The sequence below is a fragment of the Crinia signifera genome, chromosome 1 (genome assembly GCF_055691185.1).
Source record: "Crinia signifera chromosome 1, ASM5569118v1, whole genome shotgun sequence".
NCBI classification, from domain to species: Eukaryota; Metazoa; Chordata; class Amphibia; order Anura; family Myobatrachidae; genus Crinia; species Crinia signifera.
The window spans coordinates 329,893,664-329,965,752 of NC_139217.1; the positions used below are offsets into that span (position 1 = coordinate 329,893,664).

Below are 72,089 nucleotides of genomic sequence, written 5' to 3' on the forward strand. Positions count from 1 at the left end.
AATTCCATGTTTACTAACATTTGTAATGCTAGTACAATGCATGTAAATTGCATGGCAGGATTTCACTATAGAGAGGCAGCGTCTACCTCAGTGGTTATTGACATCGGTCCTCAAGTACACCCATTAGTGCACGTTTTCCAGGTCACCTGGCCGGTGCACTCATTATTCACTGGCACATTTTACACAGATGGAGCTAATTATTTTGGGGGGTTGGGGGTAGTTGAGGACAGAGGTTGAGAACCACTGATCAACCTGGTGGCTGCACATTCACGGCCATGTCATAAGGTCTGAATTAACCCCTTGATCCCTAGAGGGTGAGGTTAGATAGAGGTGTAAGCAGACTGCCATAAGTGGGAAAGGGAGAAAGCTGTTTCAGGTTGGGAAGGCCAATGGAGAGAAGAGTGTAAATTACATTTATAGCACCTTTGAATAAATTGGAAGGACGGAGTCCTGATTACTGAGTGATTGGTAATCCATTTAGCAGCTTTTAAGCGTATTCTGGGTTGGATATCCTGGGTCAAGCAGTTTACACTGCATTGTTATACCACTTTTATACTGCACAAAAACCTGGGTCCAGCCCGGGTTGTTGCCAGGTCAACCCGGGTCACTGTGTGGTGTGAAAGGGCCTCTTCAAAAATACCAGGACCGGCAAGCAGGTTTTACCCGTGGCCGGTCAGTGTGAACGGGTAACCCGGGTTAAGCAACCCGGGTCCCATTAACACTATAGCAGGAAGGCAGCACCATCTCCAAGCGCTGTCTCTTACCCCACCCACACAAAGTTTCCCTTCCGCCCAGCACCCCATAACATCAGTGACCTGGCTTATTGCCAAATCGCTGCAGTGAGCTTCACCTCTCAAATGCTGGGTCACTCCCAGGATGGACCTGTGTCCAAATCCCTGATATTACCTAGGTCCAACCCTGGTAGCTAGCAGGGTCAGATTCCCAGGTCACTTGAAAAGGGTTCATTTTCAAAGACCTTTTTACATGAACGCCAGCTATTTCATTGCTTTGAATGGGTTCCAGGTGTTATCGACACAGGTTACCCGTTTACACTGCTTGCTACCTGGGTTGAAATGCCGGGTCACTCGACTAATTTGATTTTAACCGAATGCGTTTCTACTGTACAATATCCCGGGTTGCTGCATCTCCATGTGCAATTACCTGGAAAATTTAGGGCAGTGTAAAAGCAGTATATGCAGATATGTGGGGGTAACCTGCGCACTGTGCTCTTGTCTGAGGCATCACCCGCAGTAACCCGGTACAGCCAGCTAATGCCATCACAAAGAGCGAGGACACGGAGAAGGCCGCCCGGCAGGAGAACACCGGCAGGAGCGGAGACGAACAACACGAGCACAACAGAGAGGGAGTAGGTGAGTAGGATAATCTGTCGGCAGGAGAGCGCATAGGCAGGCGGCTAACCAGCGCCAACCGCTTCCCGCCTCCCTGTCAGAAGAACCACGCTAGACCAAACAGGAGCAACAGACAGCACAGCAACCCGGACGGCGAACGGCACTGACCTGTCACCCTGAAGAGGAACAGCACAAGGTTCCTCCAGACCAGCCGCCACCAACCCCCGACCCACCAGTACACAAGCACCACCCGCGGACCAACACCTGACACCAGCCCAGAACACAAGGGAGCCGGTCGTCACAAGCCACCAACCACCGGGCAGCACCATCACTCCCTGACCCCCACGGAGAAGCTTTGTGTGCCGAACCACCAGGGCGAACAGCAACATCCCCATCAGGCAGCCCACCGCCGATCCAAGACGCCCCCCATCTCTCTCCCTGCCCCCCTCCCGCGCACCGCCCAGACACCCCTGACACCACATATACCGAGAGAAGTACATCTATATATATGTGTCCGCACCTATAAATTGCATGTATCTCTAAATCCCTATTTATTTGTTGCAATACACGTGGATACACAAATTGTATAACCAATCTGTAACAACATTTGGAATGTATGCAATGTTTATGTTTGTTCATGAGTAAAGTTACAATATCTTTCACAATATACCACAGTTGCCAGTCATCATTTTTTCCCACAAATTACACCACCAAAGAGAAATATAGGGGCAGAGCGCAGCACCACTATTCTCTTTTAAATGCAGTATATGTCAGTAAGATGTGAGTACTGCCACCACTAACTTCTGATAATAGAACCCAGAATTTTAAATTGCAGGATATATTATTAATGTCAGGATATATAACTGCCTCCCAATGCAAACAAATAATATATACTAATAGCCGTGAGAGTCTGAAACAGAATCTTCTGCCCTGTTGGCACTGTAACACGGTGCCTAGAAGCATTATGTCCAAGTAACTAAGCTTCAAATGTCACAGAGCTACCTCCTGCTACAGGTATATGCTGTGGTGTAGTGTTGCATCAATGTTGTGGTTTCAAGACCCACCTCTGCCACCCGGCTCAGAATGCTGACCAGGGGATGTGGTAAAATTACATGTCTACCTGAGAGTGTGGTCAGCCCTAGCTACCCCCCTACTGGCATGGCCCACAGATCAAGTGACAGGGGAGTATCTTGAACCCAGCTTTCCAGATGCATTTTTTCCTGACATAAAAAAATGACGTTGTGACAATGTGGGGTTGGTTGCAGCTTCCTAACACGGTTATGTGCTCTGATGACTGGCAAGAGGGGGAAGGAAGTAGCAGTTCTATACCTCTCTATTTTTACCATGCTTCGCCACACTTTTCTATAATAAATGAGATACACTATATGCCCTAACCCCCACCCCAGCACTATACAGACTGAACCCTAACATTGCTGGAAGCTTGGACTGTTCACATGCATCACATATTAGCCAGTGATACAAAAGACCCTTCTTACTATCCAAACAGAAGAGAAAAGAAACATTATCAATCACACCCATTCCCCATCTCTGAAACTCAATAAGTAAGGGCACATAAGCACCTTACTAAGTAATATGTCAACATTCACATTGTTGGCAGTCAATCTCATAAATATGTCAACATTTCCAGGAGGTTTTGGGGTAGTGCTAACCATTTTGGTTGCTATTAGGGTTATTGTTGGGGATAAAAATTAAATGGTAACCAGCATGATAATCTATGTTGAAATAACATTCGTGTCCCCATGTCGGCATGTTCAATGGTTACATTACCACAATCTTACTTAAATCGGGACACTCATGAACTACACATGTTCTGCCACTGATTAAAACCAGGTGAAACGTAGGATTCAATTCAGCCAGCCACAGAACCTGTCCAATTTATGAGTGTCCTGTTTTTTTAATATGGTGAGCCTACATTATGATCTTGTCGACTTTTCCATATACCAAACCCCCTTACTATCACACGTATGGAATATTCCTGATCCAATCAGATTCTCTTATTCACGTTGCCATCTAAATAAATTAAAGCACATCCCTGTAAAACAGGAGCAATTAAGCAACCGAACATGTAAAATAATAGTAAACAGAATGTTCTACAATGAAAAACTATCTATTTACTAGGACATATACATCTGTGCTAAATGTTCCATGTACTGTATCTCTCTACTCACCCATCAGTATCGCACAGCTGAGTATCATGTTTTCAGGTGATACTGTTGAATAGCAGAGTTCTAGAATATAGTTAACATAGGGTTACAGATGAGTTGAAAGCTGATAAGCTGAAAACTATTCATTAGTTAATATGGTCCAGTTGAAGTCAAAACCTACACTATTGTATCAATGTAACTCATACTTGCCTACCTGACCCTCTCCATACGGGAGAAAATGCTCTGTTCCTGGACATCCCTGGTAATGTATGATTGCCATCACCTGTGGTGAAACACCTTTACCTACAGTAGCTCACCACAAGTGATGGCAATCATACATTACCAGGGAAGTCCAGGAACAGAGCATTTTCTCCCGCATGGAGAGGGTCAGGTAGGCAAGTATGATGTAACTTACTAACATTATTTGTACTCTTTTAGCAATGGATACAGATCCAACACCTGATAAAATATTTTGTGTGTGTATTTTTGTGTGTGTGTGTGTGTGTTTGTGACCTAGTAAGTGCCATACTGTACATATAGCATATACCAGTGTTTCCCAAACTGTGTGCCGTGGCACCCTGGGGTGCCTTGGGAGACTTGCCCTGGGTTGATAGTCCAGGACCAAATAAATTTATTTATGTATGTCCAATATAATAGTCAAATTATGGACAAACAGAAGAACATTTTGTCCATTACCACATAACTGACCCTAAGGATGAGATATAAATACAATTTATTTGACTTAATATTTGTTTCTGACTTTCTCAATGAAAAAACTTTAAGCTGTGTACACACGGGCAATATGATTGCTGGCAATATATTGCATACCTGCGAGTGCCGCCAAACCCCTGATCCTGTATATTCATACGAACCCAGGAAGGCACCCGGGACCGATCCCTACTGCTAAGGAGTGGAGTGCAGAACAACCCACAATTGTTATATATATAAATGAAGTGATTTTTTAAATGTGCACTGTTTTTTTGGCTGTATAAATTTCCACAGATATTAAATAGCTATGAGGTCTCCAAGCTCTTAAGAGAGGTGGACCATACTCACATTATCCTGTTTTTATGCTCTAGAGCAGCAGTGGTTCCCAAACTCTTTTGTATCGTGGCACCCCTGAGTATCAGCATATTTTTCACGGCACCCCTAGGCCAAAAGTTTCTCATGGCTACAATCAGAAAATATTATTAAATGAAATAAATTGTGTTTAAAGGTCATCCATACTGTCAGTTATGTGATGGGGCACAGGATTCACTTCTGTTTGTCTACAATTTGCCGATTACATTGGTCATAATAATTTTAATTGGTCCTGGACCACGAATCAAGGGCACCCCTGCAAGTCCTTCAAGGCACCTCAGGGTGCCACGGCACACAGTTTGGGAACCACTGCGGGGAAACCTATATTAGGAGACAGTCCCAACTGTTTTTTTCTCCTACCACTAAAAAGCTGGATGCTACAATAAGTATTGGGACCCTCTAGACCAGTGGTTCCCAAACTGTGTGACGCATCTCCCTGGGGTGCCTCAGGACACTTGCAGGGGTGCCACAGGTTGGTGGTTCTGTCCTGGACCAATTCAAATTATTTATGGTCAATTATTTATGGACAAAACCAGTGCTGGTGGCTGCCAATCACAGAATATGCATACAATCAGAAGCAAATAATCCCCTTTACCACATAACTGGCTCACATATAAGCACAATCTAATTATTTAAATATGTTTTTCTACATTTTTTGGGGGCCTAGGGGTGCCGTAAAAAATTCTGATCCTCTAGGGAGCTGCGATTCAAAAAGATTGGGAACCCTGCTCTAGACCAGTGGTTCTCAACCTCAGTCCTCAAGGACTCCCAACAGTGCACATTTTCCTGGCAGGTGAACAGGTGCACTCATTAGTAACTGACACATTTTAAAAGATCACAGGTGCAGCTAATTATTTCACCTTTGTGTGTGGAGAACTGGAAAACTTGTTGGAGGTCCTTGAGGACCGAGGTTAATCTCTTTTATACAGTCTACTTGTTCTCAGTGCGGCGCTTCATTAATTTTTTTCCTCTGAAATACTTGTTAGCTGGCAGAGCCCCCCCCCCCCCCCCTTCACACACACACACCCACATGTTAATATTACACTATTGTCTCTTAGTTCTATGTGTAGGGGTCTTTTAAATTAGACTCTACCCACAAATTTTGTGCAAATAGGTGCAGTTTTGTGTCAGACTCGCTGATATTTGTTTGCACCCACATAGGGCTGTGTACAATAAACTGCACGTCTAGGAAAAGATCTGCACAAGCTTCTTGCCCCCATCTTGGTCAATTTAATCGACAACATAGATTATGAACTCTGTTAATAAATCATTTAAATACAATGTGGTATAACTATTGCACAGATAAGGAAATGAAAAATGGAACTTATACTGTACTGTAGATTATATCACCAGAATTTACCACATACAGTAAGTCACAAGAACCTGTTCCCCCAGGACACTCCGGGGAGTGAAATTTGCAGCAATTTACATTGCTGCAAATTTCATACAACAAACAAACAATGTTATAAACAGAAATATACTTGTTAAATAAGGATCTCATTCATATGGGGATCTTTCAGACCTGAATGAAGGTAGCCAGATGGGGTCTGACCAAACCTTTACTCACCGAGATGTTTTGAGTGATTGAATTGCTGTATTATCTCCTGCACAGAACTGTTATTTGACTGTTCCTATTCTCTCCTTAAAGCCAAAAACCCGTTGGTTCATCAGAGATTTTGAAACCAATTTACTTCTACTTTTAATTTCTATTTATAAAAGTTTTACTTCTCTACCTAGCTCATACTGTGCAGACCTCAACTAAGATGCCAAATCCTACTCATTTTGTTCTTCTCACACTGTGTGCCGTGGCACTCGGGGGTATCTTGGGACACTTGTAGGGGTGCTGCAGGTTGGTGGTCCAGGACCAATTCTAATTATTTATGGTCAATGTAATAGACAAAACACTTTTTGGTGACTGCCAAGAAACTATTGGCCAATACGTATGCGTGACACCGCACGCGACAAAAGCCTGCTACTTTTTTCCTTAGCTAGCCGCTTGCAAGGTTATTGACAAGAAGTAGGTGTCTGGGGACGGAAACTGGCCATTAAGTGGGAGTGGTAAGGAAAACACAGACGTGATGGGAAAACCACTGGGAGTGTCAGGGACAAAGCAGGTGTGCCAAAGCCTGTTAGGGGAGTGTGTGTGACATCAGTTCCAGCCTCAATCTGGCTGATTTCATTGCAGCCACCAAATAAGTCTCTGGCTACTGTGAACCTGCGATAAGTGGGGACAAGTGAAAATATCATACGATGGTGAGAGTCTTACGAATGGATTTAGACATTTGGTCACAGCTGTGAAGTCTTTGCTAGCCTACACATCCATTTGCATAGTGTACACAGTAACTTGCAAGGTGGGATTTTACTGTAGCGGGACACCATCTACCTGATCGCTGGCCACTGCACATTCACAGCCGTATGATCAGGTCTGAATTGGTCCCTTATTATGGTTACACTGATCATAACCATAGGGTTACTCAGATGGGCGATTATCAAACCACCTGGAACAGCGCGTCCTGATTTCTGAAATCTGAATGCTACTGTACGTCAGGGATCAGAAAATCGATCTGAGCGCCATTTGGTATTTCCCACCAAGCTCAGAACGAGGCAAAACATAATCATCCCGGCATCATATTCTCGCAAGATCCGACCTCGATATAAGTCCCCCGCTACCTGCCACCATCTTCACTCTGTCATTGCAGAGGGTTGAGGGAGGTCGTGTCTCTGTGTCTCTCTGGGAAGCTGGCGTGGGGTGGTGACCTGGTTGCAGTGGTGGCGTCCTGTGGTGTCCTGTGCAGTACAGTCCTGTGGTACTGTGCTGTCTGCTGCCGGTGCTGGTGTCCTGTGCAGTGATGCTGTGTTGTCTAGTGCTGCCCCGTTAAGTCCAATGCCTTTGAGTCCAGTACTTCTGTTAAGTCCAGTGGTACTGCTGTTAAGTCCAGTGGTACAGCCAACAGCCGTATAAGTCCACTGACAGTCCACTGGTACTGCCATTAAGTTCACTGGTACAGCCGACTGCAATATAAGTCCAGTGACAGTCCAGTGGTACTGCCGTTAAGTCCAGTGGTACAACCAACACTGTATAAGTCCAGTGACAGTCCAGTGGTACTGCCGTTAAGTCCAGTGGTACAACCAACACCGTATAAGTCCAGTGACAGTCCAGTGGTACTGCCGTTAAGTCCAGTGGTACAACCAACACCGTGTAAGTCCAGTGACAGTCCAGTGGTACTGCTATTAAGTCCAGTGGTACAGCAGACAGCCGTAGTGACTGTCCAGTGGTGCTGCCATTAAGTCCAGTTTTACAACCAACACCATATAAATCCAGTGACAGTCAAGTGGTTCTGCCATTAAGTCCAGTGGTTCTACCGTTAAATTCAGTGGTACTGCCGACAGCCATATAAGTCCATTGACAGTCCAGTGGTACTGCCATTAAGTCCAGTGGTACTGCCTTTAAGTCCAGTGGTACTGCCGCTAAGTCCAGAACTGCCGTTAAGTCCAGTGGTACAGTCAACAGCCATATAAGTCCAATGACAGTCCAGTGGTACTGACGTTAAGTCCAGTGGGACAGCCAACAGCTGTATATGCCCAATGACAGTCCAGTGGTACTACTGTTAAGTCCAGTGGTACTGACGTTAAGTCCAGTACTGCAATTAAGTCCAGTGGAACTGCTTTTAAGTCCAGGGGTTCTGCCATTAAGTCCAGTGGCACTGCTGTTAAGTCCAGTGGTTCAGGTGACAGCCGTAAAAATCCAATGACAGTCCAGTGTACACTCTAAACAATATAAAAGGGTTATTATAATCCGTATATTTTTTTCGGGCTTTGCCGTGTATATGTGATACACTCTCCTGTACCGCATATAATAAATAACCCCAAAATAAAAAAGTTATTTTAATCCATATAATTTTTCAGGATTTGCCATGTGTTTGTGTGTGGTACACTCTCCTGTGCCGCATATATTAAAAAAACTCAAAATAAAAGGGTTATTTTAATCCGTATAATTTTTTTAGGCTTTGCCATATGAGTGGTACACTCTCCTGTGCCACGTAAAATAAATAACCCCAAATTAAATGGGTTATTTTAATCCATATAATTTTTTTAGGATTTGCCATGTGTGTGTGTGGTACACTCTCCTGTGCCGCATATAATAAATAACCCCAAAATTGGTGGTTCAGCTTCACATCATGATCTAAGCCCTCCTCCCCCTGCTAGAAAATTAAATTTTAATAGACATGGTATCACAAATCACCAAGAAGAGTCCAAGGGAGCTTGGTGGTTCCGATGCCTGACCTTCCCATCACTGTACGGGAAGAGGTGGCCCCTTCCACCGTTTGCTCGCTCTCTGCATATGCTGGAAGGATCACCCACAGTCCAGGTCTTGATTTTGAGATTGAAGGTGTCAATGTTGTTCACCAGGATGAGGATATTGATGAAGCTGGCATTGAGGAGGCACTATTGCCATTCTGCCACTGTCTGCTGAAGACTGGAGTGCCATCAAAAACACCTGAACCTGCCCTTCCATTACCTCAAACAAGAGGTTGTGACACGCTGGAACTCCACCCTCTATATGCTGCAGGATGAAGGAGCAGCAAAAGGCCATTCAAGCCTACACAGCCACCTACAACATAGGCAAAGATGCATCTTACTCAAGCGCAGTGGAGACTGATTTCTGTGTTGTGCAAGGTTCTCCAGACATTTGAACTTTCCACACAATGAAGTCAGTTTTGACACTGCCAGATTGAGTCAGGTCATTCCCCTGATCAGTAGGGAGAATGGCTTTAAATTGCACACCCTTCAGTAATAAAGTTGCTATCTGCTGAGCAGCCAATAGAATCATTCTGATGAGAGGCACGGAAGATGAAACATCTCTGCGCCTCTCAGTCCGCTGCGGAGTCGCCGGCAGCTTGAAGAACCTGGAAGAAGACCTGGACTACGGCGGATAAAGACTGAAGAACTTCCATGGAGGACCTGGGTGAGTAGGATTTCCTTCCACAGGTCCACAAGGTGAAGAGAGGTTTAGGTCAGCACTCTAAAGATTTTTGACCTGTCAATGTAGGTCTAGATCACCAATCTGTTTATGGGTTGGTGCGGGTGCTGTCCTCACAACTGTTTGAACTTGTATAAACAAAGAGAGGAAAAAGGATTGTGTATTTGGATGCACACCTTTTGGTATAGGAAAAAAAAATTCTATATTTTTGGGAGTATCTTTTTATTTTAAAAATTGTCCATCTAGTTTTTCTTTTATTGTGTGAAACTAGAGGACATAAGGACTCTTAGACAATGTGAAATAAAGAAGTTCAAAAATTGACATACAATTTACAACATGAATGACCATATAGTGAGACAAGGAAATTGGGTAGTGAAAGAAAATAGAATTTAAAAATGGGTACAGAGCTGGGGCTGTTTGTGCAGTCTTTGTAGTTTTGTCCGTATAGGATAGATGCTGGTGTATTTATTCTTTTTTATGGCTGTATTGCCTTTATTGAATAATAGAGGATAAATGCTGGTATGTTTGTTATTTGTGGCTGTATTGCCTTCATTGAGTATTCCTGCTCTGTTTTTGGCACAGAGCCCAGCTTTTTATCTCTCCTCAGGTGTTTATAAATATTACAACAGTATTCAACCTAACATTGTTTCACTTTTTAAATGTAATTTACTTGTTGCTCCCTTTTATGTGGGAGATATGAGTTCTTTCTCTGTTTGATTTAAATTCAGTGAGATCATGCATGTAAATTACAGATGTTTTCTGTGATCACTGTAGTCGTATAGTCCCAGTGTGAAGTCTCTGCCTGGACTGACAGTAAACCACACAATGTTATATTATTTCCTCTGGGATATACATTTATTTTTCTTTTAAGCGGTTTCTGCCTGGACTGGCAGTATTCCTCCTCTGGGTTTTGTATCGCTGAGATCAATATATTATCAGCGGGAGGTAATTGTCTGGTGCTATATTTCTATTAGCCTTTAGTGGAGATCTAATTGGCTTATTGCGCCAAATCTATCTCTCTATTTTATACAGTTACTGCATATTCAAAACATGATTCAATTAATTTACAATCAAACTTATTCCCCTGCTCTGCCCTTCCCTACACGTGTTTCAACTGTCTAAGTCTTTTTCAAGGGTAGCATCGGCAGCCCCGCTGATGCTTTATTTATCATATTATGGCTTCCAATCATATGGCCTCTGCTAGTCACATGCGCTATTAGCGCCTATCATAGGCTTCTCCTGGCTTACGTTATTTCTTATTGATTTCCGCCCTTAGTCCGGCGTACTGGCATGCGTGTGCAGCGGACAAAGGGTGGGTCCACAGGTCCACCATGGATTTCTTCGGACCGGACACTGACCCCGGACCCGGACACCGGAGCCAGGGACCCGGGACCCAGGGATCTACCGACGGGATCAAGATAGGTAAGTATCAGTATGTGTGTGTTATGTATGTATTAAAGTTTTATTTTTCTGGTGTGTCAGTGTGTGTTTATTTAACTATTTTTTTAACTGTGGAACTACAAGACCCAGCGGGCCCTTTAATGCCCCGCAGGCTGGGACTTATAGTTCCACATTTAAAAACAATAGTTTATTCTATTTTTTTAAACACAATCAGCTCGATGCCCACCGCCCAGGGGCATCGAGGACAGCACCAGGCTTCAGCCTGGTCAGGTAAGTCCTGGAGGGGGGGGACCCCTTTATTGGGGGGGGTTCCCACTCCCCCAGGGCCCCTGGCAAGGCTTACCGGTCAGAGGGTTTATGCTTTGGTGAGGGGGACTTGTATAAAAAGTCTCCCCCGGCTGTGGCATTACCCTGCTGGCTGGTTTGGCCTGGGGCTAGTTCTTAAAATACGGGGGACCCCTACTCATTTTGTCCCCCGTATTTTGGGAACCAGTCCCGGACCTGGAGCCTGGGGCTGGTTGTTAAAAATCCTGGAACCTCTATTTGTCGGGTTCCCTGATTTTTAATTACCGGACCCGGCTCTGTCAGCCTGGTGCTGGTTACGGCTGGGGGGGGGGGGGGGGGGGGACGACCCCGCACTGTTTTTGAAAAAAAATAATTATTTTTCTTTCTTTTTTTTACACCTTGCAGCCTGCACGGATCAGTCAGACTGCCTACACTAATTCGTATTAACGCCCGTATATACGGCCAGCTAATACGAATTAATACACCATCGGAGGGTTACAAAGCGGTCGTATTTGACTGTTTTGTAAATCCCCCTCTGGAACACGACAAAGCATACGAGGTATGCTGTCGTATTATTCGTATTAAGAACTTTTTGCATTCGTATTCTTAGTAAATTTCCCCCTATATATAAATAAATAGGACTTACTTAAAATTATGTCTGGGTCTCAGTACAGTCCATGCTAGTTCCCTGCTTAAAAACATAGAGGGTGGTGGGGGAGGGGTGCCAATCTAGAAGAGGCATTCAAACCTCAGGTGTGTATTTCTACACATATATAGTAGGGAAAATGGTTCTAAATTGCACACCCTCAGTAATGAAAGGTGCCATCTGCTGAGAATAAAATAGTTTACAGAGAGAGAGAGAGGGTGCAAATACACTATGCAATCATTACATGACTATATAATATATCATAAGAGGTTGTTGGTATATCATTGGCCAGTGATATTGGCCTGCCCACCAATCGTCCAGGTCATCAAATAGACATGTCAGACAGTCCGTACTTGTACTGGCAGGAAAAAGAGGCAATTTGGAAGCCCCTGTACAAACTGACTCTATTTAACCTGAGTTGTCTCCCCTCCAGTGTGTACTCCGAAGGAGTTTTTAGTGCAGCCGGGAACCTGGTCAGCGAGTGGCATAGGAGGTTGCTGCGCAAAATGTGGAGAAGATGATGTTTATCAAAATGAATTATCAAGTCTTCAAAAAAAGACAGCAATTGCCTCCAGAGACAAAAGAGGGACCTGTAATGGTGGATTCCAGCAGGGACGAATTGATAATCTGTGAGGATGAGGATGTATGTACTGAATGGGGTCAGGATTCGGAGGATTCGGATTACAATTTGTCTCTGTAGAGCTGGTTTGTACAGGGAGAGATGATTTGCTTCTTTTTGTGTGGGGGCCCACACAAACCAATCATTTCAGCCACAGTCGTGTGCCAGACCCTGTCGCTGAAATGATCGGTTTGTTAAAGACAGTGTGCATGTCCTATTAACATAAGCGTGAGCGGGAGTTCCCAAGGACAATTCCATCTTGTACCTCTTTTTTGTTTGGCATTATGTGTTCTTTGGGGGCTAGTTTTTCAAACTGCCATCCTGTCTGCCACTGCGGTGCCAATCCTAGATGGGCCACGTGTTTGTGCTGCCTGTCACGACCACCATGTCTGCCACCCATGCCTCCCACACTGAGGCGCCATGATGCTGTGAACTCTGCCTGGGCCTTGCTGGACACGCTGCCTGGAGTGTACTGCACACACTTCCTGGTTCTGAAACCTGTCGCCTTCCCTGGCGGCGGCCATCTTGTTGGTTTCTCCAACCAGGCTGCACTACCAATTACCTTTAGCCAATTACAGTGAAGCTCTCCTTTTAAATACTGACCAGCTGAGCCAAACAGGCAGTGAGTACAATGATGTCCTTTCCCTCGGCATCTGACTCCCACTCCTGCTGAAAGCGCTGCTTTCTCCAGACTGAATCCACTCCTGCTCGCCAGCTGTGAAGACCATCCATCTGCAGAACCCTGCTGCCGCCTCTACGGTCCGGACAAGGTTAACCCCCCAAAGGGGATCACCCTTTCCTCACCTGACGGTTATTTCCACTGCAACTCTCCCTGGTCACAGCTACTCAGGCCTGCTGCAATACTTCCCGGATTCATCCTATCAACCATCCAATCATCCAACCATCCAATCGTCCAATCATCCAATCGTCCAATCATCCAATCATCCTATCGTTCAACCATTCAATCATCCAATCTTTCGTTCAATTATTCAATCTTCAATTCAAACATCTCTTCAAGTAAATCCTTCAAATCAACTATTCAAGTTTACATTTATTCTTCAAATCTACAAGTCATCTTCAGTTTTCAACCTCGTTATCCATCCACAACTTTACAATAAGTTTTATATATCATTGACTCTGGTTACTTCATATCTTCAGTATTACCTTTGTGCTACAGTTCATCTTCTGTATCGCAGTATCTTTATTAAAACTGGTTTTCTTTTATCCAATTGCATCCCTTCCTCCTGTCGTCTATGCAAAAACCTTACATCAAGGCACCTAGCCTCCGTTACACTCCAGCTGGTGCTACTGCTAGCGTGACACTGCCCACTTGTGTCCAGTGCCAGATTAAGGTCTAAATGGGCCTGGAGTTGAAAATTATCAAGGGCCTATTATGCACAAAATAGATAATGTACAAAAAAAGCATAAATACCGTGTGTGCAGCAATGCTCCTTCTCTCCCTCCGCCCGTAAACAGCCTGTGTCAGCATTCCCGCCGCTTCCGGGTCCCCGTGAAGCGTGGCCGTCGCGCTGTGACATCATCTGGTTGCGTCCCGTAACGAGGTGATGCGAAGAACGCAACCGGATGACGTCACAGCGCGACGGCCACGCTTCACTGACACAGGCTGTTTGCGGGCAGAGGGAGAGGAGGAGCATTGCTGCACACACGGTATTTATGCTTGTTTTTGTACAATATCTTCTGGTTTGTCTTGATAACGGAGTCAATTCCGAAACGTTGACTTTCATCCAGAGTCCAGAGTTTTCTTTCAAAAATCCGAGAAAGTGCTGCTGTATAATCGTATATATATATATATATATATATATATATATATATATATATATATATAAAAAAGGGTGTAGAGGTGCGCTCAGAAAGTTGTTCACCAATCCACAATTGTAAAGGTAAATACAGAATATATTTATTCCACACGATTAAAACAATTTAAAAACATTTGTTTAGACACATTTACAGAGATTTTTTTCTGTGGATCATTGTTGTTTAGTGCAGAATTTCGACCATAGGTGTAAATTGATCATAAAAGAAACCCTACGCGTTTCGTCCCCTAGGGACTTCTTCAGGGGTAGTACACAAAAATCAATGAACTTTTTACACCTTGATTAAGTATAGATACACTGAGAACACACTCTTGGGTGTGTACTGTAGATGGTCACCGTAGATGCTTTAACAGAACTGTGAAGCTCCACTAAGTGGATCTGTACCACGATTTCAAAGCCAAGGGGGTGTAATGTGTAGAGCCTTTTCACAACTCTGCAGTAGATTCAGAATCCAAGTGAATATACCGCAGTCAGAGTGGAGAGAGATTAGTGCTGCCCACCTACTAGCGCAGGAATAGGTCACAATCCTTCATCTTTTCATATATATATATATAAAACAAATTATGACACTCACAGGATGCAGGGAGATTGCCGGGTGCCCTCCAAAGGTGTATAAGAAACTTGTGTCTTGTGGGGTGAGGCGGCATTCCAGTCATAAAAAAAATACTGAAAGCCAAAACTTGGTAGACAACATTTCAGCACCTTTTATGTGGTCACCTAAGTTTACCACACCATATACCCCTTATACAAATCAATCAATACAATAGTAACCTCTTATACTTTACTTCCCTCTTACACATTATGCCACATGGAATGAGCCAAAATTCACACGACTGAGCCAAAATTCACACTATGGCACACGGATTGAGTCAAAATTCACGTTGTGGCACACAGATTAAGGCAAAATTCACGTTTCACCACATGGATTGAGCAAAAATACACACTATATCAAATGGATCGAGCAAAAAGTCACAATATGCTTCATAAACAGGGGCATTACGCACTAAAGATTTACACCATAATGCCCATTACATGTTAAGCCACACACCATAATGTCCATTACGTACAGTATTATGCCAAACAACATAATGCCTAATAAATTAAATTATTCTACATACATTAAGTGCTGCTTACCTTCATGCTCATTGCCAGGGGTTCCATGCTCGTTGACATGTGGGATTACATGCTCATTGCCATGGGGGGAATACATGCCACCGGGCAGAAGTGACAGCCATTGACAGCCGGGCAGAGAGCGGGAGGGGGGGGGGGGGCTGCCTGGCTATATTCAGAGCACTGAATATGAATATAAAACCAACTCCCCTTTAACCAACTGGCTATATCTTTTGAACCAACTGACCCATTTACATGAGACCAGCATCATATTGAAGAATGTTTGAGTGGGCTTCGTGTAAAACTGGGCCATTTAGTTCCAGATAAATCTGCCCTCAAACAAGATGAACAGCCATGAAATTACATTTCAAAAATAAAAAAATCGGTTTACCCGCAATATCTTTGGAACCAATTAACCTATAGGGACTAGCCTGGTATCTGATTGAAGGCCCATTTAGTTTCGACTGATATCAACCTCAAGCTTTTGTGAGCTTTTGTGAGGGTGATCTGGCATCCGTTGGAACCTGGTATGGGTCAGAATTAGCGGGTCCCATGTTATACTATGGGGAAAACGTCCCAGCTTTGCCCGGCGGCATCTCCGGTTGCCGGCGGCTAGCAACATAGGGCCGGGTTAATTGGAAAGCCCCACCCCTCAGCTACAAATTTGGAGCGTGGGCCTGGAGCTACAGCTCCATCAGGCCATTGTTAATCCGCCCCTGCTTGTGTCGGTTAGCAAAATCATCCAGCTACCTCGGTGCAACCTATTGGCCTAAAAACATCTTTGTGAGGTGTTCAGTGTTCAGTATAGACTGGAAATAAGTGGAAAAATTACTGTTATTGAGGTTAATAATAGCGTAGGAGAAACAAAAAACACAAGTTCTTCGATTTTAGCAATTTTTATTCATTTAAAATAAAAAAAATACAGATCCAAAAAACGTTTCACAAAACAGTAAAGGGGAAATTTACTAAGCTAAATCCATAAAAAAAAATTGTATTTTCATAGTAAAATCCGAACTTTTTTTGGCGTATTCGTATTTTTGGCATTTACTATGCCAAAAATATGATTATTCACATTCGTATTGATGGGACATTCGTATTTGTATTTTCAAATATGAATGAATACACCATTGATAGAATACGACTAGGAATCACCATTCAAAAGAATGGTGATTCCTAATTTACTAACTGGGATACGCCCGCTAATTGCTGGCCAAATACGGCAGGAAAATACGGTACTTGTGTATTATCACGGCGCCCGTCGCGTCGCATATGCTAATTAAGGTATGTGATGGCATGCGATGGACCCGATTTGAGGCTTTTCCCGGGATGAGTGTACAATTTTAATATCGCATCGCATCGCATGCCATTATAATGGCATGCAATTTCAATGTTAAATGCCCACCCAGACCCGATTTTTAATTGTATCCCCACCCTGATGGGTAATGACAATGTTAAATGCCCCCCCATTGTTAACGCCACCCCACTATCAACGCCAACCCGAAGCTTGGCGAGCGCAGTGAGCCCCGTGAGGGGAAGCGCATTACTTCACAGGTATTACGCGGCCCCTCGCGGGGCACACTGCACTCACCACGCTTCGGGCTCGCTGCGCTCGTCACACTATATAAAATCAACTCCACGCCGACGTGGATAGTGGGGGTATGAAAAGGTCAGAGGACGCGTACCGCCGCCCCTCGCGGGCTTGCTGCGCTCGCCACGTTTAGGGTTGGCGTTGATAGTGGGGTGGCGTCAACAATGGGGGTCATTTGAACATAGTCATTACCCATCAGGGTGGGTGTACAATCTAAAATCGGGTCTGGGGGGGCATTTAACATAGGAATCAGGCATCTGGGTGCCTGTACAATAAAAAATCGGGTATAATCGCATCTCATCGCATTGCATGCGATCATATGGCATGCGATGCGACGCAATTTTGTGGTTGTACAATGCCCTGCAATGGAAATCGGGGGCGCCGTGATAATACACAAGTACCAAAAATACACTTCATTTTCCTGGCGTATTTGGCTTCAGCCTGCACAGATCACTCAGATCCGTGTAGGCTTCAGTGTGTAAAAAAAAAACGGCGTGGGGTCCCCCCCCCACGGCTGTAACCAGAACCAGGCTGAAAGAGCCGAGGCTGGTATTAAAAAATCGTGAAACCAACCAGATAGGGGCTTCGCTGATTTTTTAAAACCAGCCCCAGGCTCCAGGACCAGGGCTGGTTCCCAAAATACGGGGAACAAAATGATTAGGGGTCCCCCGTATTTTAAGTACCAGCCCCAGGCCCAACCAGCCAGCAGGGTAATGCCACAGCCGGTGGACACTTATTATATAAGGTCCCGCGGCCCCTCCCCCTCCAGGATTTACCTGGCCAGGCTGAAGCCTGCTGCTGTCCTCGATGCCCCTGGGTGGTAGGCATCGAGCTGATTGGAGTGTAAAAAATAGAATAATAAACTATTGTCTTATACTGTGGAACTATGAGTCCCAGCAAGCCTCCCCTTGGAGAACCACAAATCCCAGCATGCGGGGCATTAAAGGGCCCGCTGGCACTTGTAGTTCCACAGTACAAGAAATAGTTAAATAAACACACACTGACACACATGAAAAATAAAAGTTACACATACACATAAAAATAAAAGTTACACATACATACTGATATTTACCTATCTTGAGCCCGCAGGTAGGTCCCTGGGTCCGGTGCCCCAGGGTCTGGGGTCTGGTGCTCCAGGGTCTGGGTCCAGGCTCCAGGGTCCCCTTTATTGGGGGGGGGGGGGGGTTCCCACTTCCCCAGGACCCCTGGCCAGGCTGACTGGTAGGGGTAGTGTTAATGCTTTGGCCTTACCCAGCTGTGGCATTTCCCTGCTGGCTGGTTGGACCTGGGGCTGGTTTTAAAAAATCAGCGAAGCCCCTATGTGGTTGATTTCATGATTTTTTAATACCAGCCCCAGCTCTTTCAGCCTGGTGCTGGTTACAGCTGTGGGGCGGACCCCACGCCGTTTTTTAAATGTATTTCTTTTTTTCCCATTTTTTTTACACCTTGCAGCCTGCACGGATCTAACTGATCCGTGCAGGCTGCCTATAGGAATTCGTATTAGCGGCTGTATATACGGCCGCTAATACGAATGGATACGCCATCGGGGATTACAAAGCAGTTGTATCTGACTGCTTTTTAAATTACCCTCCGGAACACAAATTTGCATACGGCTATAGGCAGTGGTATTCATTCGTATAAAGAATACGAACAATCGTATTTGTATTCTTAGTAAATTTCCCCCTAAAAGTGGCTGGTGCACATTTCTACCTAGGACTGACACTGCATCTGTGTATGCAGCTGCGGGCATCTTAATAAAAGCCCTGGCATTGGCAACATTGCATATTTTCACACAGTAGCTGCGTGCAGAGATACAGCTGCTGTGGCATTACTGATTGTAATGTACCAGAATATAAGATAGGAGTGTGTTCTAGTAGAGAGACAGGGTTTTTTGAGGTTTACATGTTTTGAGATTCACTCAAAAACGTTGGGGTTCTGTAAGTGGGAAGTTTTGTGGGAAGTGATTATGGGGGAGATTCTCTAAGAATCTCCGCCCCCCTTCGCCTCTCTTCGCAATTATAAACATCGCATATGTTCTAACATATGCGATAATTATAGCAAACGACAGCTCTTGCATTAAGAAGCCCATTGGCTTCTATGGGGCATCGCCAGATTTTTCTGGCGATGCCCTTCGCCGCGGTAACCTGGCGGGGGATGCTTACAGCATCCCAAAATGCGGTAAAAACCCAGATAACGAGGTTTTTATCGCATTTCTAGCTTAGAGAATCTCCCCCTATGAGAGGAGAGGTGAGCCACAGGTCAGATCTGGAACTAAGAAAGTGTAAACTGTAAGCCAGGGGTCATTACTTCCAAGATGGAAGAAGAGAAACAGCTGAGAATTGACAGTTTCTTTGCTGTTTTTTTTAAAAAAAGCCAACATCCCTTTTCTATTTGTAAAGGTGCCTATACACAGTGGGATGGATCGCATCGCAACACATGCATTTTGCATGCGATTTGCGTGCAAAGCGATGCGATCTGAGGGCAGTACAAAAAGTATGTGCAGCACATACTTTTTGTACTGTGCGATGAGATGCCAGCAGGAGCGCGCATTGCATTGCACGGCATGGGCACTATAAGAAGCAGAAGAATGTGGATTTATTCGTAAAAAAAAGCTGCTTGTGTTATTGTGAATTTTATCTCCTGTGTCCACCTGTAACTTATACTGTAACTGGAGTAGAGAGGAGCTCATTCCAGTGAAATATAACAGCATGGGGTAATCAGGGTAGAAGAGGGGCCACTGTCATTGGCTGATCGTAAAGGGTGGAAAGCAGAGGCACATTAATAGAGGAGGGGGCCCGTGTGTAGAACAATTCCTCTCTGGATGTGCAGTATACTGGCATTGTACATATTCAAAGCACATTTTCACACAAAAACAGAGTTGCAGTAAAACCTGTGTTTTCACCCAAAGAATTGGGGCAGCATTCAGAGATTTAGCTTCGCCTGCCTGAGGCAGGTGAGGCAATCCCCAATAATCCACAGCTTGTGAGAGTTATCAGGGCTAATTTGATTACCCCGGGCGAGCCTATTACGCGCAATAAGTGGTTGTGGGTAATAGGATATCGGTCTATGTCTTGATAAGCATCAGATGGATGCAAGAAGTTATACTGTTATACTCACAAGAATAAAAAAATAGGTTCTGTAAATTTGTTGACATTGTCAGGATGGTTACAATGTGGACATACAGCAAGTTGGCTGCATGATTAGACTGCTGAAATACAGTAGGTTCCTGGTGGACCAATAGTAACCTTCCTGGTTCAGTGGGTATCTTCTGGGTTCATTGGTCAGCTAACGGTGACTTTTAGGTGTTCCTTCTAGAGGTGACCCTCCCCCTAGAGCCTAACCCTAGCCTCCCCTCCCGAGTCCCATAACATTTCACATGTTAACATTGGACTTATTCCAAATTGTCATTTCAATGATGTCAACATCATAATTGCCAACCTTGTGGCATCAACATTGTTGTAATGTCATTGTAAATGTCCACATTATGAGTACATGCAAAATAAGGCAATACTTACATACTGTGTACTCCATACAGTTTATTGTTCCATTTTGCAATACAATTTGATTTATGGTACCAATTAAGAAATTATTTATGTATAGGAGAAGTTACACTAAATGCAGATAGCGATAACAATTCTGATAATATGTAGACAGTAGTCCGCTCATCACATTTTTATATAAATATGTTAGAAGTAGTACTTACCAGCCCACCATTTATTATATGGGATTACTCTGAGAATGACACGTTACAGGTCGAGTATCCCATATCCGAATATCCGTTATCCGAATTATTCCGAAATACGGACATTCCAGAAAGTGAAAAAAAATTTTTTTTTTGCTAAAAACTCACTGGGGACATATGTAACAGCATCACTGGGGACATGATATGTAACTGACACTATATATGTGCAAGACAATGATTGCTTGGCATTCAAATTCAGTGCTGAGATAGTACACACATTTTGTTTCACGTTTTGAAACCTTGTTTTTTGAACAATTAAAATATGTTTGTGTGTATTTTATGTGGTAATAAAATATATTTGTGTGTATATTATGTGTTTATACAGCATAAATGCAAGATACTTCAAAATACATCATTGAAATATTAAAATATTCCGAAATACGGAATAATCCGTTATCCAAAATTCTCCTGGTCCCGAGCATTTTGGATACGGGATACTCAACCTGTATAACCTTTATGGCTACAATCATTTATAATGAGAATGAAGATATGTACAATTGTATACAGCTCTCTGTAGAATGAAGCTGTATGATCAGGTTCCTGCTGATAGTAACTTACTTTAGATAACTCTGTCAGTATCATTGACTTTAATATGATTGACACTATAAAGAAGTCCTTTATGCTATTTATCACTATCCTGCTCATTGAGGTAATGATATACAGATACAGGTTGAGAATTCCTTATCCAGATATCCATTAATTAATTACAAAAAACATAGTTTCCAGAATGTACTTTTTTTCTTTTTGGTAAAAGCACTGCTGGGGACATCTGTAACTGGCATTATTGGGGACATCTGTACATGGGACTACTGAGGACTACTGAGGACAACTGTAGCTGACACTACTGGGGACATCTGTATGTACATGGTACTACATCTATAACTGGCACTACTGGGGACATTTGTAAGTGACATTACTGGGGACATCCGTACATGGCACTACTGGAGATATCTGTAACTGGCACTACTGGGGACATCTGTAACTGGCACTAGAGGGGACATCTGTACATGGCACTACTGGGGACATCTGTAACTGACACTACTGGGGACATCTGTAACTGGCACTACTGAAGACATTTGTAACTGACACTAATGGGGACATCTGTACATGGCACTACTGGGAATATCTGTAACTGGCACTACTGGGTACATCTGTAACTGGCACTACTGCAGACATTTGTAACTGACACTACTGGGGACATGATATGTAACTGGCACTAAATACGTGCAAGAAAATGATTGCTTGGCATACAAATTCATTGCCGGAGATAGGACACAAACTTTGTTTCATGTTTTTAAACCTTGTTACTGTTCAAATAAAATATATTTTTGTGTATTTCATGTGTTGGATGTGTTTATACAACGTAAATGCAAGATACCTCATTGAAATATATAAAAAAATCCAAAATACAGATGATCCGTTATCCAAAATAAATCTGGTCCCGAGCATTTTGGATAAGGGATACTCAACCTGTATTACTAATAATAGATAATTACTTACCAAAGTAAAAGCTGTGTACAAAAGACCATATACTATGCTATTCTACATATGTGTGTATATTTCCATTTTATATATATATATATATATATAAATATATCCGTATATATATATATATATATATATATATATATATATATATATATATATATCCGTTTTGTGCTGGCACCGGCGTAGCTGCATTTTTGTCACAAGGAGTGCCAAACCCCTGCTCTCTCTCTCTCTCTCTCTCTCTCTCTCTCTCTCTCTCTCTCTCTCTCTCTCTCTCTCTCTCTCTCTCTCTCTCTATATATATATATACAGTATATGTATACCTGTGTATATATGTGAGTGGGATATTGTTCTATATAAAAGTGTATATAAATTGTATATGCTATATAAGTGTGTCTTTCCGCATTGTTCCTGTTGTTATCATGCTTCCTCTGTTGCTCTTCCCTTCCTGTTTTGGTCCAGCAGCCCAAACTGCCAGCAGGAGATTCCTTTGTAACAATACAGCTCCTCCGGCCTCTGTCCTGCTCTTGGCTGCTGTCCCAGATGGGTAAGGAGGAAAGGAGCTGTGACCAACACCCAAAGAAATATCACATTAACCTGCAACGATTGTAAGACAGCAAACACCAAGGTAATCTTACAGATGAGTAGGAACGTCTGCAAGGACTATATAAGAAATGAATGGTAGGTCCAAGTTTATACATATAATATTGCATTACTGTAATCATGTGTGGTAGATACATAGGAAACATGTAATGGTTGAACATTGTTGTAATGTACAAAGACAAAGGTGTACAGAACATTAACACAGGAGTTTAAGAAGTCTTTTTTCTATGCATAGGTTCTCAAGGAAGAACTGACGCTGCTCTATGACTCACCAAGGATGTTTAACTAGCCTGGACTTTGCCGTATCCCTGCACCATGCACAACATCCTCCCAGTATGCTTCCATTTGTGGCTGTATCTTATGGCAGAACTCACTGTATATGAAGGTCAGTGCGCCAATCCATTTCCCAGTCTGTGTTTCTATTATTCCTTCATTAACGGTTGTTTCCATCATGCACACATATTACGCTGGTCTTACAGGGGATATTGACACATCAGCTACTGCCCAAGTGGAATTTACACTGTATACCCTAACACATTTTGTAAGTCAGCCTACTATATCACTGTAACTTTTTAAAGTTGGAGGAAACCAGAGAATTGAGCACAAACACAGGGAGAACATACAAGCTCCACACATATAGGGCCCTGGTTGGAAAGAAACCACAATTCTGTGAGGCAGAATTGCTATTTACTGTTACAACACTACTCCTAGTACAGTAAGTATATTGTATCCTGTACTAATCCTTGTTGCCATATTGACCAGAGGTTTGTAACCTATAAATGTGGACCCATTATAGTTTATGGTACAGGAACTTTTGGGGGGGCAGATGTAAAATGTGCAGAGAGAATTAGATTTGGGGGAGTTATTTTGTTTCTGTGCAGGGTAAATACTGGCTGCTTTCTTTTTACACTGCAATATAGATCTCACTTTGAAGTAAAACCCCACCCAAATCTAATTCTCTCTGCACAAGTTACATCTGCCCCACCTGTAGTGCACATGGTTGTGTCCATCTAAGAAGGATTTTGTCAGAAAGAGTGAACTAGAATAAGGCCCATAGTCATGCATTTGCTTTCCTTTCTTCTCTGACAATTAAATACCTGCTCTCTGCTGGGCAAATTTGCAGAGCCCTGTAATCAGATAGTCGCGGTACAGACACGCCCTGTGCAAGTCTGCAAATGGTTTTCAAAAATAGAGCTGATGGGTGACAAGCTGCAAATCTATATTCAACTCTCTCACCCAGTGGCGTAAGTTCGTCCCAGTTGCCTGGAGGCAAGATAAATATTGGTGCCACCACACACACACACACACACACAAACAAACACACGCACACACACACACACTGCACCTTACATACAGTAAAAATATATGTATATATGTATGTTATGTATATTATGTTTAAAAATAAAGAAACTGTGACCTCTATGGTCCTGCTGGGAGGGGGTGTCAGCCACAGAAGTGATATCAATGGAACTGATTCAAACTTACAGGGGAGAAGAGGTGCCCTATTGGGAGCAGGAGCCCGGCGGCAGATGACTCCATTGCCTCCCAGAGTTCTGCCTCTGCTCTCACCATCAAATGATTTTCCCAGTCTTTGCAAGTGTACGTAACTATGACCCTTCCACAACGGTGCGACAGAATCAGGCTGATGGAGGTCGGAGTTGATGTCACAGACCCTCCGTCAAAACGTTTGGGCACGCCTGCTGTTTTACAGAGACACCGAGAAAATGGTCAATTACCACCCACAAACGACGAGTCATTGCTGAATGTTGATGCTGTTTGGCCACGTGCATGTGCACTACGATCTGTACGCATGAGCAGTCGTTCAATAATGAATCGCCTTGTAAATTCGTACAGCAGGCATCCGGTCTAAATAACCGCCCAAGAGTCTATCATATCTAGTAAACATCTATACATTGTCAAGCCTGTACCAAAAAACAAAAATGTGTCCTGAAAACAATTGTTTTGTTTCCAGCCTTCCTTCAGCGTCCAAATATTTCCTTCTTAGCCAGTTATACCACATACCTGACCGGAGAACCTGTCTCTCTTATATGCCAAGCTACAACTGACCAAAAAATACATGGATACAAATTCTTCAGAAATAATCAAGAACTTTCTAGGATGGGAATATCTGTTAGCAGGTACAGTATAAACAACGTGAAATCAAGTGATGCTGGGTTCTACACTTGTCTCTACTGGCTATCAGACTCCAGAGGGATGCAAGAGTCAGATGTCAGCATACCTGTGTCACTCTCTGTGCTGGGTAAGTAGTTATAGCGGTCATGTGTTCCGTTTAATAGGAAAATGTATTTCTTATCTGTACTTCCTTCTTCTATTCACTCTGGTTGTGAGACTGGGGATCTCTACAGTATCAGGAACATGGTATTTTGCATTAGACATCAGACATAATTGAAGGGAAGAAAAAGAAATGATGTGTGTTATCTGCTGGGCCTGCTTTGTATATTATCTGGAAAGGAAAATGATTGCAGTGCAATAACAGTCATGATGTGATAACACGCAAATAGCTGTCAGATACTGTCACTACAGATTTGTACAGGCTCCACTCACTCTTAAGCCCCCATACATTAGGCCGACTTGTCCGAAGGTCCATCCTGACAGCTCCCTGGGAGGGGTCACACACGATTTGGCACTTGATGTGCCAAGTTTTGCATTTGATAAATCGCATGCGATTTATCACATGCAGTTCCCGGGAAGCTGCAGGCGAAGGGAACCATGAGCCAAGCGGGGGGCTGTGCGCAGAGAGCCGGGCAGGGGACGAAGCTAGTGATTGGCTGAGAGGTCAGCCAGTCACTGGCTGCTCATTCATTTGTATGTGGTTTTTTTTCAATTTGTGCCCGCTGCCAGGCTTCCCCTACGCTACCCGGCTCTCTGGTCCCCTCGCCGCTTTCATTGCCCAGCAGCGTAACTATAGCACCGCAACCCCCGCCACCGCAGGGGGGCGCTGTGCATGTGAGGGCGCCAGGGACTGCGGGGGATTGATGGGGGGTGTAACTATAGCACCGCAGTCCCCGGCGCCCTCACATGCACAGCGCCCCCCTGCGGTGGCGGGGGTTGCGGTGCTATAGTTACGCTGCTGGGCAATGAAAGCGGCGAGGGGACCAGAGAGCCGGGTAGTGTAGGGGACAAATGACACATACAAATGAATGAGCAGCCAGTGATTGGCTTACCTATCTCGCTGGTCCTGGCGGCTCCGTTCTTCTGCTGAGGACCACCACAAAATGGCCGCCCCCATATAGCACACTGTTCTCTGAAACTGTCTGCTGTATGGGGCGACCATTTTGTGGTGGTCCTCAGCAGAAGAACGGAGCCGCCGGGACCAACGCGATAGGTAAGGCTGCGGGGGATTGGGGGTGGGGGGTTTGCATGGGCGGAGGGGGGGGTGCCTGGTGGGGCGGGGGTGCCCCCCCCTAATGGCGGGGGCGCCCTAAACTTAGCTACGCCACTGCCCCTGCCCTTACCAAATCTTATGTGCAGCCAGTCCGACCTCCCAACTCCAATCCTATGCACACGGGACCGCGCATCAGGTCGGATGGGATGTCTGCACATGCGATTTGGGCCAATCCATCCTAATCGGGTGAAATCATGCCCAAATCGCATAGTTTATTGGACTGCTTTGTGAATAACCCTCCGGAACACGAATTTGCATACGGCTGAACAGCTGTATGCAGTCGTATTCATTCATATTAAGAATACGATATATCGTATTCGTATTCTTAGTAAATTTCCCTCTTTGTCATAATGGTTCATTGCAATGCTTTGAAATGTTGAGAAAGGGTATGAGTCATAGGGTTGACTCAATGAAGGTCGACATACATTAGGTCAACACTTGAAATAGGTAAACATGGCTAGGGTCGACATGGTCGGAAGGTCGACACAAGCATTAGGTCGATAATGGGAAGGTCTACAGTCAAAATGTTGACATGAGTTTTTCCCTTTTTTTGTCCCAAATGTCAACATGGACGCCATCTAAGTACAGCGTCTGATCACATGGCTCAGTGCCTTCCGCACAGTATTGTATTCCCCCACCATGCAATAGTGGATGCTAGGGTATGAGATACCACCTGTCGGCACAAGTTGGCACAAAAATAAGGTGAAAAACTCATGTTGACCATCTCATTGTCGGCCTGATGTTTGTGTCGACCTTCCGACCATGACGACCTTAGCCGTATTGACCTATTTCAGGTATCGACCTAAGCCCTGTCGACCATCAAAGGTAAACCTAATGTATGTCGACTTTCATAGGGTCGACATAGTTACCATAACCCATTGAAATAAAACATCTGATTTTGTTTTGGATAGTTTGCTGTACAGGCCTCTTATTATTGTGCATTATGCATCATAGGCCATACAGAATATATTGTGTTTGTAGGATTATTACGTTGTAGGCTTTATACAGAGCAGAACAGACAGTGGGGCTATAAAATTGTTATGCAGGAACATGTTTAGACAGCAATATACTGTATGAATGTAAGTGATTCCGAAATAAAAAGAACAATTCCCAGGACAGCAATGTACATTAACATTAGCAATGTACATTAAGTATGCAGTACATTCTGTACTGATATCAGACCTTAAAAATAACACTTTTCCCCATTTTTAGATCAACCATCTACACCCGTTCTGCTAATACTACCAAAACAATTACTCTACTTTGAAGGAGAATCTGTGACTCTGAAATGTCAACATCCGCCCGTAACGTTCCATGCTATTTATAATTTTCACAAAGATCACAGCAAACTAGAGAACTACCATGACACTACAAAGTCTGATCACTACATATCCAGCCTGAGCACAAAGGATTCTGGGAACTATTATTGCCAATATTGGGTGTCAGGACACCAGAGGACGATAATGTCACCTGAAAGCATTGGCCAAACCATTTCTGTTACAGGTATGAAATGCATATTAACTATAGTTAAATTATTTAACATACAGCTTAATTGAAGTTTTGGTACTTGTGTACTATCACGGCGCCCATCGCATCGCACACCATATCGCATGCGATGCGATGCGACGCGATATCAGCCGATGTTCTACAATGGCATACAATTTTTAAATTGTATGCCATTGCATATGGCATACAATGCCATACAATGCGATGGGATGTGATTATAAATTGTATAAGCACCCTAATGGGTGCTTACAATGCTTAAATGCACCCCCACGCTACCCCTCAAGTATAAACGTGAACCCGAAGCGTGGCGAGGGGCGGCGGTACGCGTCCTACAACCTTTTCATACCCCCACTATCCACGACGGTGTTGAGTTGATTTTATAAAGTGTGGGGAGCGCAGCGAGCCACCGAGCCCGAAGCATGGCGAGCGCACACGGATACCTTCACAGGTATCCGCGTCCCCTCGCGGGCTTCACAGGTATCCGCGTCCGCTCGCCACGCTTTATAGAATCAACTCCACGCCAACGTGGATAGTGGGGGTATGAAAAGGTCGTAGGACGCGTACCGCCGGGCGACTAATTATCGGGGCACCGTGCTAGTACACAAGTACCGAAGTTTTTACATCATGTGCATGTACATGTGGTAGGGAATATCGATTGTAAGCTCCACTGTGAATGTTCAAATATTCTCTGTAAAGCGCTGCGGAATATGGGTGCGCTATATAAGAAACTGGTAATAAATAAATAATAAATAACATCATGGTAAAACAAAGACTTCTGCGCCCCAACGTTCTTGACGCCATGCCGTCAGCCTGGGTATGACTTTTTGCAAGGAGCTTGCCTATCATTTTATCCAGGGTAAGACAAATTTCCAATCAGAGCCACTCCATATACATGACCAATGCTGTGATTACTACTGTGCAGTACTAGAGCATATAAGCAGTTTTCTGTTTAAGAGCAGAGCACAGTGGAGTGGCACATACTTACCGCCCAGGTGTATTTGAATTTGTGCCAAATTTCCAACCAGAATCAGGGCAGTTGGTGGTAGACTGTCCTGTTCTCCTACTTGTTTTGCAGCTGCCACTACCTGGCACTACCTGGTGCTATTTGTCTATTAAGCTCATTTGCTTCTTGCTCTGAACTTGGAATATTGGACCTGTTTTGAAAAATGGGAAAGCCTAGAAATCATGTAACACTCCTGACCTTCCTACTAGGATCAAAAGCACCCTCATTAAATGTTTAGGCTGTCTCTCACTTACCTGCCAGAATAATAAATGAGTGGTCCATTGAGAAACATGAATAGCCTATTTGAAATGGGAGATATTTAGGGAAATGTTTACAAACCATTATCGTGATGTAACTTATAGTTAGAAAGTGTCCTCAGCAGTGGTGTAATTAGAAATTTTGCACCCCCTGCCAAAAAAAATCTGCCACCCTCACCACCACCTTACATTAATTAAAATTACTTTACCTAAATGCTCATTGCCAGGGGTTTCATGCTCATTGCCAGGAGTTAAATGCTCGTTGCTAGGGGTTTCACGCTCATTGCCATTGCTCGTAGCCAGGGATTTCATAATCATTTCCAGGTGTTTATTATTCAATGACAGTGTTTTTTTGCTTGTAACCAGTGTGGGTTACCTGTTTGTAGCCAGGGAGTTACATGTCCATTGCCAGAGGGCTACATGCTCATTGCCAGGAGCAGTATATATATATATATAGACCTTTCGTGACGCAATTCAATTGCGAGAATCACCAAATTAAAAGGGCGCTGGAAAAGCACTGGTCTATCCTCCTACGTGATCCGGTACTTGGTCCACATTTACCCGTGAGACCTAATTTGGTTTATCGACGGGCAAAAAATTTAAAATCAATTCTGGCGCCAAGTAGAATGAAACCACTACTTCCCCCCACTCCAAAAGCGGTTCATTTTTTAAATAAAAAACCTGGGATGTTGCCTTGCAACAAATGCATTTGTTGCCCGTTTCTGGAGAAAGCCCCCTTTCACCACACTATGGAAAATGGCAAGGAGTATAAAATCAAAGATGCGGTAACTTGCAACTCTGATCATGTCGTCTACAAAATCACCTGTAGCTGCAATTTGACTTATGTCGGGAAGACCATAAGACAGGTCAAGCTGAGAATACAAGAACATATGCGCAACATCAGGAACAAAGTCAAAGTACACAGCTTACCCAGGCATTTCCTGGAGAAACACAATTCTTTGGTTTCAAAAGAGAATTTAAAATTTACTGTTCTAGAACACGTCCCATTAAATCCCAGAGGTGGAGACAGGGGCCGAGAATTAATCAGAAAAGAGAGTTTCTGGATTTATTCTTTAAATTCGTTAACCCCCAAGGGACTCAATGAGGGCGTGGATATAGTGGCCTTCTTGTAGTTCTCTACTCTTTTTTCTTTGTGTTTCTCTGTCCAACCTCTTTTCCCCCTTTTTTTTTTATTTATATATACATGAATACATTGTTGTAACTATGTTATATGAAAGTAGGTTGTAACAATTTCGATGGAAATAGGACGGTGATATATGGGCAGGAGCGATATATATATGTTTTTTTTTTTTTTTTTTTTTTTTGGTAGGCCCCTCCCCATTCTTATATATTTTTATTTTTTTCATTTATTTTAGTTTTAAAAAAACGTTTAGATCCACTATGAAAAACGTTATGGTGTGATATAAAATTTAGAGTATCAATATTAGGTCATTATTTTTCTATATAATATAATATTTAAGAGTAAAAGTTAGACAATTAATTGTTATACATATGTCAAAATATTAAGCAAATAAATTATGGGTGTTTAAATAAACCATAGGTCATTCCAAATTTGTTCATATCATTTCAATGGACTCATAGAGGTCCATCTTAAGTCTAATTGCACTATTAATAAACACAGTCCCCTTTCTATAGTAGCACAGTGCCTGATGTAATACTTTAAGGCACATAAATTTAATTAGTATATCACACTCATTGATAATAAACACAGTCCCCTTTTTATAGTAGCACAGTACCTGATGTAATATTTCAAGGCACATAAATTTAATTAGTATATCGCATATCACTTCTGATATATGCGCACCAAGATCCCCTGATATGGGATAGTTAAGGAACACATTAGATTTTTGTTTATTAATATAATAAAATAATAAAATATGTAGTTTTCCTTTTAATTTAATATTATTCTTTATAAATTTTTATTAATATTGTTATTTTCTAAGATTGTAGGAGATGAATTAAAATATTAGTAGATTTACCATCAGATTACTATATTAAATCTCAGAGGTAGCACTTATACATGTCACATAAAAAACTCAAAAAAGTGCCAGTGAAAACGGGGGTGAATAATATAAAATATTAGTAGATCACACCAGAGGGTTAATGAATTAAAAGCCACGGGTTTTTTTATGCGTGTCACCCTAGCTAAAATGGCGCTGATGTGGAACGCACGGCGCTTAGCGCCGTCCGTCCGACTCTAAGAAAGAACATAGTGATGTTTTATAGTAGCGCCAAGGCGACGCATATGCGTTCCACCTTGAGAAAAGATGGCGCAGACATGGAACGCACGGCGCCAGCGCCGTACGTCCGACTTCAAGCAAGTTCCCTATGACGTTTAATACTAGTGCCTAGGCGACGCATATGCGTTCCACCTGGGTAAAATGGCGCCCGTTTGGAACGCACGGCGGTTCTTCCGCCCGTTCCAAGGATAAAAAAGACTTGTCTGGGTATTTGTTTCACTAAGGAGGTTATGTAAAGGCATGTACACTGCAAACTTTGATTAGTTATAACTTAGGAGGTGGCTATGTCCCCGTTTTGGGCATCCTCCACTTTTTTCATAGACAGGAAGTGACGTAATTAGCCTAGTCCTATATAAAGCTGCCTGTTAGTACAAGCTGTCATTCGGCAGTTGGATACAGTGTAGCTTGTTTCCGGTGACCCTGTTATATGTGAGTATTTTCTTTTGGAATGGTTTATTTTAGAAAGCTCCTGCTCATAGTCATTGCCCTATATAGTGTTTGTGTATGTATTTACTTCTGACTGGACACTTATATTTGCCTTTTAAGTGGATTTTTGAAAGAATTGTGCCACTGGCATCCATAATAGAGTGAGATATTGGAAAAGTGCACCACAATTATTGACAAGAGCTCTGTCATTTTGGTATATTGTAAGTGTTAATCTTTTTCATTTGACACTTGACCCACATATATATGGTGCTGGTGAAGGTTACAGTAATCGAGAAGGAGAATTAAATCTAATTTTTCGACTGTATGCATTTCTTCATTTAGATCATTATCCACTTTAATTATCTGTGTACATCAATTTGAGATACGGCAATAAGGTATTGTTTTTTGTTGTTTTGGCTGTAAGTGAAATTTCATTCTGTCCGGATGTCAATTTTATGTTTTGATGCAGTATTCTCTTTTTTATTGGGTGCAAATTGAATATTATTATAAATTTAAATTGACCCTATGAATTAATTATGTAGAATTTTTTATGAAAAAGGGTGATACATTCCCTATGATGCTAATGTAATATGGCAGTGATGATGATATATATATATTCTTTTAGGCAGTATTGCTATATTGGTTTTCAATTTCTTTCTTCTCCATTTGTCCTCCTCTTCCTTTCGAACTTTTCTCCAGCTTAAATGAGATATACATATCTTTCTCTGTGTGTGTTGTTTCTGATACACTATATTGTTATTTTTAGAACAATTACAGCCTTGATAATCAAGTCATCGATTGCCCCTGAGGAAGTCACGTGGGTGACGAAACGCGTTGGGCCTGCTGTTATACTGAATTACCACACATTCTGTCAAAATTGATTCCAATATATGACTGTATCATCACTGTATTTTTTTACGAGCCGTGCTGTTGGCTTTTATTAAATTTTTATATTGTGTAAAAAGTTGTGTACTTGCACCCTTGAGCGCACTCTGTTCCTGTCTTGTATGTATATATATATATATATATATATATATATATATATATATATATATATGTGTGTGTGTGTATATCCGGTATCTATAATTTCTGTGTAGCGATATATGCTACCCATACGATCTCTAGCTTCTATCCATCTGTCCAATAGGTCCTCTAGGGTCTGTCTCCTCTAAGGAAGGCCAGCCCCATTGGAATCTGCAGATACCAGCTCCCCCAAGCCACCCCTTGGGCTGCAGTGCCATTGTTATGCCTCTGGTCCTCAGCATGCATACAGCTGCTCATTGTTGCTACCCATTTAAGATAACGTTGCAGCCATAGTCTAAGCACTGCTTACCTGTATGCATTGTCCAACTTTGTACAGTATAGAAGGAATTGATCCTTGGATTCCTATTAAACTGGGAATACTGGGACACTTGTTGATGTATTACAAGCACAGGTATTTTATCATTTTAACTATCTGTTTTGAAATCTGGTTCTAATTTCTCACATCTAAGCCAGTTAATTGCTGTATAACTGTTGGGGGTAAATTTACTAAAGCTTCTAACGAAAAGAGGTGATGTTGCCCATAGCAACCAATCAACATGTGTTTATTATATTCTAGGATGCAACAGATAAACCATAGACAAAATGGCATTAGTTGCTATGGGTAACATCACCTCTTTTTATTAAGCTTTAGTAACTTGACCCCTTTGTGTCAATGATCAGCTCAGTGTTCTTTTTTAAATGGTGAGGGAGAGTTGTTTTATTTGTTTTTATTTTTAGTTTCTCTAAACTTAAATTGAAATTCTTCTTCCAGCTTTGTCTTCCTCCCCATTGTTGAACTTCTCGCCGTCCTACTCAACATTCATAAAGGGAGAAAACCTGACCATGGAGTGTGTGGCTCCTTCACCAGTTCAAGTAACCTTGTTCCGCTTCTACAAGGAGGGACAGGTGTTGAATGGACCAGCATCCCACAGAGGCTTGTACACAGTGCACAATGTGACAACAGCGGAACAGGCGGAATATACTTGTATCTACTGGAGTTCAATGAGCAGCAGAGAAATCCCATCCACTCAGAGCGCTGTGAGAGACATATACGTAATAGGTGAGGTAACTGTGCAGGCATGTGGGAGCGTAAATAAGCTGAACATGAACATGAACATTACTTGTCTTATATATACAGCTTTATGTAGAGAAACAAAAAAAAAAAATAGCACCAGCTAACTGTAACACCTGATGCACACGATCTCACTGGGATATAGTTATTTCACGCTTAAAGGCACAAAGGAAGAGCAGGCATAAGAAAGTCCCTTTTAAGTGTTAAGAATTTTGTTTTGTTATTTATGCTTTGATAACTTCCATAGGTGCAGGGAGTGCAGCTGCTATTGGGCCCACAGATGAAAGGGGCCCACCTTCCCAGTCAAATTAACATGTGCTATATCCATTTGTCACCATTAGGCGGTACATATCAGCTCTTACAATCGTCATGCATGCACCAGCAGAATTGACTATAATATATATTTATCATGGGACCCATGCCATTCATTTCCTAATGGTTAGCCACGGCTCTGATGCAGCTGGCCACAGCACCTCAGGAGATTAGCCACACCCCTAAACAAAGGCCCTATCACTGCATTCCCCTGGGGGGCCCTTCATGTTCCAGTCTGACACTTTCTGGTGGCATCCAGTAGCAAGCCACAAAGTAAAACTTAGAATCCACAGATTAAGGCAAAAAGTGTAGTCTCAGTAATGCACGGCCATCTGTTAAGATGTTTCTATAGACTTTATGACCATTAGAGTGAAAATGCAAATACACATTAAAAATACACAGCTTATAAAAACTCATTTTTATTTGAACCCAATGTATACACTGTTTCAATCAGCCAGACATAATATGCATATTTATTGAACATATCCAACCAGTTTAACAGTATAATATATATCTTACGGGATTCTAATTGATTTCTCTATGCTTCGTTATTTAAAATTTATCAGCCACGTTTTACTGATCTAAGACTAAGTTTATTTTTATTTCTATCTCGGTTTATATTTTTAGTAGCTCTATGACTGGGGTTAATGAATCAAGGAGCGAAAAAGAGGACCAGTGGGGAAGTTGCCAACAGCAACCAGTCAGCTTAGAGGAAGCATTTATCAATTACACCCTATAAAATGATATGTAGTTGTTGATACTGGCTGCTATGGACAACTTCCCCACTTCTCTACACATTCATTGCTTGATACATCGACCGCACTATTTTATTATTATTCCTGATTTATGTTAATGTGTTTTATATTGATATTTCTTACTTCCAAGTATTATTATTTTTTACTATGGTGTCTAGCACCACGTTAATCTTATGTTTTATGTTTTGATGACAGATCCTTTACAACCACCCTTACTATCTGTAGACCCTCCAAGTGGTAGGATGTGGGACGGAGGCAATATAACTCTATTCTGTACTACTCCTGCAGAATATGAAAGGACTACATTCTACTTTCTTAATGATACAGATGATATAATAAGTCTATCCACATACAAAACACAGAGAAGAGCAGCAGTAACCATCAACATGAAGAAAACAAATAATACCTCCACTACCAAATATCGATGTCAGTACAAAGCGGAAGTCAAAGGGCGCTTCCTGCTGTCACCGAAGAGTCCTCAACTTGAGATCCTAGTAATAGCAAGTATGTAGCAATGTCTACTGGGAGTATTGCTGGGTACACACCAGGACGACTAGGTCCATCAATCTAGATCCAATTCCGACCGAATTGTGTGGTGATCGGGCCTTTTTCTGTCCCGGTGTGGACCGATACCGATCCGATGCGAGGTCCCGCGCGTCGGTCGGTCGTTCCTCAGATCCCACCTGCTGCAGGTAGGATCTGAAGGACGACCATACTCCCGGGTGCGGATCGCCATCGGATCGGACCCGCTCACGGTGCACATCGTGAGCGGTTCGTGCCCCCGCGTCATCGTGAGCGGGTCGGAAGAAAACACTGACGACCCGCTCACGATATGCATCGTGAGCGGGTCGTCCTGGTGTGTACCCCACATATGATTAGTATTTCTCCACTTGTTAAAAGTTGGGTATTCGGCGTAAATCAGATAAGCTATTTTAATGCTTTGATTATGGGTGAGATGTACTAAGCCTTGAAAAGTGATAAAATGGAGAGTGATAAACCACCATCCAATCAGCTCATCCTGTCATTTTTCAAACATAGCCTGTAACATGATAGTTAGGAGCTGATTAGCTGTTTTTTTCTCACTCTCCACTTTATCATTTTTCAAGGCTTAGCACATTTAACCCTATGTGTTTTAATCGCACCCTAAATACATGCTTCAAATAACACTCTAGAACAAAGGCCCTTATTCTGGTTGGTGCGGCCGGAGCCGCATATGCGGCTCCGACCGTGCAGGCGAATCCCCGCCTTCCATACGGATCGCCACGGCGATGTCAGATGCCCGCCCCGTACCCACGCGTCACGGCCTCATTACCATGCATACGCCCCGCGTTTGCATGGGAACGCCCATGAAACACGGGGCGTATGCATAGGGTAATGAGGATAAGTAGCCCCTCACGCCCCTCTACGCCCCCTGTGCGGCGTATAGAGAATCCTTGCGGCGAAATCGCCTGCACATGCGCAGAGTGACCTCTGCACATGCGCAGAAGATAAACATCGGCGGCCCGTACGCAAGCGGGAATATCCGCATCGATCAGAATAAGGGCCAAAGTGACCTTTAAATCCTGTCTTTAATCCTCAGATGGATCTTTGCTGTGGCTCATAGCTATTGTCGTTGCTGCTGGGATTTTCGTATTGATCATAATTATTATTTTGATCTTCTGGGTTCTGCGTTCTAATAAAGACCTATTGAGTAAGAGTCAACAGTGTAAGTAGTATAAAATAACATTTTGCTATAGATGTAATAAGTATATTCATTTAACTGGTACCCTAATAATATCTGCGCTGTGGGTCATATGAATGTGAATGTAAAAGCTACAAACTCAGAAGTTGGCATCGTGTTTCCTAATATGTGTGTGACTTCAATGAAAAAAACATAAAGGAAAAGTAATTTGCAATACATTGTATGATATTCAAAATTCAGATTACATCTTTTATTGCAAATATTATAAAATCAAAAAGGGATTTAATTGTCATTACTTTATATGCCATAAAGAAAAGATAGTTGTTTGTTGGTGAAAACGGTAAATATTAATGTACTATTAAACCGCAGATTATCAGATTAAAAACACTGTGCAGTATGGGCAACTTCACTTTATCTCTCTCAGAGGTTGGGCACATAGGCCCTTATTCTGGTTGGTGCGGTCAGAGCCGCACACGGGGCTCCGACCGCACAAACCAAGGGCCGCCCACCGGACGGATCGCCACGGCCGTCCATACACGGACGGCTGGCGATCCGCACAAAAATGGTGGAGGCTACGCCTCCACCATGGTGGGAGCTGCCCCCTGCCTTCGATGGTCGACGACCATCGAAGGCAGGCCCGCACGCCGCGGCAGCTCCCGCAAGCTCAGACCACACGGACAATCGTCCGTGTGGGAGCTTGTAAGAGGGCTGAAAGCTGACATCCGGCGACGTCAGCTTTCCGCCCCCATGTCATGGTAATGAGGGCGTCATGCCCTCATTACCATGCATACGCCCCGCGTTTTCATGGGAACGCCCATGAAACGCGGGGCGTACACATAGGGAAATGAGGGGCTGAAGCCCCTCACGCCCCTATACGCCCCCTTTGCGGCGGACGAAATCCGTCTGCGGCGAAGGGGGCTGCACATGCGCAGAATGACCTCTGCGCATGTGCAGACAAAAAACATCGGCGGTACGGCCGCACGCGGGCCGTACCGTGCCGATCAAAATAAGGGCCATATCTTTCTCTATCACTTCTATCTCAGACCAGGGGCATAGCCAGGGTGGAGTGAGTGGAGCGTGAGCTCCAGGTGCTTGCTCTGTGTAACAGGCGCAAATATATATCTTTATCTTATACAGTATAAACAGATATTTTGGCTGACAGGACATACCATATGAGCCGGGAAGGCAGGGGGAGCCTGGAGGGGGTCCCCTATTTGTCGGGGACCGTGATTTTATGTCACCAGCACCGGGTCAATGAGCCCGGGGCTGGTTATGCTCTGGTTTATTTTAAATTGCGATTTCCTGCAAATGTGCGATTTTCAGACCTGAAAATCGCACATTTTCAGGACTAAAGAAATCGCACATTTTCAGGACTAAAGAAATCGCATCAAATCGCACCTATTCGCACTATTTGGCCCGTTTTTCGCATCTCGTTAAATATGCGAAAAACGGCCCAATCTTGCGATTTTCAAAAGTGCGATTAGGTGCGATAAAAAATGTGTTTTTTACCGCATCCCATAGAATGTCACCCCTGATGTTTAAGTGTCAAGCCACCATCCAGTACCACACCAAGATTCCGCACATGATCAGAGTTTTGTAATTCTGAACCCTAGAGTCAGTCAAGGTGGATGGCTATACTGTAGTCTGTAAGTGTGTCTGTATGTATGTGTGTCTTTGTGTGTGCGTATGTGTTTATATATGTATGTGTCTATATATAGTATGTGTGTGTTTATGTGTTTGTGTGCATGTGTTTATGTGTATACGTGTGTGTTTGTATAGTTGTGTGTTAGTGTGTGTGTGTGTGTGTATAAATGTGTGTGTGTGAATCTATATACCAGTGTGTTTGTGTGTGTGTGTGTGTGTTTGTGTGTGGTAGGGTGCCGTGACATGAGCCTACATCAGGTTTCATGGCTCAATGTTACACCTCTATCTCAGACTTCTAGGTTTGTTTACTCCCTTTTATAACTACTTTCAAGGTTTATGTACTAATGTAGTCATTCTGATCGCGGTTGCGACTAGTTTGGTGCAAGTGGTGTGCTTGCTGGCTGGCACATGCAAATAGTCGTACCCATGATCCATAGGAATAACATTGTGCAATCGCATGTGTGACTTTTTGCAGCAAGGCACACTAATTCAATTACGTAATATGAGCGTACACGGGAACACATAACGGCAATGAACAGGGGAGTCTAATGGGGTTATTCTGGTTCACTCACAGTGGCGTAACAATTAGGCCGCAGCCCCCGCGGTGGCGGGGAGGCGCCGGGGGGCTGCGGGCGCTGGTGGATCTCCGCCAGCTCCCCACTGCATGTGGGTGCAGCGGGAGCTGGCAGGGGGGTCTGTGCGGCGCGGAGGTACCTGTTTAAGGGAGAGCCTGGAGGTCCCTGCGCCTGCGGCGCTGAGTATGATGCTGCCGGGGTCCCTGCAGTGAAGTGGAAATAACGCGCTATCTCCGGAGATAGCGCGTTATTTCCACTTCACTGCAGGGACCCCGGCAGCATCATACTCAGCGCCGCAGGCGCAGGGACCCCGGCAGCATCATACTAGGCGGCGCAGGGACCTCCAGGCTCTCCTTTAATACAGGTACCTCCGCGCCCACGGACCCCCCTGCCAGCTCCCGGGGGGTCCTTTAACGGGGGGGGGGGGCAGCTGCTAAATTGTCCCGGGGGGGGGGGGGGGGGCGGTGAAATTGTCCCGGCGGGGGGGCGCAAAAGTTTTAGTTACGCCACTGTTCACTCACAAAGACAAAATCACTCTCAGATGAACAAAACCATATGCACTGCAGGTGGGGAGAGAGAGTTAGAGTTGGGTGGGTGGTGTACTTCAGGGGGGGGTGGTGGCGGTGGTGTATGTAATGCGGGGGTGGTGGTGGTGATGTTGTTTGTAATGAGTGCTTCATTACATACCTACTGCTCTCTGCTCAGTGCCTCCAGATGTTAGCGGAGGGGGCGGAGCTTCTTCAGCCGGGCGGAGGGGGAAAGGGAGCTGCTGGGAGCAGCAGCAACAGTAAGGAGGAAAAGGGAAAGGCCCATGGTAGGTGCTGTGCGCTGTCGCGCATGTACAGCAGCCCTCCCGTGGCCATTATGGGCAAAGTGCCACGGCCGCTGCCCGCTGTTGCGCGGCCCGGATTGAGTGAGTTTTGGGCCGGTTTACCGGCGTGCCACTCCGCCCCTGTGTGAGAGGGAATTTGCCTTTGCAAGTTAACCAGAATAACACCCTAAATCTGTAATTCCACACAAAGGCCAGATGCACTTAGCTTCAAAAATGATAAAATGGAGAGTGATAAATAGCTAGCCAATCAGCTCCTAACTGCCATGTCACAGACTGTGTTTGAAAAAGGTTAGACAGGAGCTGATTGGTTGTTTTATCACTTTTGAAGTTTAGTGCATCTGGTTCAAAGAAATTAAACTGTCAACAAAAATAAATAAATGAGTACATAATATTGTCAGAAATACATAATCAAAATGTCTAGTTACTGTAATATTACTATACAGAGAAGACAAACAAGAGTTGCCCTGTAGTTTTAGGTGGAGGGGTGGTAAGCTATAATAAAAACAAAAACTGTTTTATGGCAGTAGCGCACGCCCCTCCTCTGCATATGAAACATCCTCTACCACCCTAGAAGTTATGTATCAGGGCCCCTTCATTCAGCCCAATGCCCCCTTCTCCCACCATCTGTGCAGTAAAGGGGTAATAAGTGGAAATTACTGATCCAGGCCCTACATGCTGAGCGGTTGATATAATACCCCCTACCACCAAACATCAAAGCTTTCCCCACCCCTACCGCTGGAGGATCGGTAGGGGCCCCAATACATTGCTATTCCCAGGGGTCTGCACTGCTGTTGACGCCCCTGTGTATATATATATAATTATATATATATATTAAGGCAAAGGCAAAATCGCGGGCATCGCGTCGGTCGCGCCATTAACATTGCCCCCGACGCGACCGACGCAATGCCCTTGATTTTGCCATAGGCTTCAATGTTAAAATATTTTTTAACATTGAATTCGGGAGCATCGCGTCGGTCTTGTGCCATTATAATGGCACAAGATGAGATGGACTTGATTAAGTCCATCTCACATAGGAAACAATGTGAAATGGGCCAATATGACCCATTTCACATTGTATATGGCCCCGTCGTCACCCCGCGATTGACGTGAACCCGAAGCGTGGCGAGCGCAGCGAGCCCGCGAGGGGCGTCGGTGCGTGTCCTCCGACGCGTCGTCACCCCACGATTGACGTGAACCCAAAGCGTGGCGAGCGCAGCGAGCCCGCGAGGGGCGGCGGTGCGCGTCCTCCGACCTTTTCTTACCCCTCGCTGCGCTCGCCACGCTTCAGGCTCGGTGGCTCGCTACGCTCGCCACACTTTATATTCTCAATTCCACGCCGACGTGGATAGTAGGGGTATGAAAAGGTCGGAGGACACGCACCGCTGCCCCTCGCGGGCTCGCTGCGCTCGCCACGCTTCGGGTTGGCGTCAATCGTGGGGTGGCATTGAGGGTGTAAAATTGGGGGTCTAGGGAATATTTTACATTGAATCCAATGTAAAATAGGGTCCCAGGGACCCTATTCACATTTGATTCAATAAAAAAATCGGGTCGGTCGCGTCGGTCGCATCGCATGCGATTTGGTCGCATGCGATGTGACCGACGCGATTTTTCCGACACGACCACCCCGATGGAAATCGGGGTGGCCGTGCTAGTAAACAAGTACCATATATATATATATATATATATATATATATATATATATATATATATATACCATATATATTTTTTTTTCACTGCATTGAAGTCTCCTGAGTGCCGCTTGTCTCCCGCTGGTATATTTGGTCTCACACATGACCTAAGAAGGCACCTGAGCATCTACACCTGCATGTTGAAGTGGAGTGCTGGGCATCCCTGCTACCTATATGTATACATATTTATATATATATATATATTATTATTGATATACATTTGGTCTATCTATAATACTTTAACTGACCCGGCATACACCTGGATCTTCGTGCTTTGCTCCGCCCCTCTGGAAACTCCCTTTTGAAAATCCTGCGTTTGCCCCTGTATGGGTACAATGGAAGGTTGGGAGGCTGCATGCAAGTGTAATGAAGGGAGTGCGGGCATGCCAGAGGTTAGAACCTTCTCACATTGGGGCAGATTTATTAAGCTCGGTGAAGTGATAAACTGTCTGGTATTTATCACCGGCCAATCAGCTCCTACCTGTCATTTTTCAAACTAAGCCTGTAACTTCACAGTTAGGAGCTGATTGGCCGGTGATAAAAACCAGACAGTTTATCACTTCACCAAGCTTAATAAATCTACCCCATTGTTCCCCAAAAATCAGATCCCCTCTTCTTTGGATTAGAGGTTCTTAATAGACAGTCAATATGTTGACACCAAAAGGATGATATGCAAAAGGTCAACATGCACAAGTCGACATTGACAAAAGGTCAACACACTTAAAAGGTCAACATGGAAATGGTCGACATGTGATTATTATATTCTTCATTTTGTGGTGTTACATAAACAAATAGCATACACTCCTATGGCTTGCTTTGCTCACCATGCTTCAGGCCAGACACACTTTACCATTCCCAACTGGATTCCACGTGGATGGTAAAACATTAAAAGATCCTAAAAAAAGAAAAACAATTGTCATGTCATGTGTTGACCTTTGTTATGTCAACCTTTTGGTGTGGACCGATTAACTGTCAAGATAGATATTGTGGACCTATCATCCATATACCCGACTTTCATACCTCTTTCTGTAAAATGGACTGCAGCAAAGTGCAAGGATATTCGATACATATAAAATATTTGGAAAGAGAAGCTAAATAGTTAAATACATTTGAGCCCTCTGATGAAATGTCCCACTTGTCTGGAATGCTTTTTAGTCTTAAGGCCCATACACACTGAGCGACTTTGAGCTGAAAGTCGCTCAAAACAGCATGTTTAAAGGCTGCTCAAAGCCGCCCAGTGTGTATGCCCCGGCGATGAGCTGCGCGCTCCCGCAACATCGCCAGGAAAGCCGTTCATCTGCTGGTTATACCATCAGATGAGTGGCTTTCAGGACGGATTTGCATAGTGCTCCGCTATGCAACGCCATCTTCCCCCCCTCCGTCGGCGCCGGGCAGGGGGAAAGCCGCTCAGTGTGTATGCACCGGGCAGCTTTCCCCGCAGCGATGAACGCTATCATCGCTGTCCATGCACGCTGGACATAGTCGCCCATTGTGTATGGACCTTTAATTGTAAATTATTTTTGTGTTTTGGAAAGTCTGTTGTCTACCACAATACCTCCTTCTGTGACAGCATGTGCAGCACATACTCAGGTATTTTTATGAAAAATCCCCCGATATGGCTTCGGAGTGCCTGCAGGGACAGAACGTTCTCTCAAGCTATGTCCCTACATGTGATAATTCATCCGTCCATTTGATGTAATCAGTTATTTTTTGGGGCTTATTTTATCACATCTGCATTCTCAGATACGGACGGTGATAAATAAGCCCCTTTTTGCCTTTTGAGTAATGTATTGCACATGTTAAAAATTCTGTTAGCAATACAAATAGGACATAAAAAATGATTAAATATATATATATATATATTTTTTTTTCATTTGACACGGCGGTCAGATATGCTGGGTATAACATACACTCCTTTTTCCTGCCTTTGTTACAGATTCCCCAGAAGAAGCTGAAGCTGAAGAGTCCAAGACTTTTTCAGAAGTAAGTAAATTGTTTTCTGTAACAATTAGGGGACAGTCTTTTAAATGACAATAGCCCTATTGGCAGAAAAATAGATGTTTTCCCCAGCAATCTCAAGATGACATTAACAGATGAGATTATTAAAATAAAATAAAAAAAGTAGTAAAAGAGATAAATTGGATTAAAAGTAGACATGTTTGGGTTTTGGTTCTAATTCATCATTGTGTTTTGGTAAACCAATCAAAGAAGAAAGACATTGTGCTGCACTGTAAAGAGAATTAACATTTTACTTTTATTCATACTAAGTATAAAAAACTGCGAAAAATAAAAGACAGAAAGTGTAGAAAAAGTGATTAACTTGATGAAGCTGCTCTGCGAAGGGCGCACCGGCTTGTTTGTGTGCGCGGGCGCTATCTGTGCACATTGTTGTTATGATTGACATGTAAATGGCATTGTATTGCAATTGCTATATTGAGAGTCCTATCAGACAGCCTTATGGGGCATGCACATGGGGCGATGTGAGGGTTATTTTTAAGTGATCTGACTAGAGCAGCAGGGAATAGATGCTGTGCGCATGGTACAGCATCTATTCAGTGTAGCAGACTGGCTTGGTGCTGCTGGCCATGCCCCCATAGTGACGAAAAATGGGGCTTTGCTTTTGTCCATGGCATCCCTGTGAGGCTAGGCCCCTTTGATATAGACCCCCCCTTTTTGGGCATGCACCCGCCGCTGCACGAGTGTCCCGAACTTGAGATGAAAAACGTTGGGAGGTATGGTTCAACTATTGAACATTGTAACATCTCAAATAAAGTAAATGTCTGTAATGTTGCATTTTCAATGGTAACATTGGGTATAATCCCCTAATAAGACAACATACGGTACTTCATCATAATATAAATACCAGAATTAGAACAATGGGGCAGATGTATGAAGCTTTAACAAGAGATAAATGCAAGGGTGATAAAGAGAGATAAACATCCAGCCAATCACCTCCCAACTGCCATGTTACAAGCTGTGTTTGAAAAAAGTCAGTAAGGAGCTGATTGGCTGGACGTTTAGCTCTCTTTATCACCCTTGCATTTATCTCTTGTTAAAGCTCAATACATCTGCCCCAGTGTCTGCTGTGAACAATTTGCTACAGTACATTCTTATTTAGAAACATATACTGTATGCAATCTTCTACAATCCTGTGATAGGATAAAAAATATTTGGACACACAAAATGGTTTCATACACAATATATAGGCAGTCAGTTTAATTTAAATGTGATTCAGTTATGAAGCTTACTTAAAAAAAAAATAGAGCCTTATTCAGATTTGCACGCAATGCTGATGTTCATGCAGCTGAGCATTTATCGGCACGCTCCAAGGTACTCTAACGATGCAATTAGCATCAAAAATATAGTGCTATTGATTGTTCGAGTGAGGAGGGCCCCAAACCTGTATCTTGCCTAGGGCCCCATGAGGTCAAGATCTGCCTCTGATTAGAATAGTGCCTGTTGTGTACCCTCTATAATTAATAATTACACTGAAAATTTTAAGTATGCAACAAAGAGAATAAGACACCAAGGGCCAGATGTATCAAGCTTCAAAAAGTGATAAAATGGAGAGTGATAAACAACCAGTCAATCATCTCCTACCTGTTATGTTACAGGCTGGGTTTGAAAAATGAGAGTTAGGAGCTGATTGGCTTGTTGTTTATCACTCTCCACTTTTTGAAGCTTGTTACATCTGGCCCCAAGTGATTTAGAGCTTTATACTCACCAACTAATGCACTGGCATCCCGCCACAATTTTTTTAAATCACTTTTTCTATACCCTCTTACTGTTATGTATGTCTTTTATACTTCGTAGTTTTTTTATACAGCAGAGGGTATTCAATCCCTGCCACTATTTATGATGGGGGAAATAGCGGCGGGCACCTATTCAATGCTATCTTTCCTGACAGCATTGAACAGGCATCTCGTTAGATCACGCTCCCTTTTCGCTGATATGCAGTCGAGGAAAACTAAAACAGACTGTTTTTTGTTAAAACAGACTTGTTCTTACTATACTATCCCAGAGCAGAGCCGGCCCTAGCCTAAATGACGCCCTAGGCAAGATTTTGTCTGGTGCCCCCTAGCACCGCCACTAGTTCTGCCTCTGACCCTGCTCCCCTTTCCCAGCACAATCAACCCTCATCATAGCAGTCATCATTTTGGTGCTCCTACCCGCAATATTTTAAATAGAAACAGTGCACATATTCAGTGTGCACTCCAAACGGAGGTGTGTTCTTGCTGGGAAGGGGCATGGCCACACAATTTTACCCCCAATTCAAATTATGCCACACAGTAGTGCAACTTTATTCACATTATATCATGAGATGGTGTCCCTTATTCACGTTACATCACACAGTAGTTACCACTTTACCATATGTACATTACTCCTCACATTATTCACATTATACCCTTAGAAAAAAATCCTGAGAAAATATTGTATTTTAACCACCTCCATGGCCACACTGCAATGCAGCACAAAGCAATGTGTGCTGGGCAGAGGAGAAGAGCTGCAGCTGCTGCTGTCACATAAGGGGAGGGGGCCCGGGCCCCCACTGGGCCCTCCCATCAGACTTTGGCCTGGGTAATTTGTACCCCTACCCCTTTCTCTCGGCACCCCTGATAATACCACACAGTAATGCCCCTTACACATGACACACATTTTTAATGTCCTTATAACCATAATGCCCCTTACACATTATGCCAACCTTTATTAATGCCCTTCATACACATAATGACACACATAATGCCTCTTACATATATGTTGCACATTATTAATGCCCTTATACACAGGAAACACATAATGCCTGTTACACATATGCCGCACATTATTAATGCATTTATACATGACACACATAATGCCCCTTACACATATGCCGAACACTATTGCAAAACCAACCCACCCGCAGACAGCACTCGTACAGCCGCTAACACTGTGACCTCTGCCTCTGCTTGGATACAGATGTTTCCTCATACATCTTGCCTCAATAGGCCATGCAGCTCCTAGCCAGTTGCATTGTTATGACCAGCACACACAAGGAGCTTCCGATGATTAAAATGATATGCGGCATGCCTATATTTTGTGTGCGACTGCGGCTGTACCTGCATACGGAATGCTATGTTACAGTGTTTTCCATGAATACACTATTTCATATGCAGATACAGCCTCACTCACACACAGAATATAGGCATGCTGCATATCATTTTAATCAGCAGAAGCTGCTGATGCCCCTAGGCATTCCAAATGCCCTAGGCAATTGCCTAGTTTGCCTATGCCTAAGGCCGGCCCTGTCCCAGAGGGCATAGAGGGAAAATATAAAAGTGTGCCTCATAAGGTGTTTATATCATCATCTGCCGACAAAGACATGAAAAAAACATGACAAACTCATGTCAATCTTTTCAATTTAGACCCTTTTCCTCTTGACCTTTTGCTTGTGTAGACCTATTGACCATGTCTACCTAATGCCATAGTTACCTCCCATCCTGCATTCTGCACGAGACTCCCTGAAATAGCAGCAATCTCCCTCTCTCCCTCATTAGTCTAGCAATCTCCCTCATATCACCTAGCCCACATTACACTGTTACATTTTTGGGGAAAAAAGGAATGAGAGATAGATACATTTATATTGAATCATCAGCACCATTTCCCAGCACTTAAGCAAGTATAGTAGCTCTTACTAACTGCTTTGGGGCTCTTCTACATTTGGATATAAGTAATTTTAAAAGATTCCTCTCAGATGTAGCAGTACACACCCACGCTTCTAGGTGCCATGTCCACAATCTCTTTTCAAAATTTCTCCATATATAGAACTAGACACACCCTTTGGGTGGAGCATGGCACACCCCCTCAATGGGGAACTGTGTAAAATTCTATTATCAACTATAATCTCCCTGAAACTAGTTTTCAAAAGTAGGCAAGTATGCCTAATGCACGTCCACAATTTTTGCTGTGTCAACATTTTGCCTGTCGACCAATAGTGTTTGACCTATTGACTGTCTACCTAGTGATCCACACCCATTAAGTGCCAGGCGCAATAGTAAACAATTCAATAGCTCCGGCACTCATTCCCAGCGCTACTCAACATCACATTCAGTTGAATTTCCCCCAGTGCTCCTTCTGTGTGACAACAACAGTGAAGGGACAGTACTGTGTAAGCTGTGAACTGTTGCTGCATTGCTCAAATGTGATAGTGGATCAAAGTTTAAGGCATCATTAGGACAACATTTTTGTTGTAAAACAAATAGCATAAAAAAAATCAAATGCCACCACATTGTTTTGTTCTTCTGCCATGCTTCTGAACATTCACAATGAAACATGACAACATAACATACATGGTGGCAGATTCAATTATAAAAGGATTGTGGGCCAGATTCTCTAAGCTTCAAAAGTGATAAAATGAAGAGTGATAAACAGCCAGCCAATCAGAATGTGCCTGACATTTTTCAAACACAGTCTGTGACATGGCAGGTAGGAGCTGATTGGCTGGCTGTTTATCACTCTCCATTTTATCAGTTTTGAAGCTTAGAGAATCTGGCCCTATGTCACAAGGGTCCTAATTAAGATGTGGTTGGAGTTGCCTTCCATGCTGCTTACATAGAAGTGATAGCACTAATATGGTTATGCAGCAGGAAGCATCATGCCTCATCTTCACCAGCACCACCGTTTGGCTGCGCGACATACAGGGCTGCGCAAAGCCAGCCGCTGCATGTCTTGCACAGAGGCCTAGAAAACTCCATCTTTTAATGGATATCCTGGTTTCTTCCTCCTCACAACCATGGCCAGATGTCTCTGTCTGGAGAAGCACCTCCCCACCCCAAAGAGTATGGGTAATGTCCATATGTACCCAGACAATGAATGGCATTCTGATCCTGTTCGGTGTCCATCATTGCAGGACCTGTTTAGGTATGCACAGAATGCGTACCGCATATGTGCAAAATAATCACTAATCTGTACTTTTGGTGCATGTAAAGCAACTCAAACCACATACGAATTACGCCCCCTGGTGTGTTCTTCTGGATAAACTCCCTGAAGGTATTCAATGAGAGACCCTCCAGACCTGCAGCTAATTGTGTTGGGTGTGGTACAGGGGTCCGACAGTCGGGATCCCGACAGTCATTAGCCCGACGTCGGGATCCCAACTGGCCGGACCCAGACAGCATGGTGAGCGCAACTTGCGGGCTCGCTTTGCTTGCCACGCTGCGGGTATGGTGGCTCGCTATGCTCGCCACCTATTCTATTCTCAATCTATGGGGGTCGTGGACCCCCACGAGGGAAAATAGCCGACGGCCGGCGGGAACCCGGCTGTTGGTGTTTTGACAGTCAGGATACCGACGTCGAGTAAATGCCTGTCGGAATCCCGACTTTCGGGACCCCGTCCGGCACCCATTGGGTCTGCCCTGAAGAATCTTACTGTATATTAACTTCAGTATGATGGAAAGTTTAACCCAGATTCCATAGAAAACATCCTGGCCATATTGTACTGATTCAGAACAGCTTTGTGAACATAGGGCCTGAAATAGGTTCAGTTGTAGTATTGCAATAAAATGCAAAGCTGTCCTCTCTAACATGCTGTCTGCTGGGTCCCTCCCTGTGATGTGATTGCAAAATGTAGCATTCTTATTGCAGAATAGCGAAGCTCTCCCAGAAATTGGGCCAGAGAGGGTCTAACTTCGGCCACAGGCCTGACTGACTCTCCCAGGCCCCTTGCCTCATTGACTCTCCCCCCCAGCCCCCCAGCCTCACTGACTCTCCTCCCCCCCCCCTCCCCGGCCCCTGCTACCCACGCTGGCTGTACCTACAGAAGGATGGCCTGGTGAGGCCTTCAAGATGGTGCAGCAAATGGCTGCCTAGGAACTGTGCACCCAGCCATATGTATCCCATGCAGGGCCGGCGCCACCACTAGGCAGCTTCAGGCATTTGCCTAGGGTGCCGGCCACTGGAGGGCAGTACTGAGCAGAAGCAGCTGCGCTCCCGCCAGCAGCTATTCCCAGACCCAGCAGGGAACAGGTTAGCCGTACCCCCCATCCCCCTGCCCATGCCTGTGGATCTGATCGGCGGGTGCCGCCCACCCCCCCGCACTGGTTAGCGGCAATGTGCGGGTGATGGCTGCCCCCTCCCTCCCTGCTGGTGAGCGGTGATTTCGAAGATTTGCCTAGGGTTCTGAGATGGCCAGCACCGGCCCTGATCCCATGTCTCCTGTGTGATAACTGTACTGTCCCTGCTACAACTGTGCTGTCTTGGCTCACACTGTTACCTACCTGACTGCTGCAATGACCAGTGGCGCCGCTGATGGCTGCCTAGGTGCTGTGCAGCTCGGCGGGTATGTGTTCCTGGTGTGATAACTGTACTGTCCCTGCTTATATTGCTACCTACCTGGCTGCTGCAACGATCAGTGGTGCCGCTGATGGCTGCATAGACACTGTGCAGCTCGGCGAGCATGTGTTCCCCGCATTTAGGGTGACATTTAATGAGATGCGAAAATTTGATTTGTGCGATTTTTTCGCCAAAAACTGCCAAAATCGCACGTTTTCCGAAATCTCATATTTAATGAGATGCGAAAAGCGTAAAAAAAAACGGATTTTGCCGCGAATTCGCACATTCTGTGCGATTTTAGTAACGCCGGAACTCGCATCCAGATGTTTTTGCATTGTAAAGTATACAAATCGCATATTTAATGAGATGCCAAAACGGGAAAATGTTACTTAAATTCGACACACATGCAGACCAGGTTCTGACAGTCGAATTTGCCAAACCATGCACAGATCATTGAGATCTGTGCATGGACCTGTCTTAAAAAATGTGTAAAAGTTAAATTTTATAAAAAAAAAATGGCATGAGGTCCCCCCTCCTGAGCATAACCAGGCCCGGGCTCATTGAGCCGGACCTGGTTCCAAAAATACAGGGGACAAAAGGTCCCCCCTATTTCTGAAACCAGCCCCACACTCTTGGACCAGTCCTGGTTCCAAAAAATACAGGGGACAAAAAATCTGGGGGTCCCCCGTATTTTAAAACCAGCACCGGGCTCCAACAGGCTGCAGTGTCATGCCACAGCCGGGGGACACTTTTTACATAAGGTCCCCCGGCCATACCATGAGCACCGTGGCTGGTCAGCCTTGGACGGGGTACCTGGGGGAGTGGGGAACCCCCAATAAAGGGGTGTCCCCCCAGGCTTCACCAGTCCAGGGCTGAAGCCCGGGGCTGTCACTGGCATCCCTGGCCATTGGACGCCGGCCTGATAGTGTAAATTTATTCATACATAACATTGCTTTATACAGGTGAACTACAAGTGCCAGCAGGCCTCCCCCGCATGCTGGGACTTGGCGAACTTGTAGTCCACCTGTAAAAAGAATGTTAAAATAAAACACATACACAGAAAAGTAGAACTTTATTACACACACATCTCAATTTTACACCAATTTACTTACCGATGAGTCCGGGGCTGGTTTCAGAAATACGGGGGGACCCCTACGATTTTTGTCCCCCGTATTTTTGGAACCAGGTCAGGCTAAATGAGCCCAGGGCTGGTTATGCTCAGGAGGGGGGACCTCTCGCCATTTAAAAAATAATAATTTTAACACAAAATCGCACATTTCCTCCAATTCGCACAGTTTCATGACTAAAATCGCACATTTTCATGACTAAAACTCGCACATTTTCATGACTAAAAATCACCCATTATCAAAAATTTTTTGCCATTTTTCACATCTCATTAAATATGCGTATTCCGGCAAAAAAATTGCGATAAGGTGCGATTTTGAAAAGTAACTAAAACTCACATCCTATTAAATGTCACACGTAATGTCTTAATGCTCTCAATTGTAATGTGTGTAATGTCTTAATGAAATGTATGTAAACTGTGCTCTTAATGCAATGTATGTAATGTCTCCCCCCCATCCCTGCTTGATGCTGCACTGTAATCCACAAAAAAATCCTAGTGTGCCCAAGCATACATGGCCAATAAAGTTGATTCTATTCTATTCCATTCTATTCTATTCTATTCTAAATAAGATAGTACCCTGCCTGTGCAGCTTAGCTGCAAAGGCAAGCAACAGGCCACCATGATTTGGCTCACAGTGGCTGTGTGTGACATCACCCAGCATCGCCACCCCGTGGCTATCACTTAGACTGCTGTTGCATTTTCCAGAATGCGACTGCAGTTTAAAATCAAAGGTGATGTTAGCAATTTAGCCATTGATGCTAATTAGAACCCTATAGTCTGTAATCTTCCATGTTCCACCATTAATCCTATAAAGTGTAAGGAATACAGTAGAATCATGCAGGCTGGCACATCTCTAGATACTTGTTTTTTTTTTTGTTGTTTTTTTTTTGCATTATGGCTAATAAACTGTTTTAACCATATATAATGTGATACTATGGCTCCTAGTCACATACTCTATTTTTGACTTATTAATAATCTTTCTGCCAGGGAGGATGCAAGGTCACCTCACTGTGACATGCTGCAGGGGACAGGAAGATGACAAGGAGCCTCAGAAAATCATGAAAAATGCTTCCAGATTCATCAGACTGACAAAATGAAAAGGCAGCTATGGAATTTTAATACATTATAAACTGTTGTTAAAAACAATGTTTCAGAGTTTCATCATTTTGTTCTACAGATCACATCAGTAGTTTGTTACATCTAATGGAAGAGATAAAAATAGTTGCTACTTCTAACTGATGTAAGAGACAACTAAAGATGACTGATATTATCTTAAGAAGCAGAAGACTTTCAATTCCCCAGCCTACAATCTGTTCTGGCAGCAAAATAAAGAAGCATTGCAGGCCAACATTACTGGCATTATTCTATTGTATTTAATGCAAATTGTACATAAGACTTTACCCAACCCTATACGATCTATGCTACACCATTAGCTCACAGCTCTCAGGAGTTAGGAATGATTATAGATCCTCCCTCCTCATCCGTAACATGGTAACATACTGTGCCTTCTCTGCTCAGTAATTAAGTACATTATATAATAGCTGTGCACCTATTTGAAGGGTAAAAAAACTGTCGCCATTGAAAGTTTTTCCATGTGATGCTGTACATCTAAGGAGGCCAACCCAATCCTCAAGGGTCTTTAGCAGTTTGTATTTTCCAGTCCACCTAGCTGGGACCTGGTACACAAGTGTTATCATTCCTAACTGACATAATATTCAACGGTGGTCTTGAAAATAAGCATTGCGGGCAGTCTTGAGCACTGGGGCGAGATGGAATAGTGTCAGAGTTCAGCGATCATACAAGGTGAAACTATGCCTTGTCAATGATGGCCACTTTATAAAAATTCTGAGTTCAGCTGACAACCCACACAGCCGCCAATCTCAGACACTATTACATCTGTTCCTTGTTTTGTCACTTCTGTGATATGCCATACAGTATTTAACTTAAAAAGAATATATTATTCTGCTTATCTTAATTAAGTGAATAATAAAGCCTAAAAACAGTTGAAAACTAGGAAATGTTATTTAAAGTAAAAAGGTCTTCTAAGATCTTCCAATCCAAGCGACTGCTCTGGGAACCTATAGCATGTTCTCACCATGTATCCAAAAACCTTTTGCTAAAAAATTCTGCAGTTCACCTTCATGGGCAACAACAAAATATTTAAGAATATTTCGAATATGGGGTATCCGGATAAGGGATACCCAACCCGAATTAATAAACAGCTACTGTAATTTAATTTACAAATATCTAAAGAGCTGTCTGTACTCCTGTACATATTGGGTTGGGTGTACTGCACTTCTGATTAGTGCAGATGTTTTCCATCTATTATGACCCTACAATAAAGACTACAAGATGTGAAACAGAAGAAAATTGCTTACACCAGTGGTTCCCAAATTTTTTTTAATCACGTCACCCAAGAGTATCAGAATTGTCTTCATTGCACCCCTAGGCCAAAACTTTCTTATTGAGAAATTAAAAAAACATATATATTAAATTAAGCAAATTGTGTTTACATGTCATCCTGTTGGTTATTTATTTGGTCGAGGGATAGGATTCACTTCTGTTTGTCTACATACATAATATGATTGAACGCCACAAGCACTGGTTTTGCCAATTAAAGTAACCATAGATATTTTGAATTAGTCCTGGACCCCTGCAAGTGTTCAGAGGCACCCCAGGGTACCACGTCACATGATTTGGAAACCACTGGCTTACACAAATGCAAGGAGGTGAGTTTATTTTCCATTTTGATGTTCTACATTTCAGTGGTCTTTACAGCAACAATGCCATTATTTTAACAATAAATGAACAAATAAAAATGTAACAAACCCCATCAGAAAAAAAAAAATCTTATTATTTATAAGAATCATAAGACTAGAGCTTTGAAAAGTAACAGCAACTAATCACAGGGTACTGAATTAAAAGGAAAACAATTGATTAAAGTTAGAATCTTGTAATGATAAATTCAATACAGTTTGAAGTTTGAATAAAGACTTTGTTGATCAAGGGGGGCAACACCCAAATGACTCACTGGGGGGAATTTACTAAGATGGTTCTATTTCACATGGGATGTTGCTATGGGCAACCAATCAGAATCTATTTCTAATTTATTTAGTATCTTCTAGAACAGTGGTTCTCAACCTCGGTCCTCAATGACCCCCAACAGTGCACATTTTCCAGGTCTCCACACAGAATCACAGGTGAACTAATTAGCTCCACCTGTGATCTTTTAAAATGTGTCAGTGAATAATGAGTGCACCTGTGCAACTGCCAGGAGACCTGGAAAACGTGCACTATTGGGGGGTCCTTGAGGACTGAGGTTGAGAACCACTGTTCTTGAAGATAATAGATAGTATCTGATTGGTTGCCCATAGCAACATCCCTTGAGAAACAGAACTCCCATCTTAGTAAATTTCGCCCACTGTAGTTTCTTATTTTGCAAAGTGTTCCTGTCAAGCTGTAAGTAGCATTTTCTGTTTGGGATGGAGGAAGCCTGGCTGACGCTCTTTCTGCTTCCTCAAATACTGCTCCTCATGAATTATGTATGAAAATGTATTTTCTATGTGTCTTTCTGTATGCTATTAATTAAGTGTTGTACAGTAAGTGTACCATCAAACTATTAATGTAGACAGCTCTATCGTTCGTATTTGTATCTTTCTAAACCAGTATGTTTTGTTCATTCTAGGTGTCACATTTTTGGGGGATAAAGGGACTAGATAAAAATCTTGACGTTAAATAGAAAACTATATAATTTGCAGTTTTCCAGCTAAAGTTATCTAATGGTTATCCAAATACAGGTATCAGATATCCAGGGTCTGGCTTGCACTAATTGGTGTTAATGATACCCTCAATTGCAAAGGTTCTTGGCTGAAGGATATGATCAACAAGCATTGGGGTATATTCAATTATTATCGGATCCATTCCAACATTCCTTTGCCAGAATGGATCTGACACTACCTATTCAATGCAGCGGGCAAATCTGATTGTCAGATTTAGCTGCTGATTGATGATCACCCAGTCTGCGCCAGGTGAGTGCGGCGGGATGTTTCTGGGAGACTGCTGGAGTGGGGACAGCGATGGGTGACCCGCTCTCACCCGGGCCGGCAGTGGAAACCCCTTCCGACCTACAGTAAATCTGAAACTTAGGTATTTCCGACAAGAAGGCAATTTCGACTGTAATTGTATATATACCATTGTTGGCCTAGAGGTCAGGAGGAAATTGAAAAAAGAGAAAACATGTGAAGTTATGAGCGTACTGTACAGTAAGGCTGTAATATTTTGACATATGTACATAATATACAGTATATGCTTATGTAATATTTATGTAATATAGTTTGTAATATTTTAATTACACATACTGACTTCTACATCATAAACTGAATACAGGAAGAATAATATATTTTCTGTTCCCCTGTGTGTACACAAATTACTAAAACACATTGTACAGTATGTAGAAATGAAACAATAAGTTAATTCCTTTATTTAGAAAAAGGTACAGTGCCGTTTAAAACCAATATATACTGAATCCTAGCTCAAAGGTTGTGAAGCCTTCATTAACAGCAGTGGCCAATCAGGAAGAGGGGAATGGGGGTGTTTAGATGGGGTATATGTTATAGGGTCAACATACATTAGGTTGACATGAAAAACTCATGTCGATCTTTTGACTGTTGACCTTTCCATTGTCAATCTAATTATTGTGTCGACCTTATGACCTTGTCAACCTTCATACTGTCAATCTAGCAACCATATCCCATTTAGATTACACTGGGGGTAACAATGACTGAGAGAGAAGACAGAAGTTGGTGGTGGCACAGTGGCTGGGGGAGAACACAGGGGTAGAGGGTAACACAGTGACTGAGAAAGAAAACAGGGGTAGGGGATGACACAGTGGGTTGGAGAGAAGACAGGGGTAGGAGGTGACAGTTGATAGAGAAAACGGGTAGGACGTGATACCATAACTGGGAAAAAGCAGAGGTGGTGTGACACGGTGGCTGGGAGAGAACATAGTGGTAGGGGGTGACAGAGTGGCTGGTAGAGAAAAAAGTTGAAGGGGTAAAATAGTTGCTGGGAGAGAAGACAGGAGGGGCACAGTGGCTGGGAGAGAACACAGGGGAAGGGCGATAAGAGTGGCTGTGAAAGAACACGAGTGGTGTGAGACAGTGGCTGGGACATAACATAGGGGATGTCAGGGCTGTGTTTGTTTGTGAATCCGGACAAGAGCATATGCCCAGTTGGCTGGATGCACGAGGACAGAAGCGAGCAGGTTTTATATAAGATGTATTCATGCAGATGAGGTTACAGATTAGAATCTATGGCTGAATTAATAAAGTCAATGGTTGAATTAAATTAAGTCAGAGTTATTTGGAGCTGGGGGTACTAGCGATACAGGGAAGCAGGCTTGCTCAGAACTAGGGAAATCAGTTATGCAGGAAGGCAGGCTTGCTCAGGACTGAGGACACCAGTGATGCAGGAATGCAGGCTTGATTTAAGCTGGGGGCACCAGCAGTACTGGAGTGCAGGCGTGCTCGAAGCTTGGGATACCAACAGTACAGGAGAACAGACATGCTTGAAGCTGGAGATTCCAGAAATGTAGATAGCAGAGTTGCTTGAAGCTGGGGACACCAGCAATATGGGAGTGCAGGCTTGCTCGAAGTTTTCGACACCAGCAGTACAGGAAGCACGTGTTGCTTGAAGCTGGGGATACCAACAGTACATGAGCACAGGCTTGCTTGAAGCTGTGGATTCCTGCAATGTAAATAGAAGAGTGGCTTGAAGCTGGGGACATCAACAATGCAGGTGGCTGGAAGCTGGGTATGCCAGCAATGCAGGTAGCCAGATGGCTGGAAGCTGGGATGCCAGCGATGCAGGTAGCCAGTTGGCAGGAAACTTGGGATGCCAGCAATGCAGGTAGCCGGATGGATGGAAGCTGGGGAGGCCAGCAATGCGGGTCAGGACAGCTGGATTGCCTAGAGCCAGGTGAAACTGAGATGGAAACTGTGCTGTCACTTTAAGGAGCTTAAAAATAGCAGGAGCTGTCCTTAGTGAACACCTGGAGGTCAGGGAGTGCTGAAGTTGGTAATGGAACTGTGTCTTTGAAGCAGAGCTTAGCAGGAGCTCACTACAAGCTGATAGAGAGCTAACTGTTCCCAGAGCTGGGCTTTATACCTCTTGCTCTAAGCTGATTGGCTGAGGCATTCCCCTGCAGGGGAGTCAGTCCTGACTGGGTCTTGTGGTGTCAGATGACCAGGAAGTGTCACGGCACCGCCCATGGAGGAGAATGGCACCAAGGCTAGCTTGGTGGGCCCACATGTACTCGAAGCAGGATGCTTCATTTTGTGACAGTGCCCCCTCCCTTAGGAGTGGCCACTGCTTTCTTGGCTTTCTAGGGAACCTGAAATGGAACCTTATGATAAGGAGAAGAGCATTAACATCTTCAGAGAAGATCCAGGTTCTTTCTTCAGGCCCAACCTTAAACTGTACTCCATGATGAGTGTGTACCTTAGGACCAGAAGGAGGTTGAGTTTGAAATCGATTCAAAACCAAAGCTTTCACCAAAGATATGAGAAACAAATTTACAATGCGAAGATATGGAGGAAGTTTAAGCCGGAAGGCGACAGGATATATTACTTTCAGGATAACAAAAGGCTCAATATATTGAGGTGTGAATTTCATTGATGGCACTCTTAAGCAAAGATTTGGTGTGGAGAGCCACACTCTGTCATCTGCTTGAACACGAGGAACAGCTTTTTTCTTCCGATCTGCAAATAGTTTATATCGTTTGGAGGCCTTCTTTAAGGTGGAATGTACTGATTTCCAAATTGAAGAAAACTTCGCTAGAGAAATTTGAACTGCAGGAACATCCAAGGGTGGGAGGGAGTGCAATTCTGGAACCTGAGGATGAAGACCAAAGACTGTGAAGAAAGGAGTTGTCTCTGATAAAGAACGATAAGTATTATTATGGGAGAATTCGGCCCAGGGAAGCAGTTCAACCCAATTATCTTGAGAAGATGAAAGAAATATTTAATGAAAAGTCTCTAAATCTTGGTTGACCTGTTCAGTCTGGACATTACTCTGAGGATGGGAGACTATAAAGAATTTCAGTTTGATCTGAAGGGATGCACATAAGGACCATATATTGAACTCCACGGTCAGAAATGATTTCTTTTGGTAGATCATGAAGATGAAAGATTTCATCAATAAATTATTTAGCAAGTTGAAGAGCACATGGCAGACCAGATAGCTGAATGAAGTCTGCCATTTTTAAGAAACGGTCCACTATGACTCAAATGGTATTTTACCCTGTGAAGGAAGGAGATCTGTGATGAAGTCCATTGATATGTGGGTCGATGGACATACTGAAGTGAATAGTGGGTGTAATGGACTTTGGCATCTGGCGTGGTACTTTATGCTGGGCGCACTTGACAAAGGAAGCGACAACAGTTTGAGTATCTTGTCTCATGGTAGGCTACCAGTAAGATCTTCTCAAGATTTCTTCAATAGTTAATAACTCTTTTTCACCGATAGGATAGTTATTTTTGGTAGAAGAGAATTTTCTCGGAAAATAAGCACAAGGCTGAATCTTCTCATCAGAAGAACGTTGAGAGAGAACCACTTGGGCACCCACCGAGGAAGTATCCACATTGACAATGAACGGCCTTGAAATGTCTGGTTGCTGAAGCACAGGGTCAGTAATTAAAGCTTTTTTAACAGCTGAAATGCTTGCTTAGGTTCTGATGGCCAATTATTTGTGTGGGCAGTTTGACTAGTGAGAGCTGTGATAAGAGCTACTAAAGTTGAAAAGCCACGAGTAAACTTTCTGTAGTAATTAGCAAACCCTACAAAGCATTGAGTTGCTTTCAGGGTAGAGCGTTTGTTCCAGGACAGAATGGTTTTGACTTTCTCTGGATCCATGCGAAGATTAGGGCCAGAAATAATGTATTCAAGAAAGGAGATGAATGGGACTTTAAAAACGCACTTCTTCTGAGCACATCTTGAACTTGTTGACGATGAGTTTGTACGTCTTGGGAAAATATTACGATGTCATCCAGATATACGAAAACTGACTGATATAATAAGTCCCCAAATATTTAATTAACAAAGTGCTGAAAAATGGCAGGTGTGATACTGAGGCCAAAGGGCATTACCAAGTACTTATAATGCCCATCACGAGTGTTGAAGGCCATTTTCCATTCATTTCTGGCTCTGATACGGATCAAGTTATATGCCCCTTATAAATTCAACTTGGAAAAAATAGTAGCTCCTTTAACACAATCAAAAAGTTCTGTGATGAAGGGTAATGCATACCGATTCTTGACTGTAATACCGTTTAAGCCTCGGTAATCAATACAGAGATTCAGACCTCAATCTTTCTTTTTCACAAAGAAAAATCCTGCTCCAGCAGGGGGTGATGAAGGACATATGAGCCTTACTCAAGATTTTCTTTGATGTACTCGGACATAGCAGCAGTTTCAGGAATGGATAATGGATAAGTTCTACCTCTAGGAGGTTTATTCCCAGGAATCAGATCAATGGGGCAGTCCCACTGCCGGTGTGGCCTAAGTTTGTCTGCACCCCCTTTACTGAAGATGTCAGTATATGAGTATATTGCTCCGGAAGACCCTCTGGAATGGGAACTTTGGTTTGACAACTTTCTAAAGACATTGGTTACAGTAGTTGGGACCCCAGGAAAGAATTTGCACAAAAGTCCAGTCCACTTGAGAATTATGCTGCTGAAGCCAGGGAAGTCCGAGAACAATTGGATGAGTAATCTTGAAAATCACGAGGAAATAAAGAGCTTTGGAATGTAGAGCTCCAACTTGGAGTGTTACAAGATAAGTCCCTTGAAGAATAGCCCCATGGGGTATAGGGCTACCTTCTACAGCCGTGACAGTAATAACTTTAGGGAGTCTTTTAGTGAGTATCTGGAATTTGTTTACAAAATCACCAGATATAAAGTTTTCTGCAGCACTAGAATCCAATAATGCAGGGAAAGTCTCTAAACTGTTGGGAAGCTGCAAAGAAACAGCAATAATAGAATCCTTCTTGCTTGGAGAGTTTTTTACACTTCCTAGCTTTGACCCTCCACCGGAGACTAGGATCACCCATTTCCCGGACGTTTAGAATAGGTTGCTAACTGGTGATCACTTTCCCCACAGTACATACATAGTGTTTATTTTCCAGTCCTATCAGGACAAACTTTCTAAAGCTCCAGTTGTCAATACTGAGAAAGACTCTGAGTTTGAGGTAAAGAGGGTGATTGACTGCCGTCATAGGAAATCTCGTCTACAGTACGGTCCTGAAGAGAACTCTTGTGTCAAAGCCTCTGACCTTCATGCTCCAAGTCTCCAAGCAGTTCTTCCACAGGAATCCTCACAATCCCAACGGTGTCTAGAGGCCACCCGTAAGGGGGCGGGTACCGTCACAGGCAGCCACAGCAGTACATGGTGGGTCTGTTACTCACCCATCTGTGTCCACCATCGGCTGTCCTCGTACCTGGCTGATTCGTGGCAGCGGGCGGATGATGCTGGGGGAGCGGCAGGGATTTTGCAGGTGGGGTGGTTCCTGGCAGCGTCTAAGGGACAGGCACCTAGGCAGCGCTGGGAGGCCTGAATCGCCATCTTAGGTGAGGGCAAACCATAGGATTGGCGAGGCTGCACTATTCCCAGCCCTCCATCACTGGATATTCATTTCATGCCTTCTGCCAGCCTGTTCTTCTACCTTACCGCAGGGACGCCTCTCCGCAACCATTCTTCTTGCTTACCCATCTCAGTTACACTCAGACTTACTGTTCCTCAGCCTACTGGGTTTAATTCACTGTACCCTGCTACTGGCTGCAAGTCTTCACCATTAACCAATTCCGGATTTCATCATAACCATTCTTTCTCCATCTCGCCTATTGGACCAATACACATGTCATCTCCATAACCAACGCCGGACTCAAGTATCCAATAATCATTTCCGTTCTTCTACCAGATCTCTTTGTTCAAGCCATCACCATTCTTGTACCGGATATCATTTCCCTCCAATCATTTCCATTCTTTGACCGTTATCCAATACCCTCCAAGAACTTTTTGCAAGAACTTTGGTTTTGTCCTTAGTTTTCCTGTTGCTTTTCTCAAAGACGTTATTCGGGATCAGTCTGTTTATTTATGAAAAAAATGTTTATTAAACCTGCTTGTTCAACCCTGTTTCCTCTAGTCCTAGTGCAGATCCTGAGCACCACACGAGTTCATCCAATCCAACCCCCGTGACAGAAAGAAGTAATAATGCCACTGTATAGGTCATTGGTATGACCTCATCTAGAGTACTCTGTTCAGTTCTGGAGGCCAAATCTCCAGAAGGATATAAATACATTAGAGTCTGTACAAAGAAGGGCAACTACAATGGTGTGTGGCCTACATCACAAAACTTACCTGAAAGACTAAAAGATCTGAATATGCATAGTTTAGAACAGAGAATGGGAAGGGGGGACCTTATAGAGACTTTCACATATATCAAGGGTTTTAACAAGGTCCAGGAGGGAGACATTATTCACAGAGGCCCTTATTCTGATCAGTGCGGATTTTTCCGCATGCGGTCGTACCGCCGATGGTTTTCGACTGCGCATGTGCAGAGGTCACTCTGCGCATGTGCAAGCGGTTTCGCCGTACGTATTCTTTAGACGCCGCACAGGGGGCGGAGAGGGGCGTGAAGGGCTACTTAGCCTCATTACCCTATGCATACGCCCCGCGTTTCATGGGCGTTCCCATGCAAACGCAGGGCGTATGCATGGTAATGAAGCCGTGACTCATGTGTAGGGGGCGGGCATCTGACATCGCCGGATGTCAGCTGCCTGCCCCCATACATGATTTCATACGGACAAGTGTCCGTGTGATCTAGGGTGGCGGGCGCTGGTGGAGCGTGCGGCCCTGCATTCGATGTTCGGCGACCATCGAATGCAGGGGCTGCTCCCAAGATGGAGGAGGCGTATCCCCGTCCACTTTCATGCGGACCGCCACATATCCGCGTACGGACGGAGGTGGCGATCCGTATGGAAGGCGGGGATTCGCCTGCACGGTTCTGGCCGCATATTTATGATCTGGCCGCACCGATCAGAATAAGGGCCAGAAAGAGGAGCAATAGAACACGAGGACATGCACTTAAACTAGAGGGACGAAGATTCAGGGGAAATTTGAGGAATATCACTTCACATAGAGGGTCCTGGATAAGTGGAATAGCCTCCCATCAGAGGTGGTAGAGACAAAAACAGTAGAGCAATTGGAACATGCTTGGGATAGGCCTATTGATATCCTTACAAAAAAATAAGGATCAAATATTGTTTGAGGTAACATGTTTAAAAAAGGGGCAGGCTAGATGGGCCAAGTGGTTCTTATCTGCTGTCACATTATATGTTTCTATGTTTCATTACATATGTTTAATACAATGGGCTTCACTCAGCATGGATCGCTTAATTATTGAATGATTGCATTTTTTCAGTGTGAATTTTTTTTGTGGATGTGCAGCAACTGCTGACCAGCTCCTTTGAGACCCTTATTCCCCTTAGTTGGTCCACACTGCTCTGTCATTGCCCATACAGCTGAACCCCACCATTATCTCTCACCAATAGTGACTCCCTTATATCATCATGTCCAAATCTCACGTAAAAGCTAAGAAACAAGTGGATGCTGATATTGCTCAACATTTCCCTAGAAACAAGAAAATATCTCAATTGGTTTCTCTCCTTATGTTCCTCCTCTGGATGGATAAGTTTAAACTGATGTGGCTAAATAAGAAGTTAAGGGTAGAAATAAAAAGGAAGTGGTGTGCATTTAAATTATTTAAGTCTGAAAGGAAGAAGGAGTCCTTCCGCTTATATAAGGAATGTAATTAAACATGCAACAAGGAAACAAGGGGACTGATTCTGTATCACAGTGATCCAAATTCAGACACTGCCCTGATGGTTGGGGTTTGCGCGTGTGCATTTTTGCACATGTGCAAACCCCGACTGTGAGAGGCCATGATGAGTTACTCACTCACCAGGCCGTTCACAGCAGGTAGGGAGGGACGGGGCAGATGGGGGCTGTGGCGGCACTGGACCATGAAAACTCTTAGCGTTCCCATGGGTTCATGGGGGGGGGGGGGCAGGCTGCTGATGTCACATGATGTCAACCGTCCACCTTGTTTTTGTCTCAGTGCCCGCAAATAAAAGTCAGTTGAGACTAACTTTTATTTGCGAAGGCAGGAGAAATCATTTGAGGCTCGGCGAGCATTGAATGATTTCTCCAGCAGACAGCATGAGAGATGATGTGTCTTCACTACACATCTCCTCCTATGGAAATGGTGTCAGGGCATGCTTTCATGCAGGTGGCATACCATTTCTCGCTAAGCAGCACATTTTCTAAGTACTAAGTATTACATCTAGACAGAGACAGACCTTCCTCCCATTCCGTCATTCTGACAAGGTTGTCTTCTTTATTAAGTCTGACATTTCTTCCCTGTTTCTGGTACCTGTAATCTTGAATCTTATAAGGACAATCTTTTATAAAGCCTAGAATGAGACCTGTAACATAGCTCAAGTTCTCTCATATCTCTGCACAAAAAATAAATATGTTTAAAAAGAAGAAAGAAGAAATAACCTCCGCATTCATAATGTGCCAAAATGTATTACTTTAGATAATTTAGAATTGTATTTATTTTTTGTTTATAGGGAAAAGGGGTATGGAAGGGACAAGTGCACTGGCGTAGGAAATCTAGAGGTAGGTGATTAATCAATTAGGAATCCACTGATGCTAGTTATACAATGATAGAAATATCAGATAATTAACAAAGGTACTCCCTAGAGAATAAACTAACAATGGAAGAAAGAAAGAAAAAGACTCTCTATTTGTTGGGGACTCTTGTTAGACAATATGATTGTTATGATGGCGTTCAATCATTCAACCCCCTAACTGATTGAACGCCATCATAAAATCATATTGTCTAACAAGAGTGCCCCAACAAATAGAGAGTCTTTTTCTTTCTTTCTTCCAGAATTGTATTTATACCTGCTTTTTCCATCTTTTTTTATCTTCCTGACCTGGGCTCTGGTCAACTACCTTTGGAGAGCATGCACACTGTGCTCTCAGACCAATACCTCCTTGAGTTGTCCCCTTTGAGTTAATCAGGATGCAGATAACCATTATTTCTATGAATGTGAAGGGTCTAAAAAAACCTCAAAAGCATTGATTGCTGTTCTGCTCTATGTGTAGTCTTCAGGCCAGATTAGTACTACTACAAGAAACTCACTTACATGCCTCAACCCACCCATTTCTGCAATCTAAAAACATCTCAACTGCATTGTATTTCTCAAGTCAAACAAAGCATAAAACAGTTGCAATATTGATTAATAACAAACTTCCCATCATTCACCAGCCATTTTTACTGACTCAGATACATTATTTTGTTTGGCAAATGGAAACCCTTGGATCTGATGATAGTTGATGCTACTAACACAGTCCAGATACCATTCTTTGAATTATTTGTTTTGGTTTTAAATGAATGGATATAGGGTTATCTTATAGTGTGTGGGGACTTTCATACTGTCCTTAATCAAGAACTGAATAAATCTCCCTCTCTCATCTGCCAAGAGACAAACCAGCTTACTAAATCTCTTAACAGACACATCCAAGAATCAACCCTTTTTGACACTTGGCATGCACTCAAGCCCTCCTATTATGATTACACTTTTTCCTCACTCTATCAAATATATTCCAGAATTAATCTGTTTCTTTGCTGCACCTTAGCTCCATACACTTGCTAGATTCTTCAATTTAGCCTAATCCATTGTCAGACCTCTCTATCCTCATACCCATTACCTTGACTAAATCAATAACCTTCATCCTATATTTTACAGCTTTTACATCCAGTTTTATCAGGGTGATATCGGTCTGTACATCATTAATTTTTTCAGTTGGTCACTGTTCACTGGTGCCGATAGGCTCTGCTGTAGTGTAATATAAGAGCTGGCAGTGAGGTTAGGCCCTTTCGACAGGGTGGTTTGTGTGATAGTGAGACCAGATTGAGAATTATTGCCTGTCTGAGATCTAGCATATTGATGACTCAATGGTGCAATAATAAACTGTACTCCCAGGGTGAGGAATCAGAGTCTAAGAGTCTAAGGTCAGCATGGGGTAAACTGCAAGTCTAGGGGTGAAAAATTTGCTAAATGTCCATAATGGAGTATGGTCCGTTTATAGCTGAGGAGTAGAGATGGTTATATAACTTTGCATTACCTAAAGACAGGGATTTGTACAGAGACCAGTCAGAAAGGGTCCTATATTTGGTGCTGGTGAGTTCTCGAACTGAAGAGTGGATGTGAATTAACTGCAGGTACATGTGAAGGATGCAACACTGGAGCATGGGTTAGTCAATGGCTGATAAAGGGAAGACAGCATCCACCTTTAGCAGAGAGCCATGAGGAAAGTCCTAAACATTATTTGAGGGATATAGGTTGCAAACTAAGGGCAAGGACATCCAAGGTCATATTTTCAGAAACATTGCATGTGCCACACACTAATCCAGGGAGGCAAAGGGAGATTGGGGAGGTTGATGCGTGTTTAAGACATTAGTGTAGGACAAAGGTCTTCAGATTCTTGGCATCTGACTGATAAATCTGCACAATGCTTTATATTTATGGTTGCAATGGATTGCACCTGAATGAGGAGGGGGCTGCTGGGCTGGGGGACAGTATGGTTAGGAGGTTGGGGGAAATTATAAACTAGGCTTCATGGTGGAAGGAAAAAAATAAGTTATGGGATAGACATTGAGAGCAATAAGGAGGGGTGTATGAAGCGTTAAGGTTGCGAGGGGGTTAGGGAAAGCGTAGTTAATATTGATAAGCCATTGATAATGCCATCAATATTGTATCACTACAAAAAAGTACTGCAAAGGGAGGCAATAAGATAAAATGCATGCTAGCAAATGGAAGAAGCATTTACTTAAAGTAAAATGGGGGAGTTATAACTAGCAGCAATGACCAAGCAATATGATATTATAGGTATTTCTGAGACATGGTGGACTTATACTCATGCATTCCTATGGGGAACAAAGGCAAGAGTACTAAGTTGAAGCTGATATGGCTAACTAAGAAGGTAAGTGTAGAAATAGAAAGGAAGAGGCACGCATTTAAATAATTTATGTCAGACAGGAATGAGTAGTCCTTCCGCTTATAAAATTAATGTAGTAAAACATGTAAAATATAAGACCCCTAAGAAATGAGGTCAGTGGATTGATTAATGATGATTAAGAAAAAGCAGAGGAATTTAATGCTTTTATTTTGTCAGTGTTTACTAGAGAGTAAATGGTGGGAATATTGCAGCACAACAGAAATTATACTGTCCCATTATTTAAGACTTAACTGAGGAAGAAGTCTGTAAATGACTATGCAGAATTAAGATACAGTAAGTGAATCTACAGGGTCAAATGGATTACACCCTAGGGTTCTAATGCAGCGGAACTCAGAAATAGCTAGCTCAATATATATAATTTTTGAAAATTCTGTTTCATCAGGCTCAGTAAGGGACTGGCAAATAACAGATGCAGTGCTGTTATTTAAAAAGGGAAGTAAAAAACACCCAGAAAATTATAGACTGGTAAGTCTGACATCAATAGTGGGGAAATTACTGGATAGTATATTAAGGGAAGCATTCAGGATTACTTGGTGTGCAATAAGATTATTAGTGGGAATGAGCATGGATTTGTGAGGGATAGGTCATGTCAAACTAACTTACAGCCTAAATAAAGGTTGCATGGAAGGGGCCAAATACGTCCTAGCTCCGATGTTGGGGGTTCTGCGTATGGGTAGGGGATGGAGGGGTCGGACAGGAGGCAGCACCAGCATTTATGGATGTCCCCTAGAAACACAAATAAGTCAATGTCTGCTGGGAACTGATGTCACATGACATCAGCGCCTGCCCCCTTTTGGCGATTTGCTGAGGAAATAAAAGTCAGTTCAGACTGACTTTTATTTCTGAAGGGAAGAGAAATCATTCAGTGGTCAGCAACTATCAAATTAATTCTCTCCCCTTCGGCCACATGCAAGGGAACGTGTTCTCAGACACAACCCCTCATAAGTTACTCAGGGGATGTAAACGGTGGGAGGTGGGGGCGGGCATTCGTTGAGATGGCGGGCAGCGCTTACCCGCTTGCTAGGCAGCAAATATACAGTAGTGTAAGAAACAAAAAATTGGAATATAAATCTATCAGGCTCTCTGTATCATCAACATGATGTGGAATCCCTCCAACATGAATTGCACATGAAAGGAAAATAACATATGATAGTGAAGCATGTTCACAAATTTAATGCATAAAATATTCAAAAACATACAAAATAAAATGAAACCTATATTGTTTGCAAATATGTGTATCAAAAGAATAGGAGCAGTGCTCTAAAAGTGACAGAGGTAGGTAATTACCAGGTCATCTAAAACTGAATTTAGGCAGTTCTAAAAAGGCATAAGCCTTTATCCAAAAATCAATCGTCAGCTGGACTTATACTGGAATGCACTCCCTGGTTCTGGCTGCAGCTCCTCTGCCTCTTGTTCTTCCCTCTTGAGACTTTATCAAGGTGTATCAAATATAAGCTGCCTAGAAAATGGGTCTGAATAAGACCCTTAATTAGCTTCTATGAGTGAGTAGGAGCTTAGACCAGGGAAATGCAGTAGATATGGTCTACTTAGATTTAGCTAAGGCCTTTGACACAGTGCCCACGTGAGTTTGAGCTACAAAATATGGGAGCTGGGTCTAGGAAGCAACATTTGTACTTGGATCAAAAAATAGGGAACAGAGAGTTGTGGTAAATGGTACAATTTCTAAAAGTTCTAAGTAGTGTTCCTCAAGGTTCTGAGCTGGGGTCACTGTTTTAATAAATGTATTAATTACCAAGGTGATGGTCTAGTGAGCAAAGTGTACATTTTTGCAAATTACACTAAACTGTGTAAGGTAAAACAAAATTCATATCAGGATGTGGCCTTTCTGCAGAACAACTTAAATAAACTGGAGGATTGGGCAGCAAAATGGAAGATGAGGTTTAATATAAATAAATGTAAGGCTACCCATTTTGGGACCAGAAACATGCAAGCAATCTATCATTTAAATGGGGAAAATCTACGGGAATTTTTAATGGAGAAGGATTTTGGGGTGCTCAATGAAAGTAAATTTAGCTGCACTGCTCAATGTCTAGGAGTAGCAGCAAAGGTCAACAAGGTATTAGCATGCATAAAAAGGGCCATAGGGGCTAGGGAAAACAAGTGTAATTTTGCCACTTTATAAATTGATGGTGTGGCCTTAACTAGTGTACAGTTCTGGTCACCACTCCATAGAAAGGAAATACTGAAATTTGAAAAGGTTCACAGAAAAGCAACTAAAATGATTAAGGGTTTAGAGTTTTCTCTTTCAATGGTCCTGGTGACACAGCTCAACATTGGGAGGTAGGAGGGTCCGTAGGAGCCAGGCACCCATCCTAAAGCTTTTGGAGGGTAGGCTCCTCCCTTCTGCATCCCAGACTCTTCAGTTCGTGTTAGGTGCCCACTGGAGTGGGTGCTATTCTAAAGGGCTGCAGGAGCAGTCGAAGGATTAGAGTTAGTTAGGAGTTTTTTATTTTATTAACTTTTACACTAGCTAGGTAGGCACAGTGTGAGGATTCTCATTGAATCCTCACCCTGACAGCGCAGCAGGAGCTGACAGAAGCTACGTCCTGTCAGCTCACTGCGCACAGGGGAGACACTGTCTGGTCTCCCTGTGCAGCGCTTACAGCTTCTATTAAGAAGCTGCCTGGGCTCCGGAGCGATCTGAAACCGGCTTTACGCTAGGTGGGGATCATGGGGGACAGGCGCTCCGTGATGGAGGAGGCCATTTTCTGTGGAGCTTACACACTGAGCTCATGTATGAGAGGACAGCAGTGTGTCACAGGCATGTTCCAAGTGGTCCCCAGCAGAGGGAGAGACACGGAAACTTGGAGATCCTGCAGTGGGAGCGGCTGTCTGGGGGTGGTTGGTGCCAAAAGCCACGGACCCCGCAGCAGCAGGGACTTGGTCTCTTCCCTCACTCTGTTTTGGCGCCATTCGGAACGCTTGCAGCGGAGCTGAGCTGGCTGACAGATCCTGGCAGAGTGATTGGATTTCCTGGGCATCGTTTTCCCCACTTCTGAAAGCTTCAGACAGATAAGTGACTGTGGTACATTGGCTCTGTATAGAACGCCTGTACATTGTGCACTGTGACTGTGTTACCTTTTGCATCATGTCTGAGCAACAGTCTGTGGCTTTGGGGGAGGGAGCCCTTAATGCATTGTGCGCTTGTAGTGTTTGTACACTAAAATTTGCCCCTGAACAGATGGCCAAGGGGGGCTTGTGTATTGCTTGCGCTGGTGTGAGACCCATGGGCAGTGAACCCCAGAGGGTAGAGCAATCGGAGCCTGCGTGGGCCAGTGCCCTGGGCAGGTCTGTAAATGCCTTAGTGCAATTGCTGGACAGGCAGAGTGATGTGTTGGTATCTTTCCCTAGACCTATGTTATCATCTTAGCAGTCCTCTGGCTCCTTGCCTCTGACCCAAGCAGATCCTGGTTTCTTACAGGTCATGCAGGATACTGCTAAGGGATCAGCAGATTTAATGATTTGTTAGACAAATTTGATAGTGATACTGTGGGGACCCCTAAAAGGTCTTATTCAGTGCCCTTGCTTGTTGCTGAATCTGGAGAGGAGGGAGAGTACACAGACATCCCCTGGGATCAGGGTGAGGACTCTGAGGATTCCTCGACCCCAGGGGTGGAGGATTTGATTACTGCTGTTAAACAGGCTCTGAATTTGTCTGTGGAGGATAAAACTCCTGCAAAAGGTGTATTTAAGCGGCAGCGTAAGGAAACTGTTACCTTCCCTGCAGATGAAGGTTTACAGGATTTGTTGGAAGGGGCTTGAAAAATGCCCGATAAAAGGCTTCAGATGCCTAAGAGATTTTTAAGTCTATACCCCATGCCAGAGGCTCATGCGTTCTGGTGGTGGATGCTTCTGTGGCACGGCTTTCTAAAGCCATGGTGCTACCTGTCCAGGGGGGGGCAGCCTTTTAGGGACCTCGTAGACAAGAAGCTTGAAGGTAACCTCAAGGCAATTTTTGAGGGGGTGGGCTTCACTTCACGCCCTCTTATAGCATCAGCCTGGGTCTCTAAGGCCATGATTGTGTGGGCCAATGACTTGTGTACAATTTTGCATGCTGATCCAGATGTGTTACTGCTAGCTGAGAAGCTGAAAGCAGCTGCGGAGTATGTGCTTGAGGCTGAGGAGGAAGCACTCAAAATGGCTTCCAGAGTATCCACGGTGTCCGTTAATGCCAGGAGAGTGCTTTGGCTTAAAGCCTGGGAGGCGGATAATGAAACAAAAAAAAGGCCTTAGAGGCATTGGCTTTTAAAGGAAAGCTGTTGTTTGGTTCCGAGCTGGAAGAGATTATTAAGCAGGCCATGGGAGGCAAAAGTACTTTCCTGCCGGCTCCTGCAGCTAAACAGGCCTCAAGGTTTTCTGCTTTTAGGCCGTCCTTTCGGCCCTCCCCTAGAGGGGGTGCATCCTTTCGAGGACAGTCATTCAGGGGGAAGTTTCAGTCCTTTAGGGGCAAGGCCCCAAAGTCAAAGTTCGGTTCCTTTCATATGAAACCGAGCACCAAAGGTGAGGAAAAGCCCTCAGCATCACTGCCTGGGTAATATCCCAGCGGTGGTCATGGTGGGAGCGTCTGAGATGGGTCAGGGACGCTTAGGCATTGTTGGACCGGGATCCTTGGGTGTTGGACATTGTATCCCAGGGATACAGGATTCCCTTCAAAGGTCTTCCTCCAAGAAGATTCCTACCCACACCACTACCAAAGGAGTCTCGGCTCTGTTCTGCTCTTTTGGGGGCGGCTCAATCCCTCTTAGAGAAAGGAGTGGTGATCCCGGTCCCTCGAGCGGAGTGGAAGAAAGGCTTTTATTCCACTCTGTTTTTGGTGCCCAAGCCAGACGGTTCCTTCAGACCAATCTTAAATTTAAAGTCTTTGAATCTCCATCTGTTAGTAGACCATTTCAAGATGGAATCTCTACGGTCCGTGCTGCTAAGCCTGGACCAAGGAGAATTTTTGGCGTCCATGGATGTCCAGGACGCATATCTTCATGTTCCTATCCACCCAGAACATCAGGCTCTCCTGAGGTTTGCGATAGGAGACCTACATTTGCAATTCCAGGCGTTGCCCTTTGGACTGGCCACAGCACCAAGGGTATTCACCAAAATTATGTCAGTGATGGCGGCTGCTCTCCGACTGAGGGGAATCACTGTGATTCTGTATCTGGACGACCTGCTGTTCAAAGCAGTGTCGGCGGAGAGGTTTCAGAGTCACTTGGAAGAAGCCATCAGGTGTTTGCAAGTTCACGGTTGGCTTTTAAATTTACAAAAGTCTCAGCTTGTGCCGTCACAGAGAATCCAGTTCCTGGGGGTTGTCCTGGATACCCATCTACATCGGGTATTTCTACCAGAGACAAAGGCCAGGGACATATTCATCTTGTTTCAGGAGATCCTGGGGTCTCAGAGTCCATCGGTTTGGAGATGTCTCAAGCTATTGGGAAAAATGGTGGTGACTTTCGAGACACTACAGTTTGCCAGGTTCCACTCTCGAGTATTCCAGTGGAACATCCTGACATCATGGTCAGGGAATACTCAGACTATGAAGTCAGAGCGCATAGTGCTATCTCCAGAAACCCGGTCTTCCCTGGAATGGTGGATGGAGGTGGATTCCCTTCAGTGGGGTTGGTCTCTGCAGTCCTGGGACTGGCTGGTAGTCACTACCGACGCCAGTTTCAGGGGCTGGGGGGCAGTTGTTCTGGACCTTCGGCTTCAGGGCTTGTGGACCTCGGAGGAGTCTGCCCTGCCGATCAATATCCTGGAACTGCGGGCTGTGTGGAAAGTGATATCTCTGGCAGGAGAAAGATTGCAGGGTCTTCCTTTGCGGATTCAGATGGACAATGCCACGGCTGTGGCGTACCTGAATCATCAGGGAGGCACACGCAACAGGCTGGTCATGTGGGAAGTTTTCCGGATCTTCTTGTGGGCGCAGTGGATGCAATGACTATCCCCTGGGAGGGGAATCTGCTTTATGTTTTCCCGCCGTTTCCAATGCTGGCGAGAATGTTGAAAAGAATCCAATCCCAAGGAATTCCAGTGATTCTATTAGCTCCAGATTGGCCAAGGAGGTCCTGGTACTCGAGGGTTCAGAGATTGTCTGTGGACTCATGGCGTCTACCTCTGAGGTCAGATCTGTTAAGCCAAGGGCCGTTCTTCCACCTGGATTCACCTCGGCTA

The 72,089-nt window shown here is 43.8% G+C and overlaps 2 protein-coding genes across 2 annotated transcripts in view; one reads left to right on the forward strand and one right to left on the reverse strand.

Moving 5' to 3' along the window:
- LOC146029622 (uncharacterized) overlaps positions 1–6,214 on the reverse strand; it is a 42,449-nt gene extending 36,235 nt beyond the window's left edge. The window contains exons 1-2 of the mRNA XM_083158360.1: positions 6,162–6,214; positions 3,539–3,598 (exon numbers count right to left, since the gene is read on the reverse strand). Coding sequence (XP_083014486.1) covers positions 3,539–3,566 — 28 coding nt within the window. The 5' untranslated portion in view covers positions 3,567–3,598; positions 6,162–6,214. The remainder of the gene's footprint in view (positions 1–3,538; positions 3,599–6,161) is intronic.
- A 16,551-nt stretch (positions 6,215–22,765) lies between these two features.
- Positions 22,766–53,277, forward strand: LOC146005624 (Fc receptor-like protein 5). The gene is made up of 9 exons (XM_083144980.1): positions 22,766–22,970; positions 23,128–23,277; positions 24,865–25,152; positions 27,511–27,801; positions 33,547–33,834; positions 35,109–35,417; positions 36,493–36,618; positions 43,270–43,316; positions 51,754–53,277. The coding sequence occupies exons 2-9, from the start codon at positions 23,208–23,210 to the stop codon at positions 51,778–51,780; spliced, it is 1,446 nt and encodes a 481-aa protein (XP_083001106.1). The 5' UTR covers positions 22,766–22,970; positions 23,128–23,207; the 3' UTR covers positions 51,781–53,277.
- Positions 53,278–72,089: the final 18,812 nt, after the last annotated feature.

Excerpts from the sequence above, each read along its gene's own strand:
- LOC146005624 (XM_083144980.1), top strand. The coding sequence starts at position 23,208 with ATGCACAACATCCTCCCAGTATGCTTCCATTTGTGGCTGTATCTTATG. Across the intron at positions 35,418-36,492 it reads TGAGATCCTAGTAATAGCAA|ATGGATCTTTGCTGTGGCTC; the intron begins GTATGTAGCAAT and ends TTTAATCCTCAG. Across the intron at positions 43,317-51,753 it reads AGTCCAAGACTTTTTCAGAA|GGAGGATGCAAGGTCACCTC; the intron begins GTAAGTAAATTG and ends TCTTTCTGCCAG.